The sequence below is a fragment of the Malus sylvestris genome, chromosome 7 (genome assembly GCF_916048215.2).
Source record: "Malus sylvestris chromosome 7, drMalSylv7.2, whole genome shotgun sequence".
NCBI classification, from domain to species: domain Eukaryota; kingdom Viridiplantae; phylum Streptophyta; class Magnoliopsida; order Rosales; family Rosaceae; genus Malus; species Malus sylvestris.
This window is the reverse complement of record NC_062266.1, coordinates 12,913,793-12,985,881: the sequence shown is the minus strand read 5'-3', so window position 1 is coordinate 12,985,881 and position 72,089 is coordinate 12,913,793. Positions and strand designations below refer to the sequence as shown.

Sequence of the window (72,089 nt, the reverse complement as noted above, 5' to 3'; positions counted from 1 at the left end):
TTAACACACTTCCAAAGTAGCCGTCTTCATTTGTCTACTTGTTCACCTCACCAGATTAAAAGTAAAAAAGAACTAAGGAATCCTTTTACTTATCCAGTATCCCTAATGTTCCAAAACAACCGGACGGCAGCAATTCGATAAGAATAAGAGAGTGTCGTCTCCACAAAATTTTACAATAATGTGGAGTAATACAATAATTCCTATTTTGTTGTATTTTTTAATAAAAATCTAACACTAAAAAATTTGAAATATCTCATACTCTATAGTAATCTCAACACCTCCATCTATTAATTAGATGTGTTTAGTGGCCGCTGCACATTGTTTTTAGCTGGAGAATTCAATCACTTTCATGGTCTTTTTTTATAAACTTTCAAATGTCACATCAAACCAATTTTCCATTATACAATAAAAATACCAAATATGTTTGCAGACCTTCTACTTTGATTTCACAGTTACCAATAATTAGGCAATTTGGAAATTAAATATTGTGCTTTTTCTTTACCCAAAAAAATAGGACAACACTCTGTATTAGCTTACCTGAACCACCCAAATAATACATTTTCACAAATATTATAAACCAATATTTACAGAAGAATGGTAGGATAAAATCCCCAAAAAAAAGGGTAAAGAAATATCCCTCATTTGAACTACAGCAAAACACCAGCAAACTGATTGTATCTTCTCTCTTCGTTTTGCCTTCTTTTGATTTCTTCTGCACATCTCAATGTGCTCTCTATGTGGTACCCTCCTCCAATGCTAACTTCTCTTTCCAAGTGACAACAATAGCTCTCAAACACACTCACATTCACATGCAATTTGAACCCCATTAAGAACAAAAATTCAAGCTCCAACTTGTTCAATTCGTTGGTTGTGAATCCCCCAACTCTTGCAAAGTATGAATTTCTGTAATTCCTGTCAAGAAAAAAAATGTATACTTCATATTAGAACTTATGTTCACATATAAGCGATATTGTGAAAGAGAGAATCAATCATAGGATCTCGGAAACTTAAGGAAAGGGAGAGAGACTAACATGTCTTCAACGTACTTGGAAGCCACCATAATAGTTGTGATGAGGAGCCTATGGACATTAGTGACATTGATCTTAAATGCAGGATTGTTCTGGCAAAACCGATCAATATACACATACGCAACAACATACACAGACGGCCCAGCTCTTGTGTACCTGAAAATCCTCTCTAAGTATGACTGAATTGTCAGGTCAGGAGTCTCATGACACTCAAAAATCCTAGTCTTTTTCATGTCCTTGGACATGTACCAAGGGCTGCTGCAATTCTTGGCAATCCTCTGGTTCCTTGCCATGTTTCTCTCAATCAGAGAAGCAAGAACATTAACCACTAGTGGGGTTTCTGAATCATCTTGGTATGAGTAAGAATACAAATCTGACCTAAGTTTTCTTGGAGAGATCATCAGAGAAGTTGATGCTGATGATGAAACCATATTTCTGTAAAATGTATGTGATCCAGAGAGAGAGAGAGAGAGAGAGAGAGAGGGCTTTAAATTTTGAGGTTTTTGTGGTGAGAGAGGTTTAGAGGGAGAGAATATATATACAAGTAGGAAATGGAGACTAGAGTCAAGTGACATTGGTTCGAGACATTTGGAAGGTGGGTGGAAGCTGAAGATGAAATCAAACTACAAAATAGGTGTGCCTCCAAATTGTAAAGGGAAAGTACAAACAAACAGCTCAGCTTTCTCATTGTATATAAAACAAACAGCTCAGCCTAAAACAAACACATACACTGTGTTATTTACTTGTTTATTTATTCAGAAATACCCTGTTATGAATTATATAATATTCTCGCCGACAGTTGGTCGGAAGGACAAGAAGGGCATATAGGAAGTGAAGAGGAGGGGAGGAGGAGCATTGATAGGTGGTAGGGTTTCGGGTTGGTGTTTTGGACCCAGAGAACGAGACGGCATTTAAAGATTGACTTTTTCCTCGAGATTTGTGACATTGTACAAAATCCAAAATGGCACTGTACTGGAGTACTGAGTAGTAGTAGTTACACGTGCAATGAAGGCCTTGACTCATCGGTGTCAACATGTATCTTGGTTTGGTTTTCAACTTGGTACGGGCAATATCTTTTCTGCTTCTTGAAAAGAAAAATGAAAGAATTAATTTTAAGGCATTAATAAGTGTAATAGAGATGAAAATACTTCGTTAAATATATAGACACACGAGAAATAGTAAGATTAAGAACAAGAATATCTAAAATAAAGTAGAAGCTACCGAATTTGAGGATAAGATGAAAGAAAATCAATTAAAATGATTTGAGCATGTGAACCGAAGACTTACATATGCATCGGTTAGAAGATACGACTCTGAGAAGGAGGCTCAAAGCAAAAGAGATAGATAAAGAACTAAAAAGACTTTGAAAGTAACTATAAGAAAATACATGGAGTACTTGAAACTAATGATAGACTTGGCGTAAAACAGAACACAATGACATTTTAAAATTTATACAGTCGTCTCCACTTAATAAAATAAAACATTTTGTTGTAGTGCTATTAATTTCCGGGCATTGTTTAGTCATGTTAGCTAGAGTACAAAAATAGTACTTCCAAATTAAAACGGTGAGGATGAAAGTGAAAGTCCTGACAAATACTTGGGCCAAATTGATATCCTTCATCAATAAAATGGTATTTTATATGCGTTTATAATGCCTTACTCTTGTTTTACATTATTCGTGATGTTTTCTCCATTGTTTATATGTTGCGTAATTTGCATCCATGTCAGTAGAGCTTGGGCCATGACTAAAGAAGGTTGGGCAGCCAGGACTATATGGTACTAATTGGTATCTTTCATTCTATTGGATGTAGATTATGTAACCTAGTGTTTAAATTTCTTCGATACGATCTATATTTTCATAGAAATATCCAGAAAATCATAAAAAGATATGAAAATAGGGAGTGAAGTCTAAACTTCACCTCATGTCGTGTTAATATGAAGAAATAGAAACCATAGTTATGAGAGAGAGTAGCAGAGAACTGAGAGAGAATAAGGTAAAAGAGATTTCAAAATTGTTTTCTTAATGTTGAAGTAATTACAAGAGTATGTATTTATAGTGAACTAGTCAAGTCAATCTAACAGACTTCCTAACAAACTAACTAATCTAACAAACCACCTAATCTAATTACAAATGGCAAGATCTCTCATCCATACAACATTATACTCTGACATCCCCCCTCAAACTCAAGATTGGGGGGCCCAATCATGAGGTTGAAGCAGTATCATCACAAATGTAGTATTTCATCAGGTTGTCAAAGAACATTAGAGCAGTATTCCCGGCAATTAGAGAGTGAGGTTGCTGGTGTCACCTCACTTATCACAAATGCCCATATGGTAACCCAATTGAATATCAAATATATTGCCACCTTTGCATAAGCAAGACACATAATATCCTCTGAATTCATGTGTAGCAGTTTGAATATATTTCTCCCATATGGCCAAAACAACAAGTTGAACAAAAAATTCGAGAAATAATCCTGCATTATACTTTTCCTGCGACATGTCTGCAAGAACCTGTGCAAATTGATGTACCAGATGGAGCCTAGTAGAAGGGTTCAGTATAGATGGTCTTTGCATTTCCAGTAATGGAGTTGAATCACAAGATGTTGGTAATTGAGCTGATCCACTAGTTTGTGAATAATTGAGCTGATCCACTAGTTTGTGAACTTTCTGCACCAAAACTAGTTATCTGCTTCTCAGTTTTCATTGTGGAATTGACCATAACATAGTCCTGCTCGACGGAATCCATTGAATAAAAAAATCGAAGCTGATCCTGCAAGTTTGTATCTTAAGTAATAGACGAGTTGGTAATTTGAGCAGAACAATGGGCAGCAAGATGGCCCTTTTGTGAACAAATTTGACATGTAGTAATTTTAGGTGGCAGAGAATTATGATATGGAGATGGAAGGGAGCCAAGAATTTCAAGTGAAAAATGAGGAAAAGTCTTGTAGGTTGCACCATTATCATAATGGAACCTCCCTTTACCACGATTCTTGAATCGAAAGTTTTTGTTCACACTATTATAACCATCAACAATATTGCCATAGCTTGACTGGCATGAACTAAACTTGTATTGAGCATGATAACCATCATTAAAACCAGTATGCAACTGAGAGCTAGAGAGAGGAAAGAAAGAACCTTGTGCCTCACAATCACCATATTGAATTACCACATTAGACATAAGGGGTGTCACAGAAGCACAATCCACAATGGCTTCTTCAGCGAGCAATTGTGCACGAAAGTCCTTGAGTGAAATGACACCCTCACGCCCTCAGATTACACACTTGAATGTGTTGTAATTTGCAGGTAGTCCATTCAATGCAATGATCACAAAGTCTTCATCATCAAATGTGACACTAAGAACAAAAAGTCCATCCCTTGCTTCTTTAAGTCTTCAAAGATATTGGGAAACTGAATCTGATCCTTTCTTAATGTTGTAAAGATCACTCTGTAACTTGATTATACTACTTTTTGTACTTGGTAAGAAAAAGTGGTTTTGAAGACGAACCCATATCTCTCGAGAACTCTTGCTACCAATTATACATGAAATAGCAGATGAAGAGAGAGTTGCAGTAAGTAGCAACATCAAAGCATAATCATGCGATTTTCATGCTTTAAACTCATCTGATTTAGGGTTAGCAGATGGCCCATTTGTGAGTATAGAATGTGCAGAGGTTGCTGCAGACTGAGAAGGACACAAATTTGATCCGTCAACGAATCCCATAATGCCATGGACCTCAAGCATCAACTGCAACAGAAAGTGCCATTGAAGGTAGTTAGTCTCATCCAACTTGACAGAAATGGATGTAGAGACCGAAGAAATCAAGCCAGTAGTTGGTGATTGCAAGATTTGTAACTAATTTGCGACGACCATGTTGAGAAATTACATAAAATTTAATTGAGGCAAAAGATCAAACACCTAGTGTGCCAAACTTTCTTGACTGTAAAATGATGAAATGGGCAATCGGAGATGCCCAGAAGAAAAAAGAAGACACAACTAATACCTTATGGTCAGTTAAAAACTAAAACAAGATTCCTAAAAATTATGGGCGTCGAGAAGAAAGACATTTGTCGGAGGATGAGCGCGGGAACAGTAGCAGCAGCAGTCGAAACTTGGACACATGGAGGTATGGGAAGGAACTTATAGGCCTCAAATAAATGCCAATTTAAGGAAATCATAGAGGAAAAATCCCAGAGAGATCGTAGGAGAAAGAAATAGATAGCAGAAGCAATGAACAAAGGATCAAAGAAATTTTGCTATTAAGCTTCTTTGGCTCTTGATACCATGTTAATATGAAGAAATAGAAACTATAGTTATGAGAGAGAGTAGCAGAGAACAGAGAGAGAATAAGGTAAAATAGATTTCAGAATTGTTTTCTTAATGTTGAAGTAATTATAAGAGTATGTATTTATAGTGAATTAGTCACTCTAACAGACTTCCTAACAAACTTACTAAACTAACTAATCCATACAACATTATACTCTAACATGAGAAACTCTTAAGTTTAGGTTAAAATCATCAGGTGTTGTCGATATTTATGACACATCTATTAAATATCCGAAAAATTCTTATATTTTGTTCAAACCAATACACACAAGAATCTTGAACCACATTATGAGAAACTGTGATCAAGATTGGAGTGTGCAGAGATACTATCATTCTTGATGGCATTTCAGGTGAGTGAAATGATCAACACGAAACTCATACGAATGAGATATCATAATGTTCATATATTTCATAAGATTCATATTCAAATGCCGTAAGGTTCATATGTTATATAATACAATGAATATTCATATTTCTTAATGAACGTTCATCTTTAAATATCTTAAAATTCATACTCATATATCACAGGGTCTATCTCCGAATTTAATTAGTAAAGTTTATGTTGAAGACATGATTGATAATATTTCATTTTAATATGTAGTTTTATTTTTTGTGCTTTATATGGAGCAAAAAATAATAAAAAAAATTGTGAAAGTGACACTTGAAGTTTTGGACAAGAATGACGAGATTACCCTCAAGGCACATCGAAATTCTCATGTGCATACAACGGACAATAACGACTCAATTAAGGAAGAGTGAAAGTGACCAATATGAAATTTATTTCATATTCCTTTCATCGCTCCTCATCAATCCCTTATTGATTTTATTCAAAAGGTAACTCCCAAAACTTCATATTTAAATTAGGAATAATTGTCATGTTAATTGCAAAATATTATTCAACATAATAACTTGCAATTATTCACCCAATTACACCATATATGGCCAGCCACTCTCCACCCAAAGGTCGGCCACTCTTCTATAAATACCGCTCTCATCCCACTAAAATGCTAGGTCATTTGTTACCCACAGACTTCAAAATATATTCTTTTCAAAATTCAAACTTTGGCATCAATATTCTTCGGCCAAAGCCCCCTCATTCATCATGGGCGCGTGAGGCTTTTGGCCTTAATCTTAGGTGTTATTATTTGTAGGAGCATTTTTGTCAAAGGAGAAGATGGCGGAAATTTGTATCCACAAATTGGTGCTTTCATTGAGAGTTTGATTCACGCACTCAAAGACAACTCTCGCATTCAAGGTTTCTCATTTCTCATTCATTTGTAGATTTTTTGTACGTTCTTATTCCTATATTTTTTTATAAAATTCTTTGAATAAACGTAAAAGAAAAGTACAATGACGGGAAATTCAGAAATAGTCCCACCACGACGATCCATGAGGCTTAACATGATGACAAGAGGATCGGCACTACCTTTACAGGGCACCACTATGGCAGCCCATGGCGAACCCTTTGCCTACAGTGAGCAAGCAGCTAACCCAGCACGAAGCAGTCCAAATCACTGTGCTCCAGCAAGCCCAGGAGCTGCAGGCCCAAGGCAGCAATGCCCAGCGCTAGTCCACCCCATACAGGCCCACGTCCATGGCGAGCTGACCCAAGCCGCACGAGTAGTAGCCGAAGCCATAACTTAACATGAGCCAAAAGCGCTATAAACCCAATGATAGCCCAATGCACCCTCAAGCCAAGGCCAAGTAAGCTAAAAAGTACAGCACCTATGCGCCCTACACATGGCTCAGCCTGTTTTCGTGGCCCAACCTGTTCCCATGGTCCACCTAGCGATCCCGATTGGTCCAACATCAGTTCAATCGTCCCGGCTTTAGATTTCTGGACCGATAACTGAACCTGGGGTATTTTCACTCCATTTTTTGCAGATTTGACGTATCCCAGCTCAAATCTTGCTCCTAGAGTTCATTACATTTCGACTATTTAATGAAACGCATATCATCCAAACTCTTCTATCTAGCATAGCGAACAACACTTGTCTCAACAAGTCATAGAATTGACGAGCACCCTCGCGCAACAGACGACCTTGGTGAATCAATTTTTGTAGCGTAATGAGATGCAGCATACCCCAGACGAGGTATCCCAAAGCAGGATAAGGGCAGAGGACGACCCTCTCTAGCAGCTTCTTGGCAGGTAGTCTCTCGACCAGCCACGAACCAAGTGTTCTAGCAGTATATACTCGTCTTAGCGTGTGGAGGAGCATGCACTCCCGGTTAGGCTCACGAACAAGCATACATTCACGGTTGGGGCCACATTTCAATAATCAACATGGACAACCTTTCAGGCGAAGTGTTCATTTATGGCTAGGCCCACAAGGAGCATCCTCCACCTGACATCTGAGCAAACAGCACGACGGACGGAGAAAAGCAGTCACTTAATTCGGCTCAAGTTAAACCGACAGCCTACGAGTAACTCGTTCGCCTACTAGGAACATACCACATGCACCGCAGCATCAACATAAATGAGCTAAACATAGGGAATAACAACTTAGACCAGAATGTCACGACCGGGGGTAGCCAAAAGCTCCGATACCCCAACAAAGGGAAATTCAGGAAAAAATAGAGAGGTTCCTGATCGAACGATTACGTGATTTCCAGCATAACGAAGTTACTGACGAAACGCTCTGACGAGACATGACCAACATAAGCAAGTCACATTTCATTAATGAGATCAAGCAGACGGAACCATTCCCATAAATTGGCGGATACAAAGATTACTTATATTTAGACAAATGCAGCAACTCAACCTCATGGCATACCAGGGGCACACAAGTACCAAAAAGACATACCAACCCAACCACCAAGAGGCAGATCTTGTTTCCATGACTCCAGATGATTCATTACTAAAGCAACACATCACCAGTAGCCGAGCATCGCGAACCTAGTGGTCTAATTCCTCTTGCTGTGGATAACCTGGCCTAAGTCGGCCCTAACTTCGCGCTCACAACTGTTTCTACCTGCTTATCAGTTCCCTGTTACCCTCGATCTGTCACCACGGCTCCCAGCCATGTCGATCTTGCACCACGGCTCCTAGCCGTGCCAATCTTACACCACGACTCCTAACCGTGTCGATCTTGCCATACGGCTCCTATCTACGCCAACTAAACCCACAACACTTTAAAACATCAAAGCATCCAGCAAATTACGAGGCTTTACTAGTAGTGATGAAAACTGCAATCCATTCAGATTCTCACCTGACCACCAACCAAGCCTCAAGAGAGCACATGATGAAACATCCAAGGATGGCGCGATAAGGTCTAAGAGCAATTCATTGCGCTTCCACGTACACCCTTACATAGGTTCCACAAACAGTTCAAAGTCTTAATCAGATAGTTAAGCAAGACCTCACAAGCTGAGGATTATTTCAGTTGTCTAGCAGTCTACCTTTCCTCAGTTGCACTCACAACAATTTCCATGCTTTCCAGTGCGATAGGGTAAACCAATCTCCTTACACCCATCTATGTATGTTATCCAGTGTGTGAGGGTAAACTAATTCCCCGACACCCATCTAGGTACGCTCTTACCGACACATATCCGGGTATGCACTCCAGTCCAAGAGGGTAAATTAATTCCATGAAACCCATTTGGGTATAATATCCAGTGCGATAGGGTAAACTAATTGCTCTCCAGTACGAGAGAGTAAACTAATTGCTTTCCAGCGTGGGAGGGTAAGCCAATCCCCCGACACCTATATGAGTAAGCTATCTAGTACGATAGGGTAAACTAATTGCTCTCCAATTCGAGAAGGTAAACCAATTCCCCGTCACCCATTTGGGTAAGCTCTCTAATGCGAAAGGGTAAACCAACTCCCCAACACCCATCTGGGTCTGCTCTCCAGTACGAGATGATAAACTAATTCCATGACACCTATCTGGGTTTGCTTTCCAGTGCGAGAGGATAAACCAATTCCCTGACACCCATCTAGGTCTGCTTTCCAATGCAAGAAGATAAACTAATTCTCAACCCCTATCTGGGTTTACTCTTCAACGGAAAGCGGCAAACTGCCCGTGAATTTCCACACAACTACTCATTTTGATATGATTAGTTGACGATTTTCATATTCCACAAATCTTTATCATGTTATTATGCAGGCCACGCAGCTCATAGGATCGAATACTTGAAAACCGGCTAAGTAGAAAATGGTCGAGAGGCAGTAGCCGACGATGAACTCAACAACTTGACGCCCCAATAAGCTTAAACTCACGGCCATAACGACTATGTGGAATCGTCAGCCTTTTTCGAAGCAACGTGCCCAACTGATGATTTTATGGCTAAAAGTTTTACAAGACTCTTTAAGCAAGCAAAGTTTCAAGAAAAACAAAGATAGAGTAAAGCAAAATCAGTTTATTAAATTTCTAGCAAATTGATAAAATTATACGAAGGTCGCCGAAATCCGACACAAGCTAAACAAAAAAGACTACTTATTTAGCAGCTTGGATGACATTGGGCTCTTCAACAACCATCCTACCTTTAATAGCCACTTTATTCTCAGTAGTTTGCTCACCCTACACTTCATTTATAACAACTTCGATCTTGGCAGCACCATCGTCAATTGCTCCAACTACGACAATTGAGAAATCAAACTCAAGCAGTTTCATTCTTCTTAGCAAGTAGCACAAACGTGGCAGCAGCAGAATGAGTAGGCTTTGACGCCTCTTTAGAAATCGAATGATTTCTTCTCAACTGAAGGTCTAGTAAGCAAGCTAACGTACTAGCAATGCACCCCAACGCCTCAACCCATGGCCTCAGTTGCGCAACTGCTCTTGGAGCAGCCTAAACCGTGGCCCATGCCACACCACTTCCTCGACCCATACCGAGCCAACCCTTGGCTCTAAACAAAACGTGGCCCCTGCCACACCACCTCCTCAACCCATGCCAAGCTGACTCCTAGTCCCCACCAGCCGACGTGCCGCACCACCTCGACAACTGCCCCATGACAGCACCACCAAAGAAGAAGACAAAGAAAATTAAGTTCTTTGCAAGACAAAGAAATCAACAGAAAATGGTTCTTTGCACAAGCAAGCGAAAAAGAATGCTAGGGAAGGGGGAACAAATATCCTCTGGCTTTCTCTATTTCTTGTATGGATAAATAATTGCCCTCCAAAGTTGATTTAATCCCCTACTTAAGGTAGGCTTAAATAGGCTTTGGTGGCGATTTATTCCCTTTCCTAGGAGAATCTAATTCCAAGTCCAAGTGAGAATTTGCATCAAAGTTGGAGATCTCTACACCTATTGCCCTTTCCTGCAAGCAGCTCAGCAGGCGTGAGGCATTTGTGGAACAAAAAATAATCCCAAAAATCATGGAAGTGACACGTGGATTTTTGGACCCTCAAGGCACATCGGAATTCCCACGCGCATGCAATGGACAATAATGACTCAATCAAGGAATAGTTAGAGGTGATCAATTTGGAATTTATTTCATATTCCTCTCATCCCTCCTCATCAATCCCTTATTGATTTTATTCAAAAGGTAACTCCAAAAACTTCTTATTTAAATTAGGAATAATTGACATGTTAATTGCAAGATATTATTCCACATAATGACTTGCAATTATTCACCTAATTACACCATATATGGCCGGCCACTCTCCAACCAAAGGGCCTACCACTCTCCTATAAATACCGCTCGTATCCCATTAAAATGCTAGGCTATTTGCTACCCACAAACTTCTAAATACAATCTTTTTAGAATTCTAACTTTGGCAGCAAAGATTCTTCAGCCAAAGCCCCCCATTCATTGTAGGTGCATGAGGCTTTTAGCCTTAATCTTAGATGTTATTATTTTGCAGGTGCATTTTCGTCAAAAGAGAAGATGGCAGAAATTTGCTTCCACACTTTAGATAAATTGAAGTATATGAGAGGAAATGGGATGAAATGAGATGAATACTGGCGAGAAAAGATGATGGTAATGGAGGAGGACGAAATGAAAGACGATGTAAGAAACAAAACTTACTACCTTTGGCCCTATAGAAATTGTCTTCACTTGGTTAAATGATGTCTCATTTTCGGTTCAGAAGCATACGAAGATAGTATATATTTGCGATGAATTTGATATCTAGTTTTGTTTAATCTACTTGTGTTGCATAAATTTATTGTTAAAAGTACCATTGTAAGTATGTCCAATCACCACGTTTATCTTTTAATCTAAATATCATATGTATGATTGCTTATTATGCACAATATAACAAGGAAAAAACCGCATCAAACTAGACCAATCTTTTTATACATTTTCATGTCCCCTACTAAGATGGACAGATTTTGCTGCAAAGATCTATAGAACATTACACGATAATTCCAATTTACTAATATATCATGGATTAATAAACCGCAAAAACACTAATATATAAAGAAGAAAGTCGGGGCTGAACCTAAAATGCATGAACATATGGAATTTTGTGTTGGTACCTAAAAGCAAGTCAATGGGTCCTCTCAGAAAAAACAATGGGGCACAATATCCTTCGAGATTTTGCGACTTCAGATATTTTTTTTTCCACAATAATTAAAGATTTGGTTTTTTGTGATATATGGAAAAAAATATATGGAAAAAAATAAATAATGGATTTAGCAACCGACACCAAATTGAAATCATGGTTTTGTAAATCAGAGAAGGTTTTATATAAAATTCACTCTTCGATCCCATTTTATGTAGCGTCAAGGTGACCCAAGCTAATAACCAGGAAAACCCGAGAAGAAAAGAACAAAATAAAATGGGACCACGTGCTAAAGATTTTTAGGCTCAAGAAATTAGTAACACCAACACTTAGAAAATAAGCAATTTCTGATCTTCAAGAGTCCATGTGCAACATATTTTGTTCTCTCTTCTTGCATATTTGTATACATGCCTCTTCTGAAAACGCATTCTTTGGAGTTCAATTTCTCAAATCCTATTCTCACTTCTTCTTTCTTTATTACTGAGTTTTACCACAAAAAACGTCGATGATATTTAGTGGTGAACCTCCCAAATCTAAGTTGTATATTATTTTGTTATATGTCCTATGTAGGACTCTATTGTCCAACACGCTCCCTCACAAGTGACCCACACGGGGTCACATGAGACACCAATTCCCACAGTGGGAACTGGTCAATTCATTATACCAGAGCTAGTCATTTATCATTCCCTCATTGGAGTTGATGAGTTGATTTTATATTATATGTTGTACCTTTTCTTAATATGTTTTGGTAATTATTTTGTTTCATAACCTTCAAAATATGCACGAGTAATTCATAAGTAATTGGAAGAACTATATAGGATTGTTAAGGTAATGGCGGAACCGTCTTTTAAGTTGATTTTCAAAACCATTTTGTTTGAGTTTATATTTCCTATATATTGCCGATTCCTTAAAATTTATTTTTATTATTTCGTTATAAAATCAAGCTTTCCTAAACTTTGTTTTCAAATAATTAATTATGAATTGGTTTTTTTTCCTGAACAAACGATATTAATCATCTACAGTAAGGGGGTGGAGGAGTGGGCTAAGACTTACAATGGGTTAGCAATAAAGTTGTTCGAATTCGCCTTTGACGATAATCGAACTTAAGACCTCTCGCTTACAAGTAAAGAGGAATACCACACTACTATAAATTTTCACTTTGCCGACAAAATTAGTTTGTCGGCAAAAGTCAAAATTTGTCGGCAAATAGCCTTTCCCAATGAAAAATTTGTTGGCAATTTTGTCGCTAAAAGCTTGTCGCACAAGATCTCTCCCAACGAATCTTGATATTTCGTCGGCTCATTTTTAAGGCAACAAATCTCAGCCGTCAAACTATGCCTGTCACCAAAACAACGTTGCGACAAAGTATTTTGTCAGCACAGGTTGTTTTTTCGCAACAAAGTTATTTGTCGACTTAGTGATCTTGTCGCGACGAAACATTTTGTTGGCTGAGTAATCTTGTGGCGACAAAATGATTTTTCGGCTGCGAAGTCCTATGCCACCAAACTAGTTTGTTGGCTCAAATTACTTGTGTAGAAAAAATAATTGGTTGGTTGAATCTTTTGTGAACAAAAACATTTGTCGGCTAATTATTTTTGTGCCGACAAAACATGTCAAGTCCAATATTTTCTGATTTTTATTCGCATTTTGTTTTTTTTAATAATATTTTTAACCATCACAAACAAGCAAGTTTAAGAGATCGAGAAGGGGCGTGAATGAAGAATTAATGTAGGGACAACACAAAAATTCATGTAATATAAACTAATGTAAGGTTCACAATTCGGTTCAGTTACAAAATACAAAAATATCTATGTTTTCATTTCGACATTACTATAATATAGATAAAATATCCTTAAGTATCACCATTCTCACTATAGTCCTCATCACGTTGAAATGCAACATAATGAAATCGAGAAACGGTGAGGATCATCATGAAACATTCCAGTATCAAACAACTATAGAAGAAAGACAAATTAAAAAACTTGATTAGCAAATGTTAAGGGTGCTGAATATCATTGACACTAAGGAAACGCAAGGCCACACTAGTGTGGTATTTCTAAACAAATAACTTATGAAACCATCAATGTGTAAACAACAAGATAAAGATATCTACTAATCAAGTTAACTTACCAACGCCATGCAGCATCATAACCTAGCAAAATTACATGGTTAATAGATACCAGGTAATAATCAAGTTACCATCAACTACTTATATGTCCTTCATCACTGTAAACAACAAGATGAACATTATAAACAGCAAGGCAACATGATTCTCACACTTTGTAAACAAGGCAGCATGATCATATGGTCTTTATTACATGTCATATAAGAAAGTAGAGATAGGACATATTGAATTTTTTTTCTTTGTTATTTTTTACTTTACTACTATTTTAATGTCATTATGTTACTAAGTTATCTTGTAAATGCAATTCAATATTTTCTTTATTTCACTTAGTTTATGTATTTCTTAGGTTTGAAGAGTGAAGATGAAGAAAGAAGAAAACAGAGAACTTGTTCGATTGAAATGAATAGGAACTATATGTGCAGATTAGCCAACTTTATGAGTTAAATTGTACTTCCTCAGAAGGAACCAGGTGTTGAGCCTTATACCATTGAAAAGATATGTAAGTTAGCTTTCAAAGGAATTTTACGGTTCGTGATTCCAAGTTCCCTAGAAGACGTTATAGCGACTTTCGTACAGGATGTCTGTCAGCTAAGCTTACGCATTATTTGCAAGTTGATTTCGGGTTTACAAGTTTTAATTAAAGAAAACGTGAAAAGCAAAAGTAAAGCTTCTATAAGAGTTTAAGACTATCCTAAAAGTTTCATAATTCATATTTTTATGGTTTTGGTGTGCCACATCTTCAACATTCCAATTCAAACAACGAAAGAGTTAGTGTAAGATCCCACATCGACCAACAGAGAGGGGGTGATGTGCCTTATATTTACATGCTCCCCTCCTTATAGCACAAGGCCTTTTGGGAACTCACTGGCTTCGGATTCCATTGGAAATCTGAAGTTAAGCGAGTTCGGGCAAGAGCAATCCTAAGATGGGTGACCCACTGGGAAGTTCCCATCTGAGTTTCCAGAAACAAAACCGTGATGAAATGGTAAGCTCAGAGCGGACAATATATCATGCTACAACGAAGTCGAGACTAGGATGTGACAATTTGGTATTAGAGCCACTCTGCCATTCAGTGCGGATGTGCTGGGGAGGATGCCGGGTTCCCCTTAAGTGGGGTGGATTGTAAGATCCCACGTCAACCAACGGAGAGAGATTGATGTGCCTTATATGTATTTGCTCCCCTCCCTATAACACGAGGACTTTTAGGAATTCACTGGCTTCGGATTCCATCGGAACTCCAAAGTTAAACGAGTTCGGGCAAGAGTAACCTAGGATGGGTGACCCACTGGGAAGTTCTCGTCTGAGTTCCTAGAAACAAAACCGTAAAGGAATGGGAAGCCTAGAGCGGATGATATCGTGCTACGGCGGAGTTGAGACTGGGATGTGATAGTTAGAGAAGTCATATTCAAGCAAGGATTTGACCATTTATTCAAGAGAAAAAGAAGGAAACAGGGAGAGACTTTCGAGACTAGGAGTAGTAGCCTTAGCAATTAAATCATAAGTAGATGATATAAATCCTTGAAGGGTCTATAATTTATATAAACATAACAATACCAATCACCTAGCTAAGTAGATTATAACTCTAGAACATAAGCATATGCACCTGAAAACATAAATAAACTATACAAAAGCATCCTAATTCACCACTGTTTATAATATTTATCAATGTAAACAAGAAGACATAGACATCTACTAATCAAATTAATCCTCAAATATCAAAATTACCAGGCGTGAATGATCCTCACATTGGTCTCCATGCCTGGCTGATACCAGTTGTAAGCTATCTAGCCTAGAATTCCACTTAGGCATAGACAACCTGCAAGTGTTATAGAAAGGAAAATCAAATATGTCAAACCTGAACCACAATATCGAAAAATTATATTGGAAATTTGGAATTAAAGCCAAAGGACATTGTTTTCACCAATATTATACAAATGGATACCCAAATCAATAAAAAATTGGAAACCTAGATCATAAACTCAAACCCAAATGAAATAGTTAAATCAAGAACATGTTTTTCATCTACAAGTGCGATTCAATCAAAGCAAATACAATTATTTCATTTTCCAATAAAAACGTGGAAAACGAATACAAAAACAAACAAATAAGTTAGCAAACTAATGTGGTAAGGAAAATGCATAGACAAATGACGAAATTATTTAGATGAAAACACAATGAGCAAACTAAATACTGACTTACTAATAATCCAGATCACTATCGTCATCAATAGTACTGCTTGAACTATCAGCATCATGAGTACTATTTTCCTCATTGCTTATGTAGTCATCATTATATGTACTACTTTCTTCATTATAATTGTAAATGAATTCATTTTCATCAATTCTAGGGAAGAGCCCCAAGATCTGTAATGATGGAGTCAATCTCAACTGCAACTGGAGGAACGTTTTCCAAGCAGTACAGAGTCAAAGTTTCATCATTGTGTTATACCTATGCTGTATCGGGAATGTCTGATGAAGAGTTCTCTTGGTATGTCACATCATCATTGCTATTATCACCCTCGGAGTCCCTCTTTTTCGGAATATCCCATACATTTCTATGTTGAATTCTTTGAATTACTTTCCAACCATTACCTGCCTTAGGATCAGCCACATAAAACACTTGCTTGGCTTAAGTGGCAAGAATATAAGGATCATTATCATACCAACGAGTGTTTGTGTTGACTGATATTAAGAGGTAGTCGTGCTTCATACTCCCTTATCTAGAAAGGTATGTATTGAACCAGTGGCACTTAAGTAACACCAGTTTATACCCCTGCTTATATAACAATTCAATGACACTAGTCAACATTCCATAAAATTCTAATTCTCTAGTATCGACATCTCGAAGCACATAAAAATTTATAGCTTCTTTTATTATGCAAAACTAAAAAAATATACAATTTTAGACTTACAAATTTGGACTTGGCAGTCTCATTGGTCCATTTTTTGTTCTTCCCGACATAAGCAATCTCAAAGGTAACAATCTCAGGGAATTGGGAACCCCCCTGCCATTTATTAGTTTAGGTTCAAAGATAGTAATGATCAATATATAAGATCAACTATAAATGGCAGAAATTAAGTAGCCATAAAAATGGATCAAGCTAGCAACTAGATTCTTAAATAACAAAACATTATATTTAGTCAAAAGTCCTTATCCCTCATACTCAAAACGTATACGCCAAATTCTAATTTGCTACAAACATAGCATTAAAACATTCATTGCTTAACCTATGTACATTCCTCCATTATGTAGGCAAGTGGGCGTGAACCAGCGTGATGCTCATACTTCTTTTGGGCTCGATTTTTTTTGTTACCCTCTAATTGTTTCTATATTTCACCACAATAACAGTTTTTTAGCTAGTGCCATATACTTAACAAAAAATTAAGACCAAATGCATGCATGAATCAACTAAAACAATACCAGAAACTTCTTTGATTGAAAATGTTCGCATAAAAACTCCAACTATCCAAGTTCCCCAGGTCTTGAGTCCATCTCTTTCGAAGGATTTTCCATTGCCTCCTCAGCCAATTCCCACTCTAAAAAGTATACATGTAACTCATACTTGAACTCCTTGTATCATCTAGACATGAGTCTATCAATAGAGTCATAATGTTCTTTAATATTGGTGTCCAAGTTGAAGTTCACCTGACAAAATAAAAAATGAGGTGTGATTTTATTCCAATATATAAACTTAAGAGATTTAGGATCGTCAAAATTGTTTCTGAGTGGGAAAGACCATGCCAAGTTGTTACACGATAAATAGGAATTCTTACGAAAGTGAAATTGGATGGCGCGGTGAGAGCGAAGAATATGGGAGGGAGATCATGAGCAATTAGGGGATGTGAACCAACATAATAGGAATAGAAATATTATGGGAGGGAGAACATGAGCAATTGGGGGATGTGAACCAACAAAATAGGATTAGGAAGAATATGGGAGGGAGATCATGAGCATTTGGGGGATGTGAACCGACAAAATAGGTTAGGATTGCCTTGGGAATTTGATAAGTTTGTTCTTATCACGTAGAGTTATTATCAATTTGCCGATGACACACTTTGTTGCCTCTCTTATCAATTTTCTGATGAAATATTTTGTTGCCTCACATCGTCGGCTAATATTTCAATACAGCGGGAACAGTTCCCACCAGAGTTTACCTGTCAAAACAAAATTCGTCAGGGCATCGAATTTACGCCTACAAAATGATCATCGGCTAATGTTCCAATTTTCTCAGCTAAGATTGGCGTTGTAAATTGGTTATGGCGTGAGTATTCAGCTGACAAATTAAATTGGTTCTGGCGTGAGTATTCGGCTTATAATTTGTTGGCAAAATTATAATTTCTAGTAGTGCCACTAGATCGTAGTACGAATTGGTTTTAAGATATAAATTGTTTACAATAATCCCTATGAAAAATGACCTTACTAGAGCCAACTATGCGACGATAATCTTGTTTCTATTGCAAGTATTTTAGGTGTTTTAACCCTTTTTGTGCATGTGGTAGAAAATAAGTGGTAAAAATCCTATCAGGAGGCACCACCAATCTTTTTAATGACCCAATCATTCAGTCATTACCCTTAAGGAAGCAAGCTCGAACCAAATAAATAGGGTCAAGATGTGTCGCAAGAATAACTTGGTCCACCAACCACATTATTGATATTGTCTTAACTCAATGAGATTAATTACAAAAAGTCACAATGATATTTAGTAGTGAACCTCATATATAAGTTGTATATTATTTTGTTAGTTGTCTGATATGGGACTGTATTCTACAACATGCTCAACGTGAATGAATGCCTTGGAGGAAAAAAAATTGAATACGTTACTTGCTTAAGTTGTATTCCAATTGTTTTGAATTTTAATAGCGGTATATTAGAGCATTTTTCAACTATTTTTAGCATGTGGAACAAACTATAGTCTACTTATCACTACTTTTGGTGGGAGTACAATAATGGGTCAAAGCCCAAACATAAAACTAAACTAAACCAACACTACCAGATCAAAAAGTGAAGCCCACATTATGCGTCCTTATTTGATGAAAAACCTAGCTTTCTAGTGAAGCCTAGCATTGACCCAATTCATGCCTCTGTGAATTATAGGCCCATTATTACCAGACTACTAATAGCAGTGCCTGGTTGCCCTCAAACTAAGCCCATCCTAGGTTTCTAATAGATCTTAAAATCCAAGCTTAGGATAAGGCATACACGACTTAATACGAAAAGAATGAAAATACAAGATCATAGACCGAGGGACCGCCGAAAGTTGCGATCCTTAATGTGGGAATAAAACTCGCTATTAGCATTGCATTAGACTCATTCTCCTGCATATCAAGCAGGACTAGGTTGATGACTCTTTTTAGGGAAGAAGGGAGGTGGGGCATTAGGTGACAATGGATTGAGCTAAGAGCCCTATACTTAGGCCATATCTAATGGTTTGGCTACATAAAGTCACCATTCTTAATAGCACACTAACAATATAGATTATAAATGATTAGTGCATGGTTATAATTTTTCTTCTCCAATGCTGCATAACATATCTTTTTATCTGAACCATTGGATTTAATAGTGTGCCTGATCTTGTGGAAAAAACAATTTGGGTGCATGACAAAACATGCAACCCACAGCACCAATCGACATCTTGTGTTGTCCAGGCTGCTTTTGTATTTCATGGAACCCATGAACAGTGGTAACCCATTCCTACCAAATGGGCCAAATGTAGCAAGCTCCCAAGAATTCGGCCCCTCAATCTTTTTGGGTAGATTCCTCTTGGCCTTCATTGGAGATTTATTTTAAAGAAAAAGGGATTAAATGTCCGAAAGCTAAAAAATGATCAGATTTTCTCAAGAACTTATATACAACCGATAGTTGCGCTATAATTTTATGGAGCCCACTAGGCCATTATTTGGCCAAAAGGATATTAGGCTGGCTAAATGTAGCCCTCCGCATAGCCCTTTTTGTGGGGGCAGGGGGGGCAGTTGCTGAATTATAATAATTGTTTCAAATTCAATAGTTAGATTTGAAAACATCCAACAGTAGTTTAATTAAACTAATCAAAAAAATTAAAGTATAGTAATAAATTATTGAGAGGGCTATGTTAATCTAGCCTCCTCAGTTGGAGATAATATATGAGTATGACCTACCACAGTTCATTTAAAAATAAATTTTCGCAGGGCTATAATTCTAGACGGGACTATATTTAACCCTTTTAGTTGGAGATAGCCTTATAGATTGTTTTGGGTTTTCACCAAAATATTTATTGGGTTCTGAATTCCACATCATGAAACACATTTCCTGCCCTATTTTCACATATGGTATAATGGTAAACTACCAAAAGACTTTCAAGTGCTTTAAAATTTATTGTAGTTAAGGTGTGCTTCTTATTATGCATCAAAATTCAAATGTTTTTCTTGGTAATTTAAATTAAAGTAAAGTAAAATATCATTTGCATGAAGAAGAAAAGGAAGCGAGGGACTTGTGGCTTTAATAGTTGAGAGTGTGTTCACTATGTTGAGAATTAAAAAGGGGGTTTCTTCATTTTAATCCTTGATAAAGATTGAAATTCAATTAAAACCTTATGTTAGATTATATATTCATTATAGTCCTTTGACTAAATTTCCATGTCAGCATAAATATTAAAATTTATATTTTCTTGTTTTTAAATATTTAATGCGTTTTTTTGGTTCCTATAATGCCCCTATTAAATATTTGATTTTAATTTGCTCCATATTTTTTGGCATTGATTATTGTCTGACTTTCTAAAATGATAAACATAATTCAAAAAAATATTAGTGATACGTTACAAGAATTAACAAATACCTAATTCAAATTATTCATTATCACCATTCAAAGCCTAGAGGAAATATAAATAGCCAAATCATATATTTTACATAATCGAATGCACTTAAACCATGTCCTAATGTGCTTAAATCATATAACCTAGTCGAATGCACCTAAACCATGGTACTTATATGAATGCACCTAAATCATGGTACTTATATGAATGCACCTAAACCATGGTACCTATATGAATGCACCTAAATCATAGTACCTATATGAATGCACCTTAATCATTTAGGTACTATCAATTAGGTCTTATCCATTCGGTATGGTCGGTTAGGTACTATATAGTGTATGTCCGATTAATTTGGTACGGTCAATTAAGTTGTGATTTCACATTCTATTTTCTCAATTTGTATTTTTTTTTCATTTATCTCTGGATTCACAGTCAATTTGGCATCTAAAAGCCCATTTTTCTTCTTTCTTCCGAATACAACAAGATTTTTGGTTTGTAAGTTTTATGGCTTTTTTTGTTTGATCATGGTTTCTGAGTTTTCTGGGTTCTTTGATTGGAATAACACATGGAGATTTATGTTATAACAAACATGTTAATTATGGATCTAGTTAATTAAGCATTCTTGAAAAATTAATTATATATTTGTTTCTCTAATTGGTTTTAAGAGAGTAATAAGGGTAAATAGGGAAACTAAAAATGCAATAAATTTATTAAAAAATGATTGAATGTGACATGGAATACTATAATCTGACATGGAGGACTATTTTTAGTTTTTAATCTTACATACGGTATTATTGAAAAAGTAATCTTATTTAAGGATTAAAATGAAGTTTTCTAATTAAAAAATGTAAATAGAGAAACTCATCTTGCTATTAACAGGCAAGCCAACCTTATTCCAACCTTGACCTCCAACAAGAGAGAGAAATCCCATTGGATGATTCAAAAGCAAAAACTGAACCTACAGAGTTTGCTCATGAAAAGGACAGTCTTGAAAGGAATACATGGTCCTTACTCCTTAAGCATCTTTCCTATGTGAATTCTATTCAATGATTGTGGTCCAACACACTTTTGTTCTTTTTCAATCATTTAATTGGGGGCTTTAGGCCTTCTTTGTGTAGTAATTTTAGCTCACAAAACCAAAAAGGTTCTACAGCTCCATTTTTGATTTTATGGTAATTGTCAGGCAAGAAGTCATCTGTCAAAGTCTAAGTCCAGGCGTGCTAGCTCATTCCATGGTCTCATCAGATGCCCTTTTAGACTTTGTTGAAATTGCCACAAATGGCACCAACTGATTAGAGTTACATTGTTGTTGTACTAACCCATGTGTCGGCATGAAAATTCATTTACCGTAAAGGACAAACTGTGTTTAACTTAAAAAATTTAATTTATCAATACACCATTTGTGATTTGGAGAGAATTAAAACATAATCAAAACATGAAAAATAAGCATAGAATGTGTGTTTATCTAAGTATTTAATAAATCTCTTACAATTTATTAAAAAAAAATACAAAATGCAAAATTATATGCTACGCCCCACCTACTGTTATTCCTAAAAAATTTAAATGCTATTTCCCCAACAACAAAATCTCGTCAAACGATAATCTATCATCGAATGAATAACCCTCCAAATGCTCTGTTGTTGTGATTATGCACTCCAATAATTGTCATCAATATCCAATTATCATCCATCGCTAGCTTTTTACCTTTCACAACCCAATGTAAGTTTAGAGCTCATGTTACTTTGTCGCCCGCAACCTATAGTTATTAGGGTTATTTTATACACACCCCACAATTTTATGAAAACACCCCACATTAAAAAACTTTCTCAAAAATTCCAACATTGTCCCTCTTTCTTCTGAAGCCACCCCACATCCCCACTCCAAATAACAAAAAGCACACTTGGCAGCCCCAATTTGACAACCAAGTATATTTGATTACCTCCATAAACATCGGTAAAAAATTCCAATTTCTTTGGTTACAATCCAACACTTTGACTCACCAACCTGGATACTCCTTTACCTTTATCACCTTCGTCATTGAAGTCGTCGTCCCACGCAGGCCACCCCATCGTGGCCCCTCTTTGTCTCTCACTCTCAAAAGAACACAAAAAAAAAAAAAAAAAAAAAGCGAGACATTTCTTCTAGAGTATCAGATGCAAATGCAATAGAGAGAGAGAGAGAGAGAGAGAGTTGTGCTATCATGATGAGAAATTACGATTGGTTGGGCTTTTTTGCCTCTGTTTGCATGAGGTACGCTGCCACCGGCAAGGAGTAGTTAGGTGGCTGGGGGTTTCTCTTTGTCTACTAACTTAAATTAAATAGGGGCAAAGGAGGAAATTTAAGTGAAAAAATTAAGGTGTGGGGTGCCTTCATAAGATTGTAGGGTGTTAATAGAATTACCCTTGTTATTATGTTTCTTTTAAGATCTTTATTAGTCATTTTACAAATAAGTAAACTTATAATAAAAAATTTATTAAAAAAGTGGATGGAGAGATAAGACACTGGAATGAAAATAACAGTACTATAGATAAATCAATTTGAATATGGGTGTAAATAGTAAGTTGGGTGTAGAGATACAAAATGTGAGGTTGAATAAAATTTTCCAATTTCGAGTTGTTCTACTATACTGAGATTTTATTACTACATAATATGTGTTCAAACGAAAAGAGCGTAAAGTTTTTCCTAAAAGAACATATATCAATTGTTATAAAATTATATGATAATAAGTAGAATTTATGTCGGTCTCAAAATCGTTCCGGCCACATGACGATCGGGACGAGAATTTTGAGACTGTTTGTCCTACTATTTGTGCGGACGAGAATTTATTTTGGTCTCAAAACCTAAAGCGCATAAATTTGGAGTGAGCAAAATAAATTTAGTTATTAAAAAAAAAAAAAAAAAAACAAGTTACACTACATAATTGAAAATGTAAGCTACGTATTTTTACATTGCGAACAAAAAAAATAAAGATAAGTACACACAGGTTGTTGAGAAAATAAGAAGATGAGTTGTTGTATCGGTGCTTGCCTCTTGACAATGAGCTTGTTCGTCCCGTTTATACAAGTTGAAGCTGGAGAAACAAGTTTATTTCCCTCTTTTAGGCGCAAACCACCCTTGATTGCCTTCAATTTAATACAAGTGTGACTTTTTTGATCTGATCTCTTATTTTCAACCGGAGACATAAAGTTTCGGTGTTAACTTCCTTTTTGGTAGCGCCATTGGTCAAAACTCTTGTTTTCCATGCACATATTTTGTCTATCTCAGTCAACTTTCTATCGGACCACATATGCACTTGGGGCCTGGAACGCAAGTAGGTGAGTAGAGCCACAGACACAAGTAAGCGATTCGTCCGTGGACATGAGTAATCATATATCCGTCCCCGGACATACGTGAGCACGTCCTTCCACGGACGAAAGTGAGCACAAATCCGGCCATGGAGGTACTGATTATCTGATCCAGGTGAGGACGATAAATCTAGCTTCAAACAAATTATAAGAATTTGAGAGGTTGTAGCTCGCAACCAGTGGCTTTTCTGCATAAACAATAAAGTTCGAAACATCATTATTTGATCAAATCCCATTCGAATTTGTTTGGTCCCCACTTTAGATACGCAGAGTTCCAAAAGTCATTATTTGCAATTGCTGTTCACATGCTGTGTAATGTTTGGTCTGAGAACCGGATCCATTGTATAATCAAAACTCGCACAAAAAAAAGGTCGGTGTACGGAGTGATTTCATGACTACTGGAAATATATGTACATGTGAATTGAGTGTTCCAAACTGGTTAAACCGATGGGGCACAAAAATGTATGTCCGTTTAATAGTCAAACTGGCCGTGAATCAAACCTTCGTAGTTGTCAACAGATGAGGAATATCTCACTTATCTTTCCTTTGGTTTCTCTTTTACACAAACTTTTATATTGTTATAATGTCAAAATCAAATCAATTTTATAACTATATAGAGGTTTATTACTTAATAGAAATGTAACTATAAATTTGTTTTTTTTTTTTTTTGACCAAGTTATTCATAGTGAAAGCTGTGTTGGAAAATACAAAGGAAAGTGTTTTAGGGATGTGATTTAATTAGTGATTTGATATGATTTGATTTGGTCTAGGTTTCCTTGTCCTGTAGACAAATGATTGTTTTGATTTATTTCCTAGTATTGCTCCTTAGTAATTTTATAAATACCTCATTATAGAGAAGAGTGTGATTTGATATGTTTGATTTGGTCTAGGTTTCCTTGTCTTGTAGACAAAGGATTGTTTTGATTTATTTCCTAGTATTGCTCCTTAGTAATTTTATAAATACCTCATTATAGAGAAGAATATAGTATTGAAGTTGTATTTGAAAATTGTGAGATTGTAGAGAATTCTAATTTATCCTAGACCTTTTATTTTCAACTTGATATTAGAGCAGAGTTTGATTCTTGGTTGAACTTTGCTGTGAGCACTTCCTTGTGGGTGCACAAAGCTAGCTAACTTTCTTTGTGCACCCACACGCCATGAACCTGAGGGTGAAGATTGTCTACGATTGTTAGTAGAAAAATAAAAGTTAAAGTATTGCCGCTGCCATGGTGAAGGAAAAAAGAAGAAAAAATTGTGTTGTCGGTAGCTTGAGGAAGAAAAAAAAACAAGAATAAAAAAGGAAAAAGAGATTTGGTGGTTGGAGCTTCCGAAAAGAGGTGATAGTTTCAGTTGGGCTTTCGAAAATATTAGTGTTTATTTCAACTGGACTTTCGAAAAGAGACGTTAGTTTGAACATATCAAGAGATTTATTTATCGGGCTTTCGAAAAAAGACATTACTTCCAATTAGGCTTTCGAAAAGAGACATTAGTTCCGAGGATTATGATTTGATAGTCAGATTTCGAAAAGAGGCATTTGTTCTAGTTGGGTTTTTGAAAAGATTGGTGATAGTTACAACTGGGCAATCGAAAAGAGACGTTAGTTCTGACAAATTGTGATTTGTTGAGCTTTCAAACAAGATTGACATTAGTTTTAGCGTATCAGTGAAGATTTTTGTATATGTGGCTCACTTAATGTGTAGTCCCATATGAGGAAGGTGTTGAATTTACAGAGTTTCAAATTAGATCTTATTTCCCTCTTAGCAAACTCATTATTTCACATCATTAGTTTGATGGGGGTGTTGGAAAATAAAAAGGAAAGTGTTTTGTGGATTTGATTTAATTAGTGATTTGATATGATTTGATTTGGTTTAGGTTTCCTTGTCTTGTAGACAAGGGATTGTTTTGTTTTATTTCTTAGTATTGCTCATTTGTAATCTTATAAATACCTCCTTGTAGAGAAGAATAAAGTATTGAAGTTGTATTTGAGAATTTTGAGATTGTAGAGAATTCTAATTTATCCCAAATCCTTTATTTTCAACTAGTTGTATGGATACAAAGAACCGCATTAGTAGTATAGCGTGTCAAATTCTAAGATGTAGACATGGAAACAAATAGACACCTCTTTAATAGCCCCCCCCCCCCCCCCCCCCCCCCCGCGAAAGGGGTGAAGGTGCTTTCTTTATTAATTACCTCTAATATAAATGCTAGCCTTTTTTTCAGATACCACTGGCACTGTGAGGCAGTCCAGTTTGTTCATATTTGTTTTGCTGATGGCCTCTTTATGTTTTGTGGAATGGATTATCACTCAGCTAAGATCTTGAAGGACTCTTTATGCATCTTAATTCTTTGTCTGGTCTTAAGGCCAATCCAACTAAAAGCTCCATTTTTCTTGAGGGCGTGGATGAAGTTGAGCATTCCAGAATTATGCTTCTTTTCAATTTTCCCATAGGAATATTGCATATTCGCTACCTTGGTGTGCCTTTCATTTCAACAAAGCTTAATTTGCAAGATTGCTCCATTCTTATCAAGCGCATTAAGGCTAGAATTAGACCTTGGGAGAACAAGGTCCTCTCTTTTGCCGGTCGTTTACAACTTGTTCAATCTATTCTCTGTAGTATGCAAGTTTTTTGGGCCTCACACCTCATGCTCAAGAAAATTCTTTGCGATATTGAGCAAAGGGTCCGAAAATTCTTATGGTCTGGTAAGCTTTCTGGTCATTGTGTTGCTAAAGTTGCTTGGGATGATGTGTGTTTTCCAAAATCTAAAGGAGGTCTTGGGATTAAAAAATTGATTGACTAGAATAAAGCGTTTATGGTTAGACACATCTGGAACTTGCTTATCGATGAAGACAATATTTGGTCTATCTGGGATAGAATCAATCCTTCGAGAAATATGAACTTTTGGCCAATTAAGATCCCCCAAAACTACTTGTGGAATTGGAGGAAGCTTCTCTGATTGAGAGATTCTGTTCGGCTCTTCTTCTTCCACTAAATTGGAGACGGTAGGGGACCATCTCTTTGGAATGATGATTGGCATCCTTTAGGTCCTCTTGTTATCAATTGGGGTTGCCATATCATTGCTGAGTCTGGGTTTCCAAAAACTGCTTTGGTTTGCAATATTTAGAATGGTTCTAATTGGTGTTGGCCTAATAATTTTTCTCGTGAGTTGTTGGAAATTCAAATTTCTATGTCTAATATTGTGCCAAATTGTAGCTTGGGTGATATGATTCGATGGACACCTTCATGGTCTGGCATCTACTCTGATGCTTCTGCTTAGGATAAGTTTCGGCAATCTAAGCCTATGGTAGGTTGGTCTAAGCTTGTTTGGTATAATCAAAATATTCCTAACATGAGCTTCATTCTTTGGTTGGCTATTAAATGCAAGCTTTTTACTATGGATAGAATTTTGACTTTTGCTCAGTCAGTTCCAGTCACTTGCATACTCTGCTCTAGTGCTACGGAGTCCCATTGCCACCTCTTCTTTGACTGTCCTTTTACCGATGGTATTTGGTCTTCGGTTCTATTCAAGTGCGGTGTCCCTTGGCTAAGGCTCCCTTGGCCTCTTTTTGTAATGCGGGCTACTAATCGTTGCAAGGGAAAATCTCTATCTTCGATAGTTTTGAAGTTAAGTTTGCTGTTACAATGTATTATGTTTGGAAGGAGCGGAACAACCGTAGATTCAAGAACTCATGTCAACCTGTTGCGATGGTTCTTGTGAAATCCCGTCCTGGATTTCATTATTATAATCTACGTATTGGTATTATAGAGATTTTATATTATTTTTCGAGAAATTAATTATTTAAAATCCGTAGACCATTCGAGGTCACAATTTATATTGTTGAATAGATATCAAGATCACGAACGCATAGGCGAAAGCCGTTTGCGAGTCTGGATTATAACGGTATAGTTACGGACGTTTGAAGTTGTTGCCAAAAAAAAAATGAAAAGAGAAGAAAAAGCCACATGAGTGGCGAGAAAAAGAGGGAAAAGAAACAGAGGAGGAAAATGAGGGACAAACGGGGGGAAGAAGGAAAAAGGGAAGAGAGAAGGAAAAAAAGGGGGTTGCAGGAGAGAAAGGAAGGAACATGGGAGGCCAATCAGAAAAAAAAAAGAAAAAAAAAGAAAAGAGAGAAAGGGGAGGAGTGCAGAGCACCCAACCCGAACCCTTTCTGTGACCCATATACCCGCACCCAACCCGGTTGAATTTCCGGCCAAATCCACCATTTTTTCAGGCGAGTTTCATCCCTCCTTCACTTGTAACTTCTTACACCACCTTCCATCTACCTCTTATGCCCAAAAATCAAAGGTTTTAAGGCCTATTTCGGTTAGAACTCCGCCGAAGAAACCGGGGGTTTTCGTCGGTGTTTCGTCATTTCGGCGAGTTTCACCACCCACCACCACCCTTAATCAACTCCCCCTGGACCTAGGAACAAGACCCAATCAGTTGTAGGGGCATTGGAACATTGAGGAAGTCGAATCGAAGAACACCCATATTAGGGTTTTCGGGGGGTTTGAGTGAATTTGGGGCTTTTCCCGGCCAAATTGGACTTGTCCAAAGGTATAAAACTTGTTCTACTCATTGAGATCTTCATTTCTGTAAATTTTGGTAATTTTAAAAAATAGTTGAATTTTCCGGCAAGTCGGGGCGGCCGACCCCCACTCGCAGCGGTGCGTGGGGCGGTGGCCTGGCCAGTGGGCTGACGATGTCCTTTTAAGTTCAAATAGATGCCTTGATTTCATAATTGATATCTGTATGACGTAATTTGATTGTTTGGACTTAGTTTCATTACGATACCTTAGTTAAAGTATGAATCAATGATCCGACCGTTGGATCGTCACCAAACCTTAATGCGTTATAGAACATAATATTTGAGGATAGCTAGAATTGACAGATAGGGAATCCGACTTACGGATCTTCCCGAATTAGATTTCTACGTTAGTAAAATTAATTGTTAACTACCATTTAATTGTAGCGATTGGTGGAGATCCGACCGTTTGATCGCGATGAGAATTTAGTATGTGGTTCTATGAGCATAATGTGGACTTTGGGATGTTATGGATCGGAAATCCGATGAACGGATCTTCCGGATCGAATTACGTAGGGTTATGGACCCTACCGTTGACCAAGAGTTGACTTTTGGTCAACATGTATCGAAACGTTCTAAATACTAAATCTAGTACCACGGGATACTAAGTGAAGCCTAGTGGGACCACATTGGTTTGAGAGTGACTTGAATATATGTGATATAGCTATTACCTTGATTTCTTATATTAATATCATCTGTGAATATGATATGGGTTATAAATGAAATTCTATTGAAATGTGAATCATATATATATATACACACACACACACACACACATACCATCGACCTATATTTATTGAATGTGAATTCTATTGAAGTGTTATTTTTATTTCTGGCCATCGATCTATTTTCATTAAGTATGATTTGACTTGTGCTTTGGAAATATGGTTTGTATTTTATGATTGGATTGATGTGATGAAATGTGAGGGCTAGTAGTGGACCGTTAACCTATTGTCATGGGGTTTGTTACTTATACACTTGTTTCATATCTTGTTTCCTTATTGCACTTTTTGTGTCATTTAGCCCTTTTAAATTAAGTACTTGGTTCTTGTATTGTTTCTTCAAGGCGTTGTTGTATCCCTTGGTCTTCCACTCGATTCTGTTGAGTGATGGTCCGGAATCGTATCCTGAGTTTGATTCCGTTGAGTGGTCTGGAATCCCTTTGGTGATTTGGTTCCTTGGATTTGATTTCAGCTTTAGAGATGTAGGCTTCGGTCGAACTGTGTTACTCTAGCCTTGCATGTCAGTGTGTTGTATGGGTTATTATTTGGTGTGATTATTGGATGTTATTGGATGTAATTGTTATGATTATGATGTACCGTTGACCAATATGGCTATAGATTATTATTGCGCCTCGTCGATTGTTCCTTGAGATGTTGCATGCTCTGAATTGTGCATTATGTTGAAATATGGCAGTTTATGTGATGAATATTCGAGTATAGTGAAAAGTTGAACTACGAATGGCTTGATCCCTATTGAGGGTACGTAAGCAGTCTAACGAAGAGGTTAAATGCAGCCATAAAGTATATGCAAAATTATTATGCATCTGGATCTTGAATTATATTTTGTACATATCCAAAAGGCGTGGATGTTGAGTTACGAGCATTTAGGGACGTCACGTGTCGATCTTGGACGTAAGTCAGGATCAAGGCGTGACAATTCTCAACTCAATTAAGTCCACCATTAGACTTCGATTGAGTTCTTGGAAAATCGCACATTCCACTGCTAATGACGCTACTTTACGGGAATGGAATATAACTATGAATAGTTAGTGCTTATTTTTGCTGCTTTGACGTAGCATTGTTAGCTTTACTATCTGTTTTTCTTTTAGTTGCAGCTCTTTGTTGCTGTTTGTATTTTCAGCTACACTTTGCTGCTTGTATTCTCTTTTTCTCATCAATATATTTTATTTATCAAAAAAAAAAAGTCTTTAATAGCTATTGCATGTATATACGTATGTGGTGTTCTCTATAATGTCAAAAGTTTCATGCCAAGAAGTCGTAAACATGCTTGAGAAGTAAGAAATAGTTTGCCTTCAACAATAAAGTGCTTATGTTGACGAGTTGTTACGTACTCACAAACAAAAAGACATAACACCAACTCATAGGAAAAAATCATTGTCCCATACAACTTTAGAGAAATATATTATTTCATCTTAAATTTTTATTTTTGTGACATTGCATATTTTTAAACTTATTAACAATCATTACTTTTTGGAGGCAAGTTTCTTAAGACGAGACTTAGAAAAATTATAACTTATTACAATGTGAAAGTTTATTCCTACATATAACTTGCACAAGTTGAGATCATAACCTTTCATGACTAAATAGAAAGGGAACTGTTATTAGCACTTCCAATAGAAATTATACCGAACTAGGTAGCAATATCTTTTATATTTTATTTTTGACGATGAAGTTTCCTTATCTATTCTATCTAGCTTTTTATTTTATTTTAACTACAATGAATAATAGAGAGGGGAATTGAACTTGAACATGATAAAGAATATTCTTAACTAATTAATGTACAAATTATTTATCTCTACCAATCTTGTTTAGCTTTTCATTCTTTACATCCTTCATTTTCTTTGCTTTTATTGTGAATATATATATATATATATATATATATATGTATGTATGTATGTATGTATGTATGTATGTATGTATTACTTGGGAAAATTTTGAAATGTAATACCATTTTTTAAATTTGTCATATGAACTAAAATTTGAAGCAATTTATCATAGAAATTTTTAAAATTATTAATTTGTCATCTCAAATTAACTCTGTTAGTTTTCTATCCAAAAGAAGGTTATTTTGGACTTTGACCACAATTTTCATAAGTTTATTTAATTATTATTTTTATACAAAGATATATGTATACTAGTGGTGGGTGATAAATTGGTTTTCAATGTTCGACTTCATTTTTATAAGTTCTCTACTTATCTTTTGGTATATAAAAAAATGTAATGTTCCTTTTATAAACTTATGGTGAACGACTAAAAAAGTACATTAGGCTCATTAACATGGAGTTGAACTAATTACAAACTTCGAGAATACAACATGATCAACCATGTTCATTAAAAAAGGGAGTTGAAATGTCCAAAATAACCTTGAAATGTCCAAAATAATCTTGAAGAGGATCAGAGTAGGGAGTTGAAATATCTGAAATAACCTTAGAGTAAGTCATGTACCTTGCACATGGCATATTTGCACATGGCATATTTTGGAAAACTTAACGGGGTAGTTAGGGTGAAAAGACAAATTAATGATTTTCGAAACTTGATATGACAAATCACTTAAATTTTTAGTTTATATGATAAATTACAAATAGAATATAAATTCATACGACATTTCAAAAAATTTCTTTTAATATTAATTAATTATAAAGCTCAAACTTTAAGTTTACAATTCAACTATATTCAATTTTTTTTTAAACAACGACAAAAAACCTATATTCAATTTTAAAAAGGGAAGTAATTGTTTGATTTATGATGAACCACGTCATTTGAAGTGTACGAGTGCTACGTTGTATTCGAGTTGTCAAAAAATAAAATATAAAACATTGGTGTATTATCTGAAATACCATTACATAATATAGTTTTGGACTTGGAGTACAATTGATTTTAAATGCAAAAGTAAATAATTACTTTTTGGAAAGGTTAGTATTGGATTTTTGTACTCTTATGCACTAAGGTTGGTCTTGTAAAATTCAACATATTTACCATGAAAAGAATTTAGTTGCTAATGATTTGTCTCTTTTGGGTTTGTCATGCAACTTGGGTCTAGTCAATTTTAGCAAACTCCTCTTTATCGTCGGTTACTATTTGCAGATAGGCCAAATTTTTTTTTTTTGTGATCCTTGTGGTGATACCCTACTTTTAAATAGACCCGTGTGGTGATACCCTACTTTTAAATAGACCTCTGTGGTGAAAAAGCTATTAATTGTAATCTAGTGGTGAAATTCGTTATCAATCATAGTCCAAATTGGATTTTTCCTCATTCTTCTATCATTTGTAGGGGCAAAATTGTTATTTTCGTTTTCATTGATTCCATCAACCAATCATAAAGTGCCATACACAAAAAATTTTATTTTTAAAACTTTTAGAGCTACAATAAAAGAATAAATAAACAATAAAATTACAAGGTTCATATTATCAGACTTTCTCATTTCTAGAGAGTCAAGAGTCCAAATTCAAGATTTAAAAAATCACAAAGTACCTCGCCGCGCACGTTTAGGTTAGAATATAAATTATTATGCAAACATTGAATTTAGTTTCATTTTAAAAAGAACAATGGTGGACGGGATGGCTAGGGTTATGTGAGAGAGAGGGGGAAAAGTGGTGGATGGTCGCTGTGGCTATGACTGATAAGGGTATGGATTGGGGAGGGATTTCTTCTTTTTTTGTTAATCATATAAAAGTGGAATTACCAAAAAGAAAAGAAAAAAAGAAATGAAATGACCTTTTTACCCTTGCACGTGGATGGGATTTTGATAGAAATTTCAATTTAGACTACGATTGATAACAAACTTCACCACAAGGTTAAGATTAACACTTTTTTCACCACAGAGGTCAATTTAAAAATAGTGTCTCACCATAGGGATCAAGAACAAAATTTAGCCTTGTAAATATATCTGAGGTCTTGTGATCGTGTAATATTCTTAAGTAAATTTTTTTTTTGTTGAGCTTATACCCGTTGTAAAAAATTAAAAAAAAAAAAGGTTTTATAATGCTACTTTAATCCTTCAAAAAGAACATCTATGCATTCTGATTCCACCTGATGACTAAAATGATGAGCTATGAAACTAAGAGCTTTTAGTTAGGCGGTGCTCAGAAAAACATAAAGATTTTTTTCAATATAAGGTGTGTGGTGATCTCATTGTCCAAGCGTTTTCTTTGGTCTCCAATTAATTTACTCCCATCTCAGGTTCCTATCTCCCATCATTTCAGAAAAGCTCACAAAGTGGCCGGCCGTCTCAATCACATCAAACCCATTGATACGATATATGCTACAGCTACTTGCAAAATTATCTGTCAAGGACCCATGCATATATTTAGACGTTCTAATCTCCTTCTATCTGATTATAACTTGAGAGAGTAAATTTGAAGCTCAATTATCTATCACATCCATGTTTTATACCATGGATATGCACCTTTATGCATAGAAAGTACGAGCTTTTTAGCCTATCACCTCTAGATTTGATGGCTTTCGGAAAAATAAACACTTCTCCTTTTCCTACAATTTCTTAGGTTATGTGAAGAGAGAAATACAAAGAATGAGAATGCCGAATGCAACGTGCGCATGAAATTTCTATTTCAAAGATGGAATCATTCGTTGTTCATACATTTTGTTGAAGTTTACCATTCGATACATATGATCAACTAATCAAGTAGAAAATGATAATATTGAGTGTTATGTTGTTCAATTAAAAATCAATCAATCACATATCAAAATAACTATATTAAAAAAATTAATTTATACTTTTGGTGTGAGCCAAATATTTGTGAATAGTGTTAATAGTTGATGGATAATATTTGCATCTCTCACTTAAAGGGGATGAGCTCTCCCTTCCATATGGATCAACATGTTCATTCTTTTAAAAAGAAATTTGAAAGAATGGACATTTGTCAAGAGAGGATTGGTCTATATATCGAAGAGATGAATGAGCTCATCCGTTCAAGTGAGGGAAGTATAATCCATTATGTGTGAATAGTGTTAATAGTTTACGGATAATATTTGCATCTCTCACTTAAAGGGGATGAGCTCTCCCTTCCATATGGATCAACATGTTCATTCTTTTAAAAAGAAATTTGAAAGAATGGACATGTGTCAAGAGAGGATTGGTCTATATATCAAAGAGATGAATGAGCTCATCCGTTCAAGTGAGGGAAGTATAATCCATTATGTGTGAATAGTGTTAATAGTTTACGGATAATATTTGCATCTCTCACTTAAAGGGGATGAGCTTTCCCTTCCATATGGATCAACATGTTATTCTTTTAAAAAGAAATTTGAAAGAATGGACATGTGTCAAGAGATGATTGGTCTATATATCAAAGAGATGAACAAGCTCATCCGTTCAAGTGAGGGAAGTATAATCCATAATTTAATTATCTTATATAGCACATGTTTTATTTATTAATTCTATAATTTAAAAGATAAACTCGTCTTCCGCCCATATAATACTTGAGTTAATTACATTAAGTTACCATGTGATGGTTATACTTAAAAGTTTTTTATACATGAGATCAACCCAATTTTCTTTGTTCAAAAAATTAATATTCAATATGTGGGATCATGATTTTCTAGGGCTGAAGTAAGACAGATCGGAACTCATATACCTCAAAAGTCCGATCATGGACCCAACAACTTTGATTGGATTGAGCTGCTCAGACAGGCCAATGAAGTCCCCGCAGACCTCATTAAGATTGACCATTCTTGGATATTCCTACAATCTAAGGATTGACGTGCACCGCAAGTAACCACACTTCTAAAAGAACATAATATCTAATCCTAGATATCCTCTTGGATTCTACCGGTTTAATATTAATTCCATCTTGGTCTCTCCCTTGACAAGTATAAATACACCCATCTAGGGATTATCTTAGGTAAGGTAATTATCACATACTTTATTCTCTTGATCACTACTTGAGTCTTATATTGCTTACTAACTTGACCATCAAAGAGCCTTTGGCCAGTACCCCACTGGTGCCTAAGGTTAATCATGATTGCTTTCTCTTTTATAGGTAGTCGGATTCGTGCAGCTTCTCTGTTTGTGTGTGTGAATTTGGTTTCAACAATTGATGCTTTCATTTAGAGTGAACTCAAATTCCCCCAACCAAATCACTTTACCACATCATGTCTACTTCAAATAGTTCGGTGAACGCTGGTACCAATTTTTATGAAGGAAGCAATCAGCATCCCTACACCTTTGTCACTTCGGGAAACAACGGCATCCTTGACAACAGAGTTATCCCCACCATGAACCAAATGTGGGAAGCCTTGATAAGGATCATTGACTGCATAAACAAACTTAAAAAAAAAAATTTAAGGGCTTCTCGATCGGAGAACCGATTGAATCTGGTTGACCTCGAAAGACGCGTGAAAGCCTTGGAGGATGTCATCTTTAGATTTGAAAAGCTACTGGCTATGACGATGGCCGTTCCGACCGTAAAGGAATTGTTGATATAAAACCCTATGAAAAATGATATGGCTGGACTCCTAAAACCTCTCGTAAGAAGCCCAAACGAAATCTGGAATCGTTTGAGGATCGAAGGCCGATAAAGAAACCAACCATCAATGTTAACTGCATTTATGGGGAGCAAGAACATCTGAGTAGCACCAGAAAGGAGAGGAAGGCTGCAAGGAGCCGAAGTTGGCAGCTTCCATCCACAAACCATTTCCAATCATTTCTAATATCTTAATGTACTTCGATTGAGATTTGGAAGGCGTATAAACTCCCCATGACGATGCCTTAGTCATAAAATTTTGAATGCCATAATCAGCCACGTACTGGAAGATAAATGAATTGAACTTTGCATCCTTTTCAAAGAAGCAACGAAAATGATGGATATTATGGATAACATCAACCAGAGTAAGACTACTTTACATACCTTTAAAAGTGCTCCGTTTCGACCACTCAAAACTGTGAAATTGGTGATTCATGTGGAACCCTATAACTATCTTAAGTCTTTCATATGATAGACTCCAACCCCACACAACATCATCTTGGGCAAAAATTGGCTTCACAAGATAAGGACGATTCCGTCATCTTACAACCAACTACTCTTATATCCTACACCTAGCGACATAAAGGAAATGAAAGGTGATGTAGTTGTAGTCCATAGTTCTGCTCTGGAAAACCTAAATATGATCCAAAAATGAGAACAGAGCTCTATAGCTTCGACGAAAAAGTCTGCATAGCAATCACATACTAGGGGCCAACAAATTCGACATGGACCTCCACCCCAGGATGATAGTAATCTAGAGTACGAAATGGACTAGAATGCTGTCTACGTAAGTCTTGATCCCAACAGGCTGGAACGCAAAGACAAGATTAGATCAAAGTTGTCGAATCAAGAAAAAGAGTTATTCACTGCCTTTTTGCAGGCAAATAAGGATGTGGTCGTTTGGTCTGGCGAAGATATGCCTAGAATTGGTCATTTAATAAGTTGCCACTGTTTTCATTTGGATGTAACCATGAAACAAATTATTTGGCGAAAAAGCAACCATGGAATAGAGTGGAGTAAAATCTTCACAGTTGAAAAACTCAAGAATACCAAATTTATTGTTGAAGTCCATCATCCAGATTGGCTTGCCAACGTGGTCCTTATGTAGAAGAAGAACAATAAGTAGAGAATTTCTGCGGACTTCACTGACTTGAACAAGGCATTGCCCCAATGATCCTTATCATCTACCTTGAATAGACTTGCTTGTCAATTCCACAGCTAGGCATGAATTGTTAAGTTACAGAAACACGTACTCCAAATATAACTAGATCAAGATGAACATACTAGACAGGAAGAAGACATCTTTTGTCATTGATAGAGGTGCGTACTGTTATCGTATTATGCTTTTCCTTAAAAAATACAGAGGCAACCTATCAAAGACTGGTTAACCTAATCTTCAAAGAGAAATTTAGAAAGACAATGGAGGTATTTGTCAATGACATGGTGGTCAAGAGTAAGGAAAAGAAGGATCATCTTATCAATAACAAGAATTTTTCAACCTACTCTGAAATACAACATGAAGCTTAATCTAGAAAGTGCACCTTCGGAGTAGCGGTGGGAAAATTTTTAGGTTATCTAGTCACCAAGCACAAAAATGAAGCTAATCTAGAGGTAAAGTCTACTCGAACTATGAAAGAAATCCAAAGTCTAACAAGGAGAGCAGCCGCTTTCAGTCGATTTCTTTCATGGTCTATTGACAAGTACAACCCTTTCTTCACAGCTATCAAGAAAAGTAGAAGACAATTTTGGACCTACGAATAGTGGAATATGGGGTTAATGCATCCTTATTCCAAGAAGGCTCGAGGAGTAGAAACATGTGTCTTATGTGTTTAAAGCTTTTCTCAAACTAGAAACTAGATACCCCTGAAGATTGAAAAGCTTATTCTAGCCTTAGTGACAGCAACTAGGAAACTTCGACCATACTTCTAGTCATCCGAGTCATTTACATGATAGAATACCCGCCATCTTGGATAGTCCAGATGCATCTTCTAGAGTCACCAAATGGGCCATTGAACTGGGGCAACATGAAATCATTTATTAGCCCAAGACTTTGATGAAGTCCAGACACTTACGCACTTCGTGGAAGAATTTAGTCTAGCTAATCAAGATGCTTCATCATTAACAAATATGCAGCAAACACTCGAGAATCCTTAAGTGGAACGCCAAACGGATCCAGGATGAGCTGGAGTAAGATAGATCAGAATGTGTATACCTCAAGTCCACTCATGGACTCAATAACTTTGATATGATTGGGCTGCTCAGATGAGCAAGCAATGCCACCACATCCTGTTGTGCACCGAAAACGTAAACGAAGTCTGCAGACTTCATTGAGATTCCTGATCCGATTGGTGATTAGACTAGTTTACTATATTCTTCTAATTTAATACTGATTCCATATCCTAAAAGGTCATTCTCCCAACTAGTATAAATACACCCATCTAGGGTTTATCTCAGGTAATGCAATTATCGCTTACTTTATCCTCTTCACACTGCTTGAGTCTTATATTGCTTAATAACTTGACCGTCAGAAAGCCTTTGGTCGGTATCCAACCACTACCTAAGATTAATCATGGTTGTTTTCTCTTTTACAAGTAGACAAACTCGTATAGCTCCTCTTTCTATGACGGTACACGAATTTGGTTCTACCACAATAGTTTGTTGTTTTACTAGTTGAATCCACGAATGGAGCTAGGTGTCTTAAGTACATGAAAGGAAACTCTAAGCTAGTTTTAGAGAGATTATATTTTTTGTATCCTTCTGGTGTTTACTACATAATGTGACAAATGATGTATAATGAGATAAACTCATTATTTGACACAACATGTATTTATTACTTAACTTATCATGTCAGATAATACATCAATTTGATATAAAAATGTAGACTCCCTAACATTTTCCAATATTTCAATTGCACAATAAACTGGCCAAAGTCATTCAATGTACAGTCTAATGATAAGATGAATGAACCCTTTTGCCAAGGTGACATTTTGATCAAAGTTGACAAATAAGCATCCAATCATTTAAATGTCCATCTTTGAGCAAACATTGCATGTTATGTTGGTCATCTGTTGATGACTGTGAAGAGGATGAATTGATTTTAATTAATTTTTATTAAATGGAAAGTTATGGTCATATTTAGCTTGTAATTTTTCTTCACTATTCTAAACTAATTAGTAGTACAAAAAAATGTACGGTAATGATTCAAATGAAAAAAAAGTATTTTTACTTAATTACTTGCCAATTTAATCGATATAAAATTGGGGTCCCCAGTAGTCCAGACTATTAAAGACATACTCATTTAACTTGACTGAACTTGTAGTTGATATATCATGAATTCTTATACATAAATGTTGTGTAAACGGGTTCGTGCTATTGATACGATGATTTTTCTTGATAATTTTTATAGAACTTAATGAATTGTTATTTTTCTAACTAATTTTAAGTGTCATTGAAACTAATATTATACAAGAATTGGGAATATATATACAGGGAATTACTAGTTAATAACGGACTAAAAGAATTTAGTAGGATTTGTTACGGTGAATGTCATGCTATTGTACTTTCCCCTCTTGATTTGTTGTTTACTTGTGTGATCCTTGTATTTTGCATTTAAATTATTCAAAGTCAATTTCAACAACCACAAATTGTTTTCTACAAAACTTTTCAATTTTTATTTCAAGTTTAAATTAGTTATAATTTAATTTAGGTAAGGTTTCTTAGGATTAAATCAAATCTTTGTGGGAAGGTAATCTGTGTTGCTTCATGTACAATCTTTTGATTCATACACTTGCTTGCGAGCATATGTTTATTTTTTATTAATATAATTTCGCAACAATTAGTTGAAACTTAAACTTAAGTGTACACAGAATGCCCCTGTAGTGCACTACAATTCACCCGAAATCAAGGATCTCAAATCATTCCGCGGAATAAAAAACTAATACTACTGTAAAACCTCTCTAAGGTAATATCTATAATGGAATAATCTCCTTAACTCATAAAAAATTTCGGTCCCAACTTGAGATCAATTATGTATTGGAATAAATTCCGTATTATAATAAGTTATAATTTTTCTTAGTCCATCTTAATGAAACACACATCCACATAGTTATAATTGTTAATGAGTACAAAATATGCAGGAAATAAAATAGTTGGCGCCTAAGGAATCCTCTTTAGAAAATTCAACATTCATTAAGAATAAGTCAATAAAGTAATCTTTTTTACCTACACATCTATTAAGTAATATAATCTTCCTAAAGTTATATGACTTGGTCTCAACTGTATAATATAGAGAGGTTTTACTCTATCTTCATTCTCATTGAAAGATACCAATCATATACATGTAGCCAGCTGAAATAATCAAAGACATTATTGTACCATAGTATTCGAATTCCACGTTCAAACCAGTTCTTGCCCACTCATAAGTATGGAGCATGTGATATATTGCTTATTAGCCCTTAGAGCTAGATGCTGGAGGTTGATGGAACTGCTGATACATGGCTGCCATCATGCTGTAAGCATCCATGGTCATAGGCTGCAAAAAAGTTCGAAATACAAACGTTAAGGGGCAATGCTATAATCTCCGTTTTAATTAATACTGCTTTGTCTGTCGAAATAGTTTTATTGTAAATATAATATAAAATTTAATCAGTAAATTAAATTCTAGATTCAAAGCATACCTGTGATTGGCATGCGAGGAACGCGGACATGGGATCAGGCATTACTCCCGTTGAAGCAGCTGGTAACCTATCACCGCCGGTGCCATCCCAAGAAGCCGCCATGGGCATGAATGCGGATGGGTGAAGAATCGGAGGAATGCCGGGGATGCTGGGGCGGCCAATGTTGTTCATGTCCATTCCCATTCCCATCCCCATTCCCATGCCCATCCCCATGTTTCTTGGGGCGGCGGCCATCATAGACATTTGAAGTTGTTGCATGGCCATTGGTAACATTATGGTAGGCATGTTCATTCTGCTTATCATTTGGACTTGTGCTTGCAATTGCTTCAAATATTCAATCACTTCGTCTAGCATTGAAGCTTTATCAGTCTGAAATAAAATGTTGGTTCTTTAGAGATATAAAATGTTGGTTTCGAATCAAATAACATTTTTTGCATGTATTATCACATAGATTAGGCATGTTGTATTGTTATTTTACATATATAATATGTATATGTATATGTATATGAGGTCTTTAAGGGAGGGGATTTCCATTTTTTCTAAATGAGGACTAGTGGTGGCCCACACAACATCGAACTTCAACGATGTAAACTATTTAGTTTTCAAGTTGCACCTCATAGATCATCTCTTCCAAAATATTAGCCAAATCAGAAATATTTGAGACATCTAATTGAGTTCAAAAGAAATTGACGAACATTTTGTTTTATAAGAAACAAAGAAATTTCATTGTTGAATTGAATTTTTGCAAGGATAATTTATGAATCGAGACTTATAAAATAGACAGTTCGAATCGTTGAAGTTCGATGTGAAGTAAGTCCCACAACTAATCCCCATTTTTTTCCATCTACTTAAAAGGGCCTATGTATGTATATTATATGTATATAAAAAGTAATTTATTTTATAATGTAATTTTATTATTAGTATGCATTCAAACATGGCAGTAAATTTTTTTTTTTTTTCAATTTATTAAGATTTATTTCATCAGGAGACATTTAATTGTATTGATTAATTTGAAAAATAAATCTTGATAACAAGTAACTACTTCTTTTTTCCTTCAAATGGAGACAATTGGTGGTAAGCAACGGTTATCCATCTCTTTTGGACCCGGAGGGGCTAAGATAACAAGTAACTAACTAAATAAATGTCAAATGTTATTATGATTATTTTAGACACCCAAAAATACAAATTGTGCAAAGTCAAAATTAAGGAAGTTGCTTAGTTGGACTTAGGGCTGGTTTGGTATTGCTGTGCTTTGAAAAAAAACTGCTGTGAGAATAAGCGGCTGTGCTGTGAGAATAAGCGGCTGTGAAATAAATCAGCAAAGTGTTTGGTAAACTTTTTTGTAAAAGTGCTTTTGGAAAAAAAAAGCAATCTGATAGTGGATCTTTTCATTAAAGGAGCACTGTAGTTCTATGTGCTTTGAAAAAAAGCCAGTTTTCCAAAGCTACAAATTGCAGCTTCAGCTTTTTCCTTTGATTTCAGCTTATTCTCACAGCAGCTTCCAAAATAAGCCCTTTTTTTTAAGTTTACCAAACACCAAAAACACTCCCAGCTTTTTTTCATAGGAGCTTTTTTTAAAATCACCTCAACCCCAAACTGGGGCTTAGTCATTGAATTATATTTGGAAAAATTACTATGGTGAGTTTTTAGGTTAAATTAAAGGAACTTTAACGAAAAGCTCTCAGTACTGTTCACTTTAACGAAAAACCATATTTTTACACTAAAAAATCAATCCTAGTACTATTCACTTTACCCTTTATTTTGTCCTTATGGTTAAAACTCAAAGTTTTCAAGCCCTTTTTATTAGTTTTCCTTAAATTAAATTGAATTTCAAGGAGTAAAATTAAATTTTTAGTAAAATGTTAAATATACTCTTTGAAGGTAATTTTACTTCTTGAAATTGTACATCCAATTATATTTTCTCAAGGAAATGTTATTGGCACTCCAAAATTCTCATTTTGCATTCAAACTTTCTATATTTAGAAGAAAAAAAAACACTTGTGAAGAGTGCAAAATGAGAGTTTTGAATTGCAAATAGCACTTCCTTTTCTCAAAACCTACAAAATGTTAATCTCACATTCAATCTCTATCCCACTACCACATATATGTTTCATGTTAGAAATTTACATGTTATGGATTTATACCACTTCATTCTCTATTATTCTTCATTACTCTTCACGTGATTAAATATATACAGATTGAGGGGATATAAACCCAAAATATACCTCTAAGGTTTGCTCTTCAGAATTTGACCGCATTACAACAACTTATTTGTTCTTTTGTCCATTATGCACATATTTTTTTTTTCAACCCTAAGCAACCATTTTTTTTAAGAGGCATTAGATTGAACAAATTAAAGAAGAATCAATGGAAATAATTAAGTATGTAAGTGGTGAAAAAATCATTCACCTACAACTGGACATCAGATTATAGATTTATAATATACGAAGAAAGTTATTTTTATTTGGGGATAACAACTTGTATGACACGAGTTCACCATCACAGTGAAGTGTCGTGCTAATAACACAAGTACATGAGGAAAGAATTAATACATGTCTTTTATTAGTAAAAAAATGCTACTCTTAGCATATATTTCTATCATCTCTCTAACATGCGTTAGTGAGCTCTACCTCTAACAGATGGTACAAATAAGTGATAAATGTAGTATTATTTTTTTATTGACACTTTTCAAGAATGTCACGCAACAGTAAACCGGTGCTATAAAAGTCATTTATTTGGGAGGATCACAATACACAAGGGTTAGGGCCTACCACTTGTAAATATTTAAGTGGAATCAGGATGTGGACTAGGATCATTGAATTCACCAAAAACACACTCAACCACATGCAAATGCAATGAGATTTTGGACAACATTTATGGTAATCGGCAGACCTGTCTCATGCTTATCGATCAAAATGTGAAACCAAAAGTACCCTGAAGTGACTATTTTTCTGTCAATAGCTGCCCTTGGGGCATGCATGCATTTCATCCCAATTGATGAGAACAAATTGTGAAATCTCAAGTGATAATTAGTATCTTTTTCCTTTGGCTTAGAACATGTTGAGGACTTGAATCGTACATACTCTTGTTGTGAGTGTTAGAATAATTACAGGACCACTAAAACTACAAAGGCTCCACATGATAACTAGATGATATTAGCACAAGAAACGTTTTCTTGATTATCTCATGACTAAAATATGTATGGTCACTTATCTTTAGATTTTTTCAAATGTGGAGAATAAATATTGTGGTTTTAATATTTTAAATATAATTATTAATATCAAATTCAAATATGAGTGATTATTAATTTTTAATTATCAGGTTACCAAAAAAACACAACTCATATTGACATCTAATTTGATATTTATTGAGGTTTTTTCATTTTTACTATTATTCGATGAAACAAAAACAAGAAAGATAGTGCACATAAACCCAAAAGTGGAACATCATACCTTACTGGAATTTGGGACCAGCTTCTGCAGCGTCTTCATCCTTTGATTGATCTTATCTCTCCTTTTCTGTGAAAAAAAAAAAAAAACTAATGAAAATTATTTGAAAATTTTGAGTTTTATCGATAAGAATAAAATAAAGGGTAAAATGAATAGTATCATGATTGATCTTTTAGTGTAAAAATATTATTTTTCGTTAAACTAACCCGTACTAAAATCTTTTCGTTAAAGTATAAAAAAAAAATTCTATAGTTAAGAAACAGCAATTGTGATAATAAGAAACAATTATGATAAATAATTTGAATCCAATGAGGTCAAGTAGTTTTCCATCGCACTGTATATGCTCATCACCTACTTTTAGACTGGGATCCACTAGGTATATACTATACCCAATCCAATCATTGATATATATTTTATATTCGCAGTTCTTGATAAACAAACTGAAAAATTCGTCTTACATATTTATATGTGTAATGTTAAATTTATCGCATATTTGTATTGTTTTTTAATAAAAGTAAAGCTCATAAGTACATGTAGGATAAAAGTAGTATTTTTGTATTTATATTATTCATATCCTTTCATTAAAAAAATAGACTGGATTGTATTTCTAAAGGCTCAATTCGGATAAAAAGAGAGAGCTAGCATACTCGTTCAGACTGGTTATGAATAGCGGCAGCCCTACTCCTTTTTGTAGAAATCGAAGATTTTCCCGTACTTCGTTTCTTTCTGTCATCTTCATCTCCTACCTCCCCCTTCAAAAAAAAAAAAAAAAAAAAAAAAAACAATAAATAAATAAATAACAAATTAATTAAAAAAATAAAATAAAATATGGAAACACTAGTAACCAACAAATCCATTATATTATTCAAATAATAATTCAGATATAATTATCCAACACATATGCACATATTTAGAGAGTAAAACAGGGAGTTTGCCTGTGGTCTACTGTGACAAACGGAGTCATAGTCGCTTGCCTTTGTACTGTCAAGTGTAACATGTTGGCTATCGATCCCAAACGTGGCACTACCACTCACACTTTGGGATCTGCTGCTCCACTCAGGCGTTTCAGGGACACGTGCCAAGCTCGTTCCTTTTCCTGAAAGAAGGGTGTCATCGTCGTGTGTGGCGGCACCAGTGGCGCCACTGCACGAATCTACTCGAGTGGAGCATCCTACCATGCCCGTACCAGAAATCACCCCTGGCACGGATATGGACTCGATCATTTGACTACTTGGGTCATCACTTTGGTTCCTGCAAGGAACCAATGCGTCCATAGTCACAGTGGTGGAGGGCGTTGCTACAGCACGGTGTCGATCAAACCAGGTCACTAGTTCCTTAGCGCCGCTGCCGCCACCAGAGGAAGAATCGAAGGGAGGCTTGAGAGGAGGGGGTAAAGCTGTGGATGTGGCTTGGTTGACTATTGATTCAAGGGTGCCACTTGCCCGGGGCTTGTCCCAGGTGGTGTACTTAGTAGTAGATAAAGGCTTCGCCAACAGGCGCGGTGGTCCTAAGCCGTGCATGGCTACCTCGCCGTTTTCCCATGTCAACTCTGCTACTTCGTAGTCCAACCTGCACATAAATGTAAAAATAATTTAAGTGATTCACTAATAATGGGTAATGTTTTAAGTACATCATTTTTCTTCTCCGTTTATTTCTGCCACTTAATTCTCCTGACTTACTCGATTCAAAGTCTAAAATAAACAGGAGTGTGCATACATAGCAAAATAGTACGGAAATCATTTCCCTTAAAAACTAATCAAACCAGTGAGAAAGAGAGAGTTTAGCATACAGAGGGACATCTGTAGGTGCTGTGTGAAGGGAGTGGGAGCGAGAAGAGAGCCTAGGAGCAGGTGGAGTAGTAGTAGTTTCATCAAGATCCCAGCTAGGAACGCGCTGGCTCATTTTTTGAGAGAGCACTTGATTTGAGTGCTTGTGTTAATGGTTTAGTAGATCAGAGAGGGAAGAGGGTAATTATATACTAATAGTCTAACATGGTTGTTTCTTCTTCTGCTGGTGCTTCAATTATATTGCGCAAATTTGTGTATGGAACAAGCAGGGCCTGAGTGTTTGAGAATGGGAAAAGGGAGAATGATGAGAAGAGAAGGATAGGGTGCCGGGTCATTTTATTATGCCCAGAGCTGCTGGCAAATAATAGCCTGAGAAAGCAAGGGTATGTCTCTGACAGCTTTTAATTGGAGTAGTAGTATCTAACTATTTGAGATGGCTATTAATGCTAAATAGACTCTCTATTTATTTAAATCATGTATTATAAATTATATAACATGTTCGTTAATAATTGAATTATTAAGTATTAATTAACGTGTTTATTTTATACTTATGATATATCATATGATTTACAAATTTGGTCTAAAAAATTGAGTCACCTAATATTATCCATTTGAGATACCAAAAAGGTGAACCAAGTAGAAAAAAATAATAACAAGAAGGGTAGTTTATTCAAAACAAAAATCAGCTTTGCGTTCGTGACAGTAACAACTAAATCATTGATTTATTATTAGATATATTATTAATGTATTTGTAGATTAAATGATGGGGTAGATGGGGACGTATGTTTGCTTAATTAATTTGTATAGCAAGCAAGAATAAATGGATATCAAACTTGTCATATACGAGAATCGAACATAAAATTTTTATAAAAGAAATATCACTAAATTATAGTACTAAGTGGCTAATGTGTTATATATATGTAAGTTCAACAATTTGGGAACCATATAATTGCAAAATTGTTTTTTCTTCCTATGTGAGACTTTTTAACAAATTCATTATCTAGCTTGGAACGTTTATATAACACATGTATACATCACATTTTACTTCATAAGTATACATGTGATATACAAATTTGATAGAAGTATGCATACATGTGTATAGAATATACATATATGATTTGAGTATACATGTGATATTGTTTCTTATACCAAGAGATGATGACAAAAAGCAAATTAAACGAAAACATGGACTATATTATGTGGTAGAGAAAAAGAGAGGGATAGAGATGAAAATGGAAAGGCCTTATTAATATCAAGGTGAATTGTGGTGTGAGATCGATGAACGTAGAGTCCTCAGCAAAGCCAAGAAAAAATAGAGAAGAAACAAAACAGAAGTTAGAAAAGTTGCAATGCAAACACATGAACTCCATGCGCGTGGGGAACTGGAACTTTGGACTAGGGCGGGTGACGTGCGGATGTGTACGTGTACGTGCTATTGCAATGGATAGTAGCCACCTCCTTCCTCCATCACAGCTCATTGCCACACATGCTTTTAAATAATTTTTAAGATAGATTAACGCTATACATTTTTATTTTTCACATATTTTTTCAGTTTTGACTGTCAAATTGAATGAGTTAAAAAAACGATTAATGTTGTAAAATTAATAAGAATGTATAAGTAACAATATCGTTTCTTTATGGCTTTAAACCCTCAACCCCCGACGTGATTTGACCTTCCAATTTGTTTTGTGTGCGTTACGGTGTCGTTGTTGTACGGCGAAGAGACAAGGGTGGGGTCTCCACTCTTTTTTCAAAATACAATTGAATTGATTCATTTCAATGATTATTGAGGGTGGATTTAGTTGGACCCTTAAATGTTCTGTTTTTTGAACGGGTAAAGTCAATTTTATTTTTTATTTTTGGTCAAACTTGAAATGCATTCATTAAACAAACTCTGAAGGTGGATTTGAATCCAAAGAGTTAAGGTCAAAAAACTTGATACGCAAGCATACTCTTAACGCTGGGCCATTTAGGCCCTCCAAACGACATAAGCCCTAGGAAAGATTAAGAGTCCCACAGCCCAAAGGGTTCTAAAGGGCTGACCCAAGTACTCAGGATGACCGAGACAAAAGAAAGACTACTCGACTGAGTGGAACACATGGACGAGTTGACAACTTTATGGCATAAGGCTTTAAGGGCAGAATGACTCAAGTGATACTTAAACCATGCATCAACGTGCAAATGACAACAAAGGCCTAGGATGAGACATAAGGGCAGTCAGGGTTGTGCTCGGCAAGGCATGGTAGGATGAACGAGGTCTGAGCAGGACACTCGGGCCTCATGAACCTTAAAAGATGCGTCATCCGATTGCTAGAATGTCACCTTGCTGATAAAGGATTGGCCGAATAGGTAGAAATTTGTCGGTAAACTAGTACAAGTTGTTAGCACATTAAATATCGGTTTTGAAAACCTCAAGAAGGAGAGGCCTCTATAAAGGGGTAGAGACATTTAAAAGGTGAACCAATTTTAAAAGGTGAACCACTTACATCTTCGAGTCCATTTATTTTCAGACCATTTCTTAAGACCATCTAAAGTAATTTAATTGAGTTTGTTAACCTTACATGTTTGAGCATTAACAGTTTAGAGTCGTCTATAGGAAACACATACGATTTGGTTGTGTTTTCTACCTTGCTGATCTAAGCACACATCACGACCAAAATATCGATACTCTAGTGAGCACTATAGTAAGAGGAGTAGCCCAGTCCACCAAAGTCAAGGGACCTATTAGGCAGACGATACGATTAGCGGAGCCCCAAGACACCATTGAGTTTCTGGGAAAGACGTCAACCGCCGATGGAGAGTTAGAAGCACCCGATCCAAGGGTTGACAAGAGTCAGGAACACCTCGAGCCCATGAAAGAATTGGAAAATATCATATTGATAGAAGACTGCCCAACCAAGATTGTCCAACTTGGCACTAAATTATTCGTATAGGTCTGGGTAGAGCTAATTGATTTCCTAAGGGGCCATGCTAGTGTTTTCTCTTGATCCTACACCAACATGCCAAAGATAGATCTAAGCGTTGTCTCTCATAAGCTCAACATCAACCCATGCCAACAACCTGTTTGGAAGAAACAGCGGTTCTACGATGTCAAACAATATGAGGCCATGAAGGTTGAAGTAGATAAGCTATTCGACATCAAGTCTGTCAAGAGTGTCGATTACCCACTGTGGGTAGCAAATGTGGTCATGGTGAAAAAGGCGATTGCAGTCGAAAAACCAACCAAGTAACGCATGTGCATCGACTATACAGATCTCGGGGCATGCCGGAAGGATAGCTTGCCACTACCACGATTGACTAGCTCGTTGATGTTATTGCGGGACACGAACTTTCAACCTTCCTCGATACTTTCTCAAGGTACAGTTAGATTTGCATGCATTTGGCCGACCAAGACGATAAGGCTTTCATCATCGACCGATGCCTATACCATTGGACCGTGATGCTGTTCGGACTCAAGAATGCAAGGGCTACTAACGATTAGTCAATCGGATGTTTGCCGAACACATTAAGAAGTTGGTGGACATTTACGTAGATGACATGATTGTAAACAGTAGGAAAGAAAACCAACATGTAGCAGAAATGACCAAGGTATTCAATTTCCTCAATGTCTACAAAATGAAGCTAATCCTGCAAAATGTGCCAAATGTCCAGCTTGGCACTAAATTATCCGTATAGGTCCAGGCAGGGCTAATCGATTTCCTAAAGGCCCATGCTAGCGTTTTCTTTTGGTCTTATGCCGACATGCCAGATATATATCAAAGTGTTGTCTCTCATAAGCTCAGTATCAACCATGCCAACTGCCCGTTTGGAAGAAACGACGGTCCTATGATGTCAAACAATATAAGGCCATGAAGGTTGAAGTAGATAAGCTACTCGACATCAAGTCTATTAGGAGTGTTGATTACCCACAGTGGGTAGCGAATGTGGTCATGGTGAAAAAGGCGACTGCGGTAGGAAAACTGACTAAGTAACGCATGTGCATTGACTATACAGATCTCGAGGCATGCTCGAAGGATAGCTTGCCATTACCACGATTAACTAGATCGTAAATGCTACGGCGGAACACGAACTCTCAACCTTCCTCGATGCTTTCTCAAGGTACAATAAGATTTGCACGCGTCCGGCTGACCAAGATAATAAGGCTTTCATCACCAACCGATGTTTGTACCGTTAGACCATGATACTGTTCGGAGTCAAGAAAACGGGGGCTACTTATCAACGATTTGTAAACCAGATGTTCACCGAACATATTGGGACGATGGTGGAAGTTTACATAGATGACATGATCGTAAACAGTAGGAAAGAAAACCAACATGTAGCAGAAATGACCAAGGTATTCAATTTCCTCAACGCCTACAAAATGAAGCTAATCCTACCAAATATGCCTTTGCGGTCAATTCAGGGAAGTGCTTGGGTTTCATGGTAAGCTAAAGAGGAATAGAGGCTAATCCAGAAAATATACAAGCACTGATTGATATGGATCCATAATAAACAAAGAAGGAAATCCAGAGTCTCACGGGTTGAGTAGCGGCCTTGAACTGTTTCATGTCAGGTTACTTCTTCAAGGAGCTTTGAGGGGCTGCACGAGCGATCAAATGGATGACAAAATGCTAGCAGGTGTTTGATGATTTGAAAGAACACATCAGCCGAGCTTCATCCTGTCTGAACCCGAGAACGGTGAGGTTTACATATACTTGGCAGTTTCACCATCTACCATTAACTCTGTATTGATCAAGGAAGACAATCGCATATAGCGGCCAGTATATTATGTATGTCGAGCATTGCTTGGGACCGAGCCACTCTACCTGAGAGTTGAAAGATTGGCATTCACCCTAATCATGCTCAGAAACTCTGACCCTACTTCGAGGCTCACTCGATGGTGATACTCACTGATAACCACTATGTCAAGTGCTAAACAAACTTGAGATCTTGGGGAGGTTGATTAAGTTGGCAATTGAGCTAAGACAGTTTGACATCTGTTTCCAGGCGAGGCATGCACACAAGGGATAAGTGATGGCAAACTTTACCATGAAATTCACTCCAGTTTCTAGAAGGGACACACTAGGAACAAGTATTGTTTCCCTAAGCAACACCATCATTAAGAGCACAGTGCCAGGACAATGGTGCTTATTCGTTGACGGGTCGTCCAATAGAAATAGGGGTAGAGTTGACCTATTACTAGTTACACCCGACTAAATGGAGTTTGAATATGCTTTGCGATTCAAGTTTTTAGCATCTAGCAATGAGTCATAGTGTGAAGAGTTGCTGGAAGGATTACGCCTATCTTTGGACTTGTGAGCATAACACATCCAGGTCCATAGCGATTCACTACTGGTGGTAAACCAAGTAAATGAGGAATTCTAGTCTCGGGACGAGAACATGATGGCATAAGTGGAAGTGCCATGGGAACCGGTGAAAAAGTATTGAAAATGCATTGTCTTTCAGATCTTAAGGGCAAAGAACGTCAAGGCTAACAGCCTAGCAAGAGTGGCGTCAACATTAGAAAGAGTTATTAGGCTGTTGGTTCTGATTGAGCATCTAGAAAAACTGAGCATTCTATGCCCCAAGTGCTCGACCATGGAGATCGACGAGCTGACAAGCTGGATGACGTCCATCTATGAGTACATACAACATTGAATCTTACCTGAGGACGAGTGCGAGTCTCGCAGCTTACAATTCCAAGGAACAAGGTAAAAACTCATTGATAATAAACTTTACAAGCGAGGTTTTTCCCTACCTTACCTACGATGCATAACACCTGAGAAAGTGGGACAAGTTTTTAGGGTAATTCATAAGGGGGTCTGTGGGGATCATTCGGCTACTCGAACGCTCAGGGCTAAAACAATCCACCTAGGCTACTTCTGGCCCATCATGAGATCAACGCCATTATTTAGGTACGAGGTTGCTAGCCATGCCAGTATTATGCAGAGTCGAAGAATCGCCCACCCAAGTGCCTAACATCTATGATGAGCCCATGACCATTCATTCAATGGGGGCTTGACATCATTGGACAAGGTTCTAATAGAAGCTAGACGCTAGTCGAGTGACGGGCTTAGGCATAACGCTTAGGCGGCTAGGCGGGGTTTAGGCAGGGGCCTAGGCAGACTTAAATAAATTTATTGTAAATCGTATAGTAAGTATCTAGTAATACTAAAAAAACACACATAATTATATTGGGATATCTAAATTGCAAAATAAAATAATATATAAATTATAAAACATTAGAACATATTGAAAACATGGGGAACAAACATATAATGAGTGTTCATCCAAGAATTCAACAAGTCTCTTACATTTTATTGAAAAATTAAAATGCAAAATGAAAGTTATTGATTTTTTGTCTAAGTGAGAATCGAGACCTAGGTGGGTTTAGGCGTGCTAGGGAGGCGCCTAGGCGGGCTAAGCGGATGCCTAAGCGGGTCTAGACACAGTTTCTTAATTTTTAAATGCCTAGGGACTAATTAGGACGGTGGCCAGTCGCCTAACACTTAGGCAGGGCCTAGGCAACGCTAGGAGGGGATTTTTAGAACAGTGATTCATTGGACTTACGCCAGAAGAGGGGAGAAAGATCATATTTGAAATTGTAGCGGTCGACTATTTTACCAAGTGGGCTGAGGCAAAGCTATTCGTAACATTCTCCGAGCCCCAGGTCCGAGCGTTTGCATGGCAGAACGTCATTTGTAGATTTGGATCGCCAAAAGTCATCTTGACAGACAACGGACGATAGTTTGATAACCCAAACTTCAAGAAGTTCTACTTGAATTATAGAATGAATTACGCTTTGGTTCGCCATACCACCCTAAGGCCAACAAACAAATGGAAGCCATTAATAAGATTATCAAGAACATCTTGTGACGCCGACTGGCAGCAACCCCGGCGAAAGACAATTGCGCAACACTGATGCTATATGTCCATGGTCGTATCGAACTACGCACAAGGTGGCCACCGGCGAAACACCGTTTTCATTGGTGTTCGGGTCTGAGGTGGTTGTCCTGGTCGAGGTGAAGGAGCCCACTCAATGAATCAAGTTCTTCAATCATGAGGATAACCATGAATAACTTTCCCTAAGTTTGGATTTCATCAATGAGAAGTGCAACGAGCTGTGACGCCATCTTCTAAGGGGAAGGCAGCTGACACTTTCACCCCACGATTGGAAAGGCCATACAGAGTGGTCAAGGTAGTGATACTGGAACATATTAGTTAGCCGACCACGAGGGATGACGACTGGCCTACCTGTGAAATGTCGAGCATCGTAAGTGATACTTTGTTTAGAAGTAGGTGGAGTAAGTTAAAAGTGGGATAATAGAAGAGACACAACTTGCATATGTAAATGGAAGACTTGCCGGACTCCCTTGTACGGGAATGCAAGAGACAAGCTAATTAACTAAATATCACGTGAGTTAAGAAGGAGATTACTATATGGATGCTTTGTTGGCAAGATTTTAACCTTGAATCAGATCACAAGTTGTCAATAGTAGCTAATCAATCCATGTACTTCTTTGTCATATTTCAGGTTGAAGTTGATCATTGTCTTTGCATATTTGCATCAACTAAGCAAGCCGTAGCAGTTTAGTAGATGTGGGGAATTGTGATTTCAAAGTTCCTTGATCAAACTTGCACTTAATTATAACAAAAGTGATAATCTTCTTGCCTACAAGTGTAGGTTGTTCCCCTTGGTCCAAGGAAGATGCCATAATATAAATTTTATTTCACAAGAGTTTGTGAAAGCCTCATCTTGCCCACAGGTGAGTTTTTTATGAATGTACCTCTTGTGACATGTAATCCAGTACAAGAAACTAATTAAATTGCTTGTGCATAGGTGTCAATTAACCTAGTTTGATGAAGGTTTATTGAGGATTATGTTCCATGTCTTCACTTACAAATGATTCCACTATGAACTCGATTATATTTGATTATTTTTGTGGGTCGTGGCATGAAAATCAGTTGCATCATAATATATTTACTATGTTTGTTCATGAGATTTGTTGATCCTTATGTCTCTTCCATTTTGAACTATAATGTCATGATGTTTGTTTGGACGTTGTTGTGTTTAAAACAAAATCATGATAAAGTTAGATGATAAATTAGACTTCTTTAGTTTCCTTTGAGACACCAAAATTACAAGAATATATTTTTTATGGGTCAAACGATAGATTTTGTTAGCTTGGGTGTTAGATTTTGTTAGTTTACAAGAATATATTATAATTAATGTATAGATTTTTTTTATAGAAGTACATAATTTTTCCAGTGGATTGCGTGTCTTGATTGTAGTTTGATGAATGACTCATCTAATGACTACCAAATGACCTGAAAATTTTATATGTGAAACATATGTCTACTAAGTTGCTGTATAATTTTGTGATTATTTATCGTGCATATTAATTATGGTTATTTTACTAAGAGTAAATTGTAGCTATGGTCCCTTAACTTTAACTCAATTGGAGCAATGGTCCCTCAACTAAAAATCCATTACTTTTGGTCCCCCAACTTATCAAAACGTGCAGCTATGGTCCCTCAACTAAAAATCCATTACCATTGGTCCCTGAACTTTAATTCAAGTGGAGAAATGGTCCTTTAACTTTAATCCAATTGTAGCAATGGTCCTTACAATATAACTCGTTTTGACAAATTTTTTGACATAGTTGACGAAAAGAACCATAATTATACACTTTGATGTGTTGAGGGACCCTAATTATATAAATGGTTATTCCAACATAGCTTATTTTGACAAATTTTTGACAAAATTAATGAAAATGACTATAGCTACACATTTTGATAAGTTGAGGGACCAATGGTAATGGATTTTTAGTTGAGGGACCATTGCTCCAATTTGATTAAAGTTGAGGGACCATTTGTACAATTTACTCTTTTACTAATAACTTATGTTCTTGTAGGTAGTTTTATGCTGGCAGATTCTGCCGGTCATTTTAGCCATCACGTTGGACTATTATTTTGAAATAAAATGTCTATAAAATTTTAGTCTAAGAAGATTAGTATTTCTAATTTGATCTGCAAAATTTTGTGCATTAATAAAACTTACAAATTAATCATGGTAAATTATAGAGTAAGTGTAACTTTTTGCTAAAATTTTGTATGACAACTTTATATTGGTTTTGGTATTATTCTATTATGTCTAAAATATGAAGCGACATTATTTTGGTACATTCTTTGAACAAATATAATAATGAGTGTTTGTCCAAGTGGGAGAATTAGTTAAAGAAAATTTGGGTATCACACTCATTAACTTCTTTGTAATATGATTTTGAATTCTAAAACTTGGTGAAATTTTTTATTGTATTATCCTAATCATGTTGATCTTGAGAAAAAGGGTGTTGATTATTGAGTTAATTTGCATGCATTCGTAAAAAGTTATAGTATTTTTGCACGAATATGTCGGTTAGTTACAAGCCATTTGGTACATGTTAATAAGTATTGGTGATTAAAGAAACTGGATTTGAATCATGACTCAAGGGACAACAACATGTTTAAGTTGCACAAATATGTACTCGGTGTCTATGTGCATTTGGTAATCTTCGCTGTTACTCGTAGTCATATTGAGGGGCCTTAACTGATTACTTGTTAATCGTTATAAAGAATTTTGAGGCTAATAAGGACCTAGCATTAATATGTAATTATTGATACATACTAATTTGTTGTTAGATTGTAAAAATTTGTGTAACAAATGCTTAATGTTTCGTTTTGCATTTCATTGATCCTAATACAAATACTTCGGAAGTCCAGTCATGGACTCACCAGCTCTAGGGCGGAGCTGGATCAAACAGAGTAGCGGTACTACCATCACTCTATTCCAAGGCAATAGGTAGAATCCAAGCGACTCTGCTGGATGACCATGCTTGATCTGCAAGATATGCGATTTGATCCAAATATGGACACAATCAAATCCTTTAAGACTTGCAGTTCTACAATCTAGGAATTGGCATGTGCCGCAAGTAATTATGACTCTTAAGAAGGTGCAATATCTACTTCTAGATATCCTTTAGGATTCTCCCCACAGTATAAATACACTCGTCTAGGGTTTATCTTGTTAGTCCTTCTAGAGATCATAACCATCAAACTCTAATCTGTGTATGGAGAATTTATCGCTTGAGCGGCATAATACAGTAATACCACCTTCGATTGAGCGGCAGAATATAGTAATAACACCGCTTGAGCGGCAGAACATTACATTAAAGGTTGATAACACTAACTTGCGTTTGACGCCATGAAGATCACTGCAGCAAGACAACCTTCTTTTCTCTTGTGTGATCGAAATTATTACCAAACTCTCAATAGGATGAGTTTATGTCTAAATCTAAAATGGTAAACATATTTTTTCACACCGAGAGAAGGGACCATATCGCTATATATATATATATATATATATATACTTGTAGTAGTTCCTTCCTCCCATTAAGAAAGGAGTTACCACCAGTTACATCTTCAATGTAACTGTCTGATTCAAATTAATTTGAATCTCGTTAAGTTTCCCTTCAAATCTTAATTTCGGAAACTGCATTATTACATTAGATAGGCTAAGTTCAATATATATAACTCACTTAACTTATAATATTACACTTGTCAAATGTTTGATGAAACTCACATTAAGTTTCTTACATTCTCCCACATGAGTGAGATCAAACATTAAACCATTATTGTAGTATCATAAGCAAGTATGATTATAGAGTTATAACTTGTAAAGCCTTTGCTTAGTACTTACCAATTTAGTGCAGTAGATGGACCTTGGAAACTTGATATCAGTGTTTGTATCAGTTCGCCAAGATCACTGTCATATTGCAATAAATAGTAAGCATAATCATTAAGGAAACATCACATTAACGAGAGAATCATAATGTGCACTTTGATCTCTCCCATATTTCTTTGGTCCTAAAATACACCAATTTATGTATTTTCTTTAACATGTTAATTTGCAAGAATTAACATTCAAACAGTGAGAAACTTCATACATATATTGTACTTTCATAATGAACAGACAATCAGTTCAGTACATTCACACTATTTCTTAAAACAGCAAGGATTGCAAACATAATATCCTTACTCCCACATTCAAAACTCATCCATCGAACTCTGCAGACCCATGCTTGTTAAAACTTGTAACATGTATGGCTTTGGTCAGTGGATCAGCCACCATATCACGGGTGCTTATATGCTCAACTTCGATAACTCCTTCTTTCACTTGGTCTTGAACTTTCAAAAACTTTATGTCCATTAGTCTTGATGCTTTAGATCTTTTATTATTCTTAGTAAAGAACACTGTCGAGGTGTTATCACAGAAGATTTTAACAGGTCTCTCTATGCTTCTCACCACCTTCATATGATGAATTAAGTTCTTCAGCCAGTTTGTTTGTCTCATTGCCTCAAAACATCCAATATACTCAGATTCCATGGTTGACACAACCCTTGTTTGTTGCTTCTTGCTTCTCCATGAAATTGCACCCCCAGCTAACATGAATATATAACCACTCGTTGACATTCTATCATCAACACATCCTCCAAGATTAGCATCCGTATAACATGTCAATTCAAGATTATCAACATAGTGGTAAGTCAACACATATGTTTGTTCTTTTCAAATATCTTAACACTTTCTTTGCAGCATTCCAATGGGGCAACCCTTCATTCGATTGAAATCTTCCCAAAACACTTAAAGCAAAAGCTAAATCTGGCCTGCTACATACTTAAGCATACATCACACTACCTACCAAATAAGCATATGGTTTGTCCTTCATCTGTTGAATCTCAAACTCAGTAATTGGACATTGCTTGACAGAAAGCTTGTCTCCTTTCCCAATTGGTACTTCTCCACCACTGCAATGTTCCATGTTAAACCTTTTCAAGACCCTACTAATGTAATTTTTCTGAGCCAGCCCTAGTAGTCTTTAGTGTCGATTTCTGAGTATTTCAATTGCCAACACATAATGAGCTTCTCCCAAATCCTTCATATCAAAGTGACTTTTTAGCATGGTCTTAGTTTCTGAGAGTAACTGAGAACTAGTGCTTGCCAATAAGATGTCATCCACATAAAGAACCATGAAAATGAAATTTGATTTAACCATTCTCATGTATATGCAGTTGTCTATCTTATTTTCAATGAAACCAAAACCTGTCACAACATTATCAAACTTCTTATATCGTTGTCTTGAAGCTTGTTTAAGGCCATAAATGGACTTGTTAAGTTTGCACACCCAATTGTCCTTCCCCCTTTCAACGAATCCAAGGGGTTGTTTCATGTAGATATGTTCATCCAATCCTCCATTCAAAAATGTTGTTTTAACATCCATTTGATGGAGTTCCAAATTGAATTGTGTTGTTAGTGCTATTATCACATGAAATGAATCCTTGGTTGAGACTTGAGAAAAAGTTTCTGTATAATCCACCCCTTCTCTTTGAGTAAACCCCTTCACTATTAATCTGGCTTTGTACCTGTCCACTTTGCCCTCAGAATCTCTTTTAGTTTTAAAAATCCACTTGCATCCAACAACTTTTGCATGTGGTGGACTCTCCACCAAATTCCATACGTGGTTACTTGCCATGGAAACCAACTCATCATCCATTAAAGCTTTCCATTATGAAGCATGAGGACTTGACATAGCTTCTTGGTAAGTGAGTGGATCATCCACATCTCCAACATTGTAGTCAATCTCTTGCAAATACACCATGTAATCATCCGAAATTGTTGGTTTCTTTAGTCTTGAAGATTTTCTAGTTGGGAGCAATGGGGGTTCATTATTAACTGATAATGTAGGCTGAGATAGATCTACAACTACACTGGTGGATGGTTGATCACCACTTTCAAAGACTGGTGGTAGAGCTGGTATTGGAGAGAGTTGAGGAATCTCAGTAATGGTTGGGAGAGAAGCTTCAGTTGGTGCAGTGAAATGCAAATTATCAGCGAATGACATTGTCATAGGTAAGGACAAAGTATTCATGGCACTTGGGACCGGGGAATAACATGGTTCTTCACTAACTTCTTAAAAAACAATGGAAGTAGCTGCACCAACTCCATTGTGATGAATATCTTCAATGAATTTTGCATTTTGACTTTCCATAATTATAGTACGAGCATGATGACAGTAGAATCGAAAACCCTTTTATTTTTCTGCATAACCAACAAAGTAACAAGAAGTGGTCTTCAAATCCAATTTTCTTTCATTTGGATTGTACAATCTGGCTTCACATTTACACCCCCATGTGTGAAAGTGATTGAAACTAGGCTTTCTTCATGTCCAAGCTTCAAATCGTGTGATTAGGACAACTTTAGTAGGCACTCGATTAAAGATATAGTTAGTTGTCTTGATTGCCTCACCCCATAAGAATTCAGGTAGTTTGGCAAATGAATACATGCTCCTTACCATGTCTTTAAGTGTCCGATTGCGTCTCTCAGCCACTCCATTCTGTGATGGTATACCTGGGGTTGTGTATTGAGCCATAATACCCTCTTGTTGCAGGTATAATGCAAATGGTCCTTTAATTTGTCCTTGTTCTGTGTATCTCCCAAAAAACTCACCTCCACGATCAGACCTTACTATTTTAATTTGTTTATCCAAATGTTTTTCAACCTCAAGTTTAAAGATTTTAAAATAGTTTAGAGTTTGAGTCTTGTTCGAGATAAAAAACAAATAGGTATATCTTGAAAAAAACATCAATGAAAAGAAGAAAGTAAGAGTTCCCACACATTGTTTTTGTTGGAAATGGACCACACACATATGTGTGAATGATCTCTAAAAGATCATTACTTCTTTTGGCCTTACTTTTGTTGGTTAAATTAGTGGTTTTGCCCTTGAAGCAATCTATGCAATTCTCAATATCAGATATGTCAACATTTGTCAATGCACTGTCCTTTATTAGTCTTATCATCCTAGCTTTGGATATATGCCCTAACCTTCGATGCCAAAGCATTGAGGAAGAGTTATTTATGAGCATTCTTTGTGGAGTTGTGTTAACTACATTGAGACAATCATAATTATAAGTGCATTCAATTTGCCATTAATCACCATTTGGAAAAGCATAGCCAATAACACTGTCAAACTGGTCTTTAACATAAAATCTTATTTGAGTAGCATCTCCTATATAAGAGAAGCCATGTTTAACAAACTGAGTTACTGAAAACAAATTCCTTCTAATTGAAGGTACATACAATACATTATGTAAAGTTAAAACATATCTAGTTGACAGCTTTAAGTTGACAGTACCCACAACTTCAACCATGACTTTATTCCCATTTCCAACATAAACATTATAGGACTCTTTACTTGTCTCCTTCTGGCTTCGAAATCCCTGTAAAAAGTTGGTTATATATGGATGGAGCATCTAGTGTCAAACCACCAAGAGTTTTGTGGTATAAAAATCATATTTGATTCAACTGTCACAAAAACATCAAAAATTGTTTTACCTTTCTTGAGTAACCACACTTTAAAAGCAGGACAGTTCTTTCTTAAGTGTTCAGTTGATTGACAATGAAAACACTTTTTAAAATGAGGTTTGTGAACCTATAAACCTTGAGATGAGGATGCTCCATTATTTTTGGCAGATACACCAGAACTCTTGAATTGCTTCTTGGACCAAATGCGGATGCTGTTGTGCTCCGAGGGTTAAATGGCTTGGTCCCCTTATAATTATCATTTTTGGCAGGCATGATCTGCTTTCCCTTTCCTTTTGCAGTATTGAAGTTTTATATATTTATTTCATGACTAAAATTGTTACAAGTTGCAGCATATAAGGAAGAAGAAACGTGAAGAAGGGAGCAGGGAAGATGGCAGCTAAGCCAACATCATGATGACATGCAATCCCTCTAAAACTTAATCTAATATCCTGCTTTTGCTTTACAGCATGAAGAGCCGAAAGCAAAGAATAAAAAACAGTAAGTGAGGGGGGAACCGAAAGTAACAACACCACTAGACAAAAACTTTCTAATATTTTAACCCTACTTTCAATGATGACTGATGACATCCAATACTCCCCCTCAAGCTGGATCCAGTAGGTTGATGGATCCAAGCTTGGAGAGGAGCCTTTGAAACTGATGGGAAGCCAGAGGTTTAGTGAATATATCAGCCAGCTGATCGAAGCTTTTTACGTAATGCGTCTGAATCACCTGCGACTGTACTTGTTCACGGATATAGTGACAGTCGACTTCAATATGCTTCGTCCTCTCGTGAAAGACGGGGTTTGATGCTATGTGCATGGCAGCCTGGTTGTCACAAAATAATGTCATTGGTTGAGCTGTGAACACTCCTAACTCACATAAAAGTCCTTTTAGCCATATCAGCTCACACGCGGTTGAGGCCATTGCACGATATTCAGCTTCAGCACTTGATCTTGCGATGACAGTTTGTTTCTTCATCTCCAGCCTTTCCCATTCATATTATTGGATGTCATCATCATGCACAGAACTATCAGGATGAGTACCTTCATTATTGACTTCAATGAGAGGTGTAGAAGATTCATCAATGTGGTCATGGTTAGTACCTCTGTCATTTAAAACATCTTGAGTACAGATTCTTGGTAGAGGAATTAGGTCTAAGATGCACTCCCTCTGACTTGTGGCTTCATGTGATTTGCTAAAAAAAGGGTTAGCTTCATGAAATCGAACATCTTTAGATACAATTATTTTTCTTAGTTGAGGATCATAGCACTTATATCCTTTTTGTGTTGATGAATAACCAAGAAAAATACATTTGAGAGCTCTAGGATCCAATTTATCTCGATGGTGTGACTGTATATGAACAAAACAGACACAACCAAAGACTCTAAGATGTGAAAGGTCGATTTTTCTTCCTTTCATGACTTCAAGTGGAGATTTAAACCCCAAGACTCGGCTAGGAAGTCTATTGATGATGTACACAGCCGCCATGACTCCTTGTGACCAAAATCTCTTTGGTACGTTCATTTGTAACATTAATGCTCTCGTTTTTTCCAGTATGTCACGATTTTTTCTTTCAGCTACACCATTTTGTTGAGGTGTGCCAACACAACTTGTTTGATGCATGATACCGTGCTTGCTCAAATATAATGACATGATATGGGACATATATTCGGTGCCATTGTCAGATCTTAAGGTTTGAATTTGAGAGGAAAAATGATTCTTAACAAGATTGTGAAAATCCTTAAAAACTTCAATCACTTCACTCTTAGACTTTAAAAGGTATAACCAGGTGGCTCTAGAGAAATCATCAACAAACGTTACATAATACTTATAACCATCAAAAGATTCAAACGTTGGTCCCCATACATCTGAGTGAACTAGTTCGAAAACTTTACTAGTCCTAGATAAGGATGAGGTAAAAGGTAATCTGGTGGCTTTAGACAAATGACATGTTTCACACAAAATTAAATCATTTCCTAAGTTTGGAAACAAGGATGACAAAACAGGTTGGGCAGGATGAGCTAAACGTTGATGCCACAATTGACTATCTTGGGATGGACTGGACTTGGCTTGAAATCCTCTGGGACTGCTTTTTGATATGTAATAGAGGCCATCAAGGTAAAACCCTTCACCAATCGTCTTCTTGGTGAGGCAATCCTGAAAAATGACATTGTGAGGGGAGAAAATGGCTAAACAATTTAAGGTATTAGTGATTTTTCCCACAGATAGAAGTTGAAATGGAAAAGAAGGAACAAATAAGGCTACTGACTCAATTTTGTCCGACATTAAGTTGATATTTCCCTTCCCTAAAACCTTAGAACTCTCACCATTGGCAGTTGAGACTTGAGAAGGTTTTGAAAAATTTTCAAACTTGTGAAACTTAGAAATATGGTTGGTCATATGATCTGTGGCACCCGAATCAACAATCCACAAATCATGCATCATATTTACATTAAGAGCAGTTTTGAAAGCAGTCATGATACCTTGCATGTCATCTCGGGTCATGTGTTGTGTGTCTGTCAGAAATCCAGCGAACTTGCCTAGCAAAGCTATTGAATTTCCATCTTCAAAGCCAACCTCTTTCTTGCTTTGAAGATACACTGCAAACTCATTTATGAGTGCAGCTGGATTTGCAGTGAAATTCTTGAGTGCATCAGAACCATGAGATGTTGAGGCAGTTGCATTGTTGGCTCTGTGTGGTGCACGGTTCAGTCTTTGTGAGCCCTTGTTATCCTTCATGAACTCTGGCTTTAATTCTGGATGTAAAATCCAGCATGTCTCCTTAACGTGACCAGTATAGTTGCAGTGTTGACACTTTAAGTGTGGATTCTTCACTTTGTATTTTCTTTCGTTGGCTAGATAAGCCCTTGCTTCAGTTACACCGGTCTTTGTGCCAATGTTCATGACTTTCCTTCGTACTTCTTCACGTTGGATTGTTGCACATACGCTGGTGAAGGAAGGTAGATCGGGGTTCATGAGTATGTGGCTTCGTAGGTCTTCGTATCCTGAATCGAGGCTTGACAAGAGTTGGAATATCTTGTCTTCTTCTGCCCTTTTTAGTAGCAAAGACGCCTCAGTTGTATGAGGCCGATACATTTCCAGCTCATTCCACATGCTCTTCATGCTGCCCAGAAGTTGAACAAAGGGCTTTCCTTCTTGTTGTAGGTTGGAAATGTCCTTCTTCAATTGAAACACACGTGCAGCATTGTTCTGGCTGCCATACATCTCCTTGACTGTCTCCCATAGCTTGAATGATGATTCAGAATAACTGAATATTTCAACTAGTTTACGTTCCATGGAATTTAGGAGCCATGACATAACTAGCTGATCCTTGCAAAGCCAGATTTCATAAGTTGGTGAGGAAACATCTGGGACTTCGATGCTTCCATTTATGAACCCTAGCTTGGATCTTCCACCTAGGGCAAGACTCACTGCTCTCGACCAAGGTAAGTAATTAAACTCATTTAACAAGACCGAGCTTAATCTTTGATTTGGATTTACATCCACCTCAGACACGGTTGAGGAGGAAGGCTGGGGATTTTCATCTCCAAACGAATAAGAATGTTCTTCCGCCATGTCGGAGATGGAATACGATCAGCTAGAAGAAATGCAGAAGCAGGTTATTTTTCCTGCTCTGATACCATATTGAAGTTTTATATATTTATTTCATGACTAAAATTGTTACAAGTTGCAGCATATAAGGAAGAAGAAACGTGAAGAAGAGAGCAGGGAAGATGGCAGCTAAGCCAACATCATGATGACATGCAATCCCTCTAAAACTTAATCTAATATCCTGCTTTTGCTTTACAGCATGAAGAGCCGAAAGCAAAGAATAAAAAACAGTAAGTGAGGGGGGAACCGAAAGTAACAACACCACTAGACAAAAACTTTCTAATATTTTAACCCTACTTTCAATGATGACTGATGACATCCAATATGCAGTGTTGGCAAGGTTGACCAATTCCATTTTCTCGGTTTTGGATATTTCAGTCTGTCTTCCTCTTGGCAACATATAGCAATCAACTCATTAACATTCCAAGTTTCTTTTTTAGTGTTATAGTTCACCTTGATTTGATCATATTAACCAGGCAAAGAGTACAAGGCCATGTGCACTAGAAATTGGTTAGTGATACCAATCTTCATGGCATTTAGTTTGTTAGAGAGATTCACCATTTTCAACAAATGTTCACACACACTTCTTCAACCATCGAACTTTCTATTGATAAGTGCAGAAAGATGTACCCCCACTTCAGCCTTATCTGACCTCTTGTACTTCTCCTCGTTTATTGCCATATAATCTTTGGCTAAATCACAACTTGTAATGCCACCTCAGATATGCTCTTCCATTGCATTCTGCATAATGAGAAAAGACATCTGATTTGTCTTCTCCCATCTTGCAAAATGATCTCTCTCTTGAGGAGTGTTGCTATCAACCAAGGCAGATGGTTGATGGGACTTAAAAGCTATGTTAAACTCAAGCATTCCCAGATTCATTTCAATCTGTTGCTTCCAAGTTTTGAAGTTGGTGCCATTCAATTTCTCGATGTTAACAAGATTGAGCATATTGAAACCTGCATGTAAATACATTTGGTTTGAAAATCATAAGTTTTGTAAGCAAGAACATGTCTTAATTGTCTTGTTACTCTAAAACATATGAAACCAGTCACACCTTCGGGCAAGAAACTGTTCATATAAGTTTATAATTTTCAAAGTTTGCATAGCCAAATATAAATATAATGGTCTGTATGTATGACTACACCTTTAGGCAAGAAGAAATACACCATTACATGACATTTATCATTCACTATGCATCAGTCCATAATGATCCCAGTATATATAAATTTCTTTAGAAATTTGTTCAACTTGATAGTATTATGAACCTCTATTTTTAGTATTCTTAATTGTAATCATAAGAACTTTTTTTTTTTTTTTTGAACTAAGTAATCATAAGAACTTAAGATTGGATCTAACACTTTTGTGGAAGATTCAATGTAATCAAATGACAACAGTACTTAAAATCATCAGTATCAACACCAAAATGATATCATACAGCCTTGAAAATATATAAGGCATCATGCTTCATGATTCTTAATGGGAATTAAATTATGAATCATCATACTATACTACAGATAGATTCAAATATTGAAAGAATAAAAGCAATTGAAAAATAATGCAGTCTGCAACATAAAGCTGCAGTAATTGATATAATTGTCATGCACATGAAATATTTAATACAGTTATAGCAGCGGAAGATTGTAGTCATAATGCATGTATAATCATGCAATAGTTTGAATGGTGCGGCTCTGATACCACATGTTAGTCCTTCTAGAGATCATAACGATCAAACTCTAATCTGTGTATGGAGAATCTATCGCTTGAGCGACATAATACAGTAATACCACCTTCGTTTGAGCGGCAGAACATAGTAATACCACCGCTTGAGCTACAAAACATTACATTAAATGTTGATAGCACTAACCTGCATCGACGCCATGAAGATCACTGCACCAATACAACCTTCTTTTCTCTTGTGTGATCGAAAATATTACCAAACTCTCAATGGGACGAGTTTATGTCTAAATCTGAAATGGTAAACATGTTTTTTCACACCGAGAGAAGGGACCATATCGCTATATATATATACTTGTAGTAGTTCCTTCCTCCCATCAAGAAAGGAGTTACCACCAGTTACTTCTTCAATGTAACTGTCTGATTCAAATTAATTTGAACCTCCTTAAGTTCCCCTCCAAATCTTAATTCCGGAAACTGCATTAGTACATTAGTTAGGCTAAGTTCAATATATATAACTCACTTAAGTTATAATATTACACTTGTCAAATGTTTGATGAAACTCACATTACGTTTCTTATACATCTTTGATAACGCAATCTGAACACTTGACTTCTCTTGCCCATTGCTTGAGTCTAAAACTGTTCACTAACTTGACCGTCGGAGAGCCTTTTGCTGGCACACACCCACCCCCACCCCCACCCCCACCCCTCCACCCCTCGGTCCCAGGCTTGCTCATGGTTGTTTACAGTTTTGCAAGTAGTCAAGTTCAAAGCACATCCTCCACGCACGGTGGTGCATGAATTTGGTTCCAACAAACATGTTAATAAAAGGTAAAAGAAAGACAATTTGGTGGAGATATGCATTCATTGACTGAGTAACGCAGTTCCCTAAAGCATTATGCAACCTCGATCACCCCCTCAAGAATAGAATAGAGCTCCCATGCGAAGCGTCAATTCTGTCAAAGAGTACTCCCGGGTTCCGAATCCCCTTTAAGGGATTGGGCAATCGTCACTCACCAGCTCTGTCCTTGCTTAGGAAAAAGATGTTTGGCCTATCTCGCAAATGGATCTGATCATACTCTTGCTTTTTGCCGCGTGCTTGTTTGAATGTTATTATTTCTACAACCATAGATTTGGAGCCAATCGGGTATCACCAATCAAAAGTATGGTTTAAATATTGGTTTTCAATTAATGATGTTGTAGATCAATGAGAGCTTGAGTTTCATACTTGTAATGCTTTACATTTGCATATAACCTAGAATGTATGCATAATTTTGAATTCATGCATTCATTTTCAATTTCCGGTTGTGTTCATTGCGTCATTTTTTATGTGTTAGTTAATTATCCGATGAATATCCATGCAAGTGTTGTGTTATTACTATTCGTTTTCATAATTGCAGATTTTTTTCATTCATTAGATGAATGTGTTTGATTGGCAAACTAGGGAGCTTAAAAAAACATTAAGTGCAGCATTTATGCTACAATATAGAGGACCTGAGATCACATGAGTTAAGACACATACATATTATAAAAGTTCATCTTTGTAATCATAATTTGACGGTGTTTCATGTGAACGAAGATTTTAGCATAGAGTGATTATGAAGGTTTTAGGTTATGTTAATCTTACAACCTTGTTAGTTTAATGTTGAAAAGACTTATTTGACAGAAACTTGTATTCAGGATAGGGCATGAGCACAGTCACTAAGCGTTAAGTAGTACTGATCCCTATTTCAGAAACACAAGCATGAATATTACATTTGTAGACCAAGTACGAGAATGTTAGACTTAATCCAATATAAACCAACCTTTAAATGGTCTACAATGTAACAAGAATGAAATACTAGAGATTAATGCTAAGATTGTGATTTGATTTCCTCTACATCTGCCTTATAATTTCGTGTCTTGAAATCTAAATAAGGGTGATCGAGTCCTTGATAATCATGTAATTATGATGCCTAATTTGTAGGCTAAAAAGTGGAATTTGGGTCTCTTTTATGGACGGAGTCCTAGTCTCTTAGCCAATATAAATATAGAGGTGACTGCAAGCCCTAAAACACGCAATAAACACTTCTCATTGAGTGATGGTATAAGGCTAAGAGCTTGTACAAAACTTGGATATTGTTGTGGTGTTTCTTCCTCCTTCAAACTCATTCAATAGATGCTGCTGGAAGTGCTTCAGGTTAGCCATCTTTTTTTTTTTATTTGTGTTTTAGTTATATAATCATGTAAGGCCAACAGGCTCATGTCATCTAAATTCACAAATAGGCAAATGAAATAGATATATCTCTTTATTGGCACGATTTCATATATTACCATGTAATGGTACATGCTAAATGCTTGTACATGAAAAAACACCTTGCAATTTGTTAACGTACGAAAGTGCTAAATGAAATTAAAAAATTAGTAACCATTCGACACCCCGAAAGGGGCAAAGTTAGCACCAAACTTATTATTAAATTCACTCTAATATCTGGCTCTCATGGCATAACCAATCATAAGCAAGGTCAAAAGCTACACATTTGGGACTCGGAGACTCGTTCGACATACAGAAAGGATCCAATTTTTCAGTACAATATGTGTGTATCTATATTTCTTGGTGTGGTTCCAGCTCATATTCTACTAGGATGATTTGTTTGAATGCCGTACCAATTTAATTAAGAAAATTTTCTAGTTGACCAGAACAGTGCAAGGCGTTCTTGTGGTAGCGAAAATTCATCGTCTTCAGTATTGACGAATTTGTACGTACAAAACAAATAAACAATTATCCTAAGATATTATTTAATAAATATCTTAGAATTATCTTGTGTAATCCTTGATTGGATTTGAATATAATTCCTTACTTGGAGTTGACCTTCAATTAGGATAGAATAAGGATAAGATTTATAATACCTTTGACTTTTCTCCTTCCCATGGGTAGGAGAGCTTGATGATATTGTAGTTAGCTGCTCAGGCCTTCCAGGGATATTGAACTACGCGTGTATTGAATGTAGGCCATGCCAATTTAATAAGACCATTCTTGTCATTCGTTGATAAAAGTCCATGTATCAGCTTCATAATTTTTTTGGAAAGAATAGAAGTTGTAGAAATCTCAAGTTGAGTAGTCGAGCAGAGAGTTGTTTCTTGAGTTGCTTTAAATTTTGGGCTTTGACTTGAAGTTAAAGTGTTATGGAAAAGGTAAACCAATTGCCTATAGAACCTTTTTAAGTTTACCTTAAGCAGATGATTAAATAATCCAAAGAACAATATTCTCCTAAGAAAAAAAAGAGAAAACCAAAGGAAATTGTACCCCTTGATCGTCGTCGTCTTCTTCTCTATGTTGCATCAAAAGTAAAAAAATACAAAAAAAAAACCCTTTTTTCTTCACAGCCGGGTCGGAGCCACGGGTTTGCTGGAGCGGCTTGGCATGACGCCGATATGGATGGTATGGTTAGGAGCCATGGTGCTAGAAGGACTGGCTTGGCTAGAGTCGAGGGCAAGGGTAAGTTGTCTCAATCCGTCTAAAGACAAAGGTCGACACGATGTTGGGCTTAGCAGTGGTAGGTTTGGCATGGAGGCCTGACCAAAAAGGAAAGATAGAAAGGGGCACAAGGGCATTAAGCCTCCGTTGACAAGCGAAAGAGCAACACAAACCAATTGGTCAACACCGAGGGTAGCAGGAGGCTTTGCTGCCCCAGTAAAGGCAAATCAAAAGGATGTATAAAGACTCATAGTAGAACAACTACGCTAACTCCATCACATTGATGTTATCAATGAAGCTCTTCGGAGAAATGTGGCCTACATGAGCAGGTCACCATTCACAGACGAGATTGACTGGACAAAACAATCGCAAGAGACAATCGCAAGAGTTCAACCTGCCACATTTCACCCTTTTTAAGTAAGACGAATATCTCGAGAGGCACCTGAAGCATTACCGCAACGCCATGATTCTTTCTAGGAGAAATAATGCTCTCACGTGCAAAATTTTCACCACAACATTGCAGGACGAGGCACAAGATTGGTTTCATACCTTACCGTCGTGCTCAATCTGAAACTTCAATGAACTTTTTTTTGTTTTCACCAAGAAATATCCGTCCTACCACTTGATCAAGATGAAGTTTGACAACTTTTTCAACATGAAGAAAGATTTAAAAGAGTCACTTCGTATGTACGTGAAGAGGTTCAAGGAGGAAAAAGCTATAATTGTCGGATATGACGATACCATGGCAACCTCATCATTCAGGAAGAGACTCCTAACAGATCACCTCCTTTTAGGATAACTAATCATGGTAGATGACTTAACCCTGGTAGATTCTTATACTTTGGCAAAAAAGTGCTTACTCTGGGATGAGGCTAAACGTGTCCAAAAAATGTTTGAGCAGTTATGGAAAGACTCAGAGGCAGCTTAGAAAAAGACGAGCGAGAAGTAGCTCAATGACAAAACCAGGCTAAGAAGCAAGTGGTGAGGCTGTTCCTCTGCGAAATGAGGCTTAACACCCAAAATATACACCAAGTTCTTAGTCTCAATTAACCAGAACCTCCACGAACTCAATGATGAACCATGGTTTAAATGGCCACCGCTCATGAACGAGAACACTTCTAAGCTGGACTAGACAAAGTATTGTACATTCCATAAGAGTCTAGGACACACAACCACTAACTACTGTTATTAGAAGTATTACCTTGAGAAATTGGGAAGGAAGGAAAATGTGACAAGTATGTCGACAATTTAGCATCGTAATTGAGGTGAGATGCAGATGCCAATGTCGAACTCCCAGCCAAGGTGATATGAATCAACGACATCTTTTCCGAATCTAAGCATCTATAATCTACCAATAATTCCAAGAAAAGGAAGATCCAACATGTGAGATTAGCCATCCAAGTTCAAGTTGTAGATGTTATACCTGAACCGATTGTCAAATCCACTGAAAAGGATGTCGAAGTGGTTGACTTTTCCTACGATGATGCCGTGGTGGTATCTTTCATACTGTCCCACGTCATTGAGGACAAAATTATGGTGTACAATGACATTGTAGTTAACTTTCTACAATTGTCGACGATGCCGTGGTGGTATCTTTCCTATTGGCCCACGTCATTGAGGACAGAATTATGGTGTACAATGACATTGTAGTTAACTTTCTACAATTGTCTATAATTCAGAAGATGCGTAAAAAGCACCATCAGATGTAAAGCAGAGGTCTTGACCAGATTCAACGGTGTTACAATAATTGTCATAAGCACTATTACCCTTAACGTAAGTAGTACTCCAATTGTTTCATTGCAGATCTTAATGATTGTCAGTGACTCGTCTTTCTATGATGGGATTTTGGGCGAGCCTTGGCTAGTGAAGATTAGAGCTGTGACCTAGATCAAGTATCAAAAAATTCAATTCCACATCCCAGGAGGAAGAGTTTGAGAAATTAAGTTTGACAAAGCAATGTCTTGATGATGCGTTATACAAGTTCTCAAATAGACGGAAAAAAAATGGTTGTTTGCCCCAACAGTAACATCTGAAGTGTAGAAAAGATGACTTAACCTCTAGTAAATAGCTATTACAACAGACGGATCAAGAATGTGGCGTCCAGGTCGACACATTGGCAAATGAGACAGGATGAAAACTCGATGAAAACGATGAGTACATAATTCTTAATCCCCAACATCTGGAGAAGATGGCTAGAATTGGCTTACTTTTGAGCCTAAAGGAAAAAGATGAACTCACAAACTTCCTTAGGGAAACCGTGATCTTTTTTAATAGTCACATTTTGACATGCATGGTATCAACCCCAAGATAGCTTTCGACAAGCTGCACGTCGACCCTACTACCAAACCAATGATTTAGAAAAGGCGACATTTAGCTCCTGAACGGGTGGCAAACATTGAAGAAGTGGCGCACTCAGCATGGATGGCCAACATCATGCTAGTGATGGAGGAAGAGAAGGGTAAATTGAGAGTATGTGTAGATTACACCGATCTCAACAAAGCGTACCTTAAAGACCCTCATCTAATTCTTTGAATACACCTACTGGTGGACTCAACATCTAGGAATTAGTTGCTCAGCAATGTATAAGCCTAACAAGGAGAAGATCGTGTTCATGATCGAGTAAAGCACCTATTGCTACAAGGTCATGACTTTTGGCCTCAAGAACACAGAAACTACTTACCAACGACTGGTAAACATGATGTTAAAGAAGCAGAATGAAGTAACTATGGAAGTCTATGTTGACGACATCAAAATGAAAGGCAAGCAGCAGTCAGACCACATCAAGAACTTAGCAAAGACATTCAACATCCTTAGGGAGTACAAAATGAAGCTCAACCCCCTAAATGCACATTTGGTGTCTCCTCAGGCTAATTCTTAGGGTACCTTATGACCCAAGCCAGAAGCAACAGATGACTTATAGATCTATTTCACGGTATCCAAATTAGCAGTAAGCTTTGCCCTTATATAAGAAGAATTGGGGGCCCAACTGCCTGTATTCTACACTTCTAAAGCTTTATCTGGTATAGATGCTTCTCAACAAGTGATGAAATGGGCATTGGAACTTGGCCAATACAACCTAGTTTACTGACCCCACACGACGATAAAGGCCCAAACATTAGTAAACTTCATAGCATAGTTCACTCCTAACCTGAATGATGCAGCAGGTCAGCATGTTAACGCC

At 36.6% G+C, this 72,089-nt stretch overlaps 3 protein-coding genes and 1 long non-coding RNA gene across 6 annotated transcripts; all 4 read right to left on the bottom strand.

Annotated features, from left to right (window-relative positions):
• Positions 1–511: 511 nt before the first annotated feature.
• Positions 512–1,681, bottom strand: LOC126629891 (cyclin-U2-1-like). Of its 2 annotated transcripts, none has more exons than XM_050300040.1 (2): positions 1,047–1,681; positions 512–912 (listed from the first exon to the last, which is right to left on the bottom strand). In XM_050300040.1, exons 1-2 carry the CDS (start codon positions 1,601–1,603, stop codon positions 648–650), a joined length of 822 nt encoding a protein of 273 aa, XP_050155997.1. In that variant the 5' UTR covers positions 1,604–1,681; the 3' UTR covers positions 512–647. The 2 variants fall into 2 exon arrangements, with proteins under 2 accessions (XP_050155997.1, XP_050155996.1); XM_050300039.1 differs by having other exon boundaries at positions 1,032–1,673.
• Positions 1,682–16,836: 15,155 nt separating this feature from the next.
• Positions 16,837–17,476, bottom strand: LOC126629892 (uncharacterized). Its single transcript, XR_007625887.1, has 3 exons — positions 17,347–17,476; positions 17,154–17,252; positions 16,837–16,930 (listed from the first exon to the last, which is right to left on the bottom strand). It is a non-coding gene; the product is annotated as an uncharacterized LOC126629892 (long non-coding RNA).
• A 22,560-nt stretch (positions 17,477–40,036) lies between these two features.
• On the bottom strand, positions 40,037–46,187 carry LOC126629890 (transcription factor UNE10). Of its 2 annotated transcripts, none has more exons than XM_050300038.1 (6): positions 45,783–46,187; positions 44,968–45,562; positions 44,641–44,745; positions 43,997–44,062; positions 40,545–40,913; positions 40,037–40,399 (listed from the first exon to the last, which is right to left on the bottom strand). In XM_050300038.1, the coding sequence occupies exons 1-6, from the start codon at positions 45,893–45,895 to the stop codon at positions 40,316–40,318; spliced, it is 1,332 nt and encodes a 443-aa protein (XP_050155995.1). In that variant the 5' UTR covers positions 45,896–46,187; the 3' UTR covers positions 40,037–40,315. The 2 variants fall into 2 exon arrangements, with proteins under 2 accessions (XP_050155995.1, XP_050155993.1); XM_050300036.1 differs by having other exon boundaries at positions 44,929–45,562; positions 45,783–46,186.
• Positions 46,188–61,964: 15,777 nt separating this feature from the next.
• LOC126629948 (uncharacterized) lies at positions 61,965–63,418 on the bottom strand. The gene is made up of 2 exons (XM_050300118.1): positions 62,644–63,418; positions 61,965–62,317 (listed from the first exon to the last, which is right to left on the bottom strand). Exons 1-2 carry the CDS (start codon positions 63,383–63,385, stop codon positions 62,289–62,291), a joined length of 771 nt encoding a protein of 256 aa, XP_050156075.1. The 5' UTR covers positions 63,386–63,418; the 3' UTR covers positions 61,965–62,288.
• Between the last annotated feature and the right edge of the window lie 8,671 nt (positions 63,419–72,089).

Coding starts and splice junctions, on each gene's coding strand:
- LOC126629891 (XM_050300039.1), bottom strand. CDS start 1,603: ATGTCACTTGACTCTAGTCTCCATTTCCTACTTGTATATATATTCTCT. Junction 913..1,031: donor TCCAAGTACGTTGAAGACAT/GTTAGTCTCTCT, acceptor TTTTCTTGACAG/GAATTACAGAAATTCATACT.
- LOC126629890 (XM_050300036.1), bottom strand. CDS start 45,895: ATGAGCCAGCGCGTTCCTAGCTGGGATCTTGATGAAACTACTACTACT. Junction 44,746..44,928: donor TTTGTCACAGTAGACCACAG/GCAAACTCCCTG, acceptor TTTTTTTTGAAG/GGGGAGGTAGGAGATGAAGA. Junction 40,914..43,996: donor TGGTCCCAAATTCCAGTAAG/GTATGATGTTCC, acceptor ATTTTATTTCAG/ACTGATAAAGCTTCAATGCT.
- LOC126629948 (XM_050300118.1), bottom strand. CDS start 63,385: ATGTATGGCAGCCAGAACAATGCTGCACGTGTGTTTCAATTGAAGAAG. Junction 62,318..62,643: donor GACCCGAGATGACATGCAAG/GTATCATGACTG, acceptor GTCATTTTTCAG/GATTGCCTCACCAAGAAGAC.